Source organism: Pongo abelii, chromosome 4 (genome assembly GCF_028885655.2).
Source record: "Pongo abelii isolate AG06213 chromosome 4, NHGRI_mPonAbe1-v2.0_pri, whole genome shotgun sequence".
Classification (NCBI taxonomy): Eukaryota; Metazoa; Chordata; class Mammalia; order Primates; family Hominidae; genus Pongo; species Pongo abelii.
This window is the reverse complement of record NC_071989.2, coordinates 120000429-120072517: the sequence shown is the minus strand read 5'-3', so window position 1 is coordinate 120072517 and position 72089 is coordinate 120000429.

The window sequence follows — 72089 nt, the reverse complement described above, 5'->3', positions numbered from 1 at the left end:
CACAGAGTCCAAGAGGAGTGCAATGGAATTAATTTAAAAGCTTGGAAAATAAGATATATGAGTAAAATGAAAGGAATTGGCATTATGTAACCTGGAGAAATGAAGGCCGAAATCTTTAATACATGAAGGACTATAATATAGAGGAGGATGAATGATTTTTCTCTGTCTTCCAAGAGAATAGAATAAGAGAAAATGGATTTAAGCAATAGCAGCCTGGATTTAGATCAGAAATAAAAAAAAAAGCTTTCTAACTCTAGGGAATGTAAGGTGGTTTATCAGTGTCCTTGTTAAGCCCCAGCAAAGATTTAAGGAAAAGAAAGTGGGGGGGAAGAATTACTTTGACTGTTAACATTGTTTATTAAGAGATGTTTCTAAATACCCTTCCTTGCGAATGTCTAGACTATGATAGATTACTACCTGTTTTGGATGATCACAGTCCCTAAGGAAAATAAGAGGCACCAGACTCCCATGTTTCTCCTCCATAGAAGTGCCTACTACATTCTTTGCAGGAGGAAACCATTTAATAAAATTTAGTTAAGTGAATAATCCCCTCTTCTTAAAGATGAGACAACTGAAGTAGTGTAATTGTCTACCCTCAGATCAAGCAGCTAGGATTAAATTCACACAGTTATTTGAGACAAAATGTAGATTTGTGGCAGAAAATAGATTTCTACCTGTTTTGGACCTAGAGCGCTGGATAACAACCTGGAAATGAAACTCTAGCGGAAGCACTTCCTGCAATGCCCTAGATGCCTGGAGGGTTTGTGGATCAACAACTCAGTAACCTTCAATCAGTGAAGTCAGTCAGTGACCTGGTTCTAGTGAGCACGATACATCTAATACAGAGCCATTTATTTTAAAATGATTAAAAATAATACATTTGGTAATTATTTATTGAGTCCCCACAGTATATGAGGCATTGTGTAAGTCCTAGTGGGAAGCAATTCATAAGATAAAAAAGATGCCTGTGGAATAACTTGGAGCTGAACTATCCCTCCTTTGTAAAGCATCCATGCAGTATGAACGTTAAATATCAGGGAGAAAGTAAACAGGAAAAAGCCAAAGCAAGCAGCTTTGTGTTTTCTCTGAAGGTATCAGAGTGCAGGCTCACAGACTTATCTCTCCACCTTTTTGTCCAGCGTAGGTTGACCTGCTCCCCTCAGCACTTCACTGTATTCTACTTCCAGCATGTACTTGTCAGATCCCCAACTCCTCCTATGCAGACCTATAACCTACATTTTCATTCTCTTGGTGCCTCAGACATCAGGACTTCCATGGTTCTGAAGGGAGGGACAGCAGTTAAAATGGCATTTGAAGGACTACTGTCTTGGTCCAGGATGGGTTAGTCACTGGTGGGGCACAGACAGGAACCCTGGGCCTAACTCTGAGGTGTCAGTGAAGAATCTTGTTTTACATATGGCTAGCCAGTTTTCCCAGCACCATTTATTAAATAGGGAATCCTTTCCCCATTGCTTGTTTTTCTCAGGTTTGTCAAAGATCAGATAGTTGTAGATATGTGGCGTTATTTCTGAGGGCTCTGTTCTGTTCCATTGATCTATATCTCTGTTTTGGTACCAGTACCATGCTCTTTTGGTTACTGTAGCCTTGTAGTATAGTTTGAAGTCAGGTAGCGTGATGCCTCCAGCTTTGTTCTTTTGGCTTAGCCCTTCCTTACACCTTATACAAAAATTAATTCAAGGTGAGTTAAAGACTTAAACATTAGACCTAAAACCATAAAAAACCCAGAAGAAAACCTAGGCATTACCATTCAGGACATAGGCACGGGCAAGGACTTCATGTCTTAAACACCAAAAGCAATGGCAACAAAAGCTAAAATTGACAAATGGGATCTAATTAAACTAAAGAGCTTCTGCACAGCAAAAGAAACTACCATCAGAGTGAACCGGCAACCTACAAAATGGGAGAAAATTTTCGCAACCTACTCATCTGACAAAGGGCTAATATCCAGAATCTACAATGAACTTAAACAAATTTTCAAGAAAAAAACAACCCCATCAAAAAGTGGGCGAAGGATATGAACAGACACTTCTCAAAAGAAGACATTTATGCAGCCAAAAAACACATGAAAAAATGCTCACCGTCACTGGCCATCAGAGAAATGCAAATCCAAACCACAATGAGATACCATCTCACACCAGTTAGAATGGCAATCATTAAAAAGTCAGGAAACAACAGGTGCTGGAGAGGATGTGGAGAAATAGGAACACTTTTACACTGTTGGTGGGACTGTAAACTAGTTCAACCATTGTGGAAGACAGTGTGGCGATTCCTCAGGGATCTAGAACTAGAAATACCATTTGACCCAGCCATCCCATTACTGGGTATATACCCAAAGGACTATAAATCATGCTGCTATAAAGACACATGCACACGTATGTTTATTGCGGCACTATTCACAATAGCAAAGACGTGGAACCAACCCAAATGTCCAACAATGATAGACTGGATTAAGAAAACGTGGCACATATACACCATGGAATACTATGCAGCCATAAAAAATGATGAGTTCATGTCCTTTGTAGGGACATGGATGAAATTGGAAGTCATCATTCTCAGTAAACTATATCAAGGACAAAAAACCAAACACCGCATGTTCTCACTCATAGATGGGAATTGAACAATGAGAACACATGGACACAGGAAGGGGAACATCACACTCTGGGGACTGATGTGGGGTCAGGGGACGGGGGAGGGATAGCATTAGGAGATGTACCTAATGCTAAATGGCGAGTTAAGGGGTGCAGCACACCAGCATGGCACATGTATACATATGTAACTAACTTGCATGTTGTGCACATGTACCCTAAAACTTAAAGTATAATTTAAAAAAAAAAAGAATCTTGTTTTAACTTGTATGAGAGAAGTAAAGTAATAAGAATTAAAATTTATCATGGAGTGAGGAAAACTGTCAAGCAGCATTGACAATAGATGCCGAGAAGTAAAGAGGAAAAAAAAATTGTTAAAATATTAGTTACAACAAATATGTAAATCGGCAATTAGGTATAATTGCTATGTACCACAACAATGATCATCATTAAATGTCAGATTCATTTAGCATATAGTTAATTTCATTTCAATATAACCTATTCCTTTGTTCATTTTTCAAAATTATTTGCTTTTGTGCCTGGTTGTCTGTTCTGGGCATATAAAACAATATAGGGAACAACACCCATTTATAAAATAAAATATCCATCTCTATAATTAGTCCTGACATTGGGTTGCTGTTTCATAGATAATGATGGTTAAAAAAAGATTGTTATGTTGAAGTAGATAATATTTCAATGATATTTCTAACCTGAAACAATTGGCATATTGTTTTAGTTGCCTTAGCTGCCTTCCCTAAAGAAAACATTTATTTTCAGGGCTGGCTGCTGTTGGCATAATAAATTGTTCTTAATTTGAAGTTAAGAAGAAATTTAATCAATAAGACTTTTTTAAATTTGGCAGTTTCAGGATTTCTAGTTTCTACCTCCTGCTTCTTCAGCAAAAACTGAACAGAGAATTGAGTTTTCTGTTCATGAGATACTTTACTCAAGCATTGCCTAAAAAAATTTTTTTTAGATAAGATTTAAGAAAAAGATAATCAAAAGTAGTTTTTCTCTTGGCCATGTCTCATCCTTGGCTGGGCATTGCTTTTAACCTTGATGAAAGTAGTATTAAGTCTGTATTTTGATTTTAAGATTGAAAAGTTAATGTAGGCACTAAGGAAATCAACTAAAACAAAACTTGGGAATAAACTTTTACAATTATGAGAAAAAAGGTAATTAGTTCCTTGATATCAGATAGGCCCTGGGCTGACCCATTTAATGAAATTTCTTTAAGCCTGTATTGTCTGTTATATGAGTTGAGCTGTAATTCTTTGTCATCAATTTGATGTTTGTTTGTTTTTTTCTTTTCCCTTGAAGGAATTATCCCAGATTCTTGGCAGCCTTCCTAAACTGCAGTGGAACCAAGGACTTTGTGTATTTGAATTTTTAATTGTAAACATTGTGACAAGCATTGGCAAACTGGGAGTTGGCAGAGTTGGTATGATGTCATAGAAAATAATTTCCTTTGTTTTATTTAAAAAAGGTTTCCAAGTTTCCCCCAAGTAAGTCTGGCTTTTATCTGAAGCTATGAAGAGCCGTTTACCAGATGTCAGAACCAAGACATTGTCTTTGATTTCTAAGGACTTTACCCAGGGTGACCTGGATTATTCCTCTCTGTGAATTGAATGCAAACCTCTTAAATATCACTCCATTTCTCCAGGCCACTGCACTGACTCCTTCTTCCATTTATCTTGCCCTGTTTATCTTCAACCTTTGTCTTAGGCATTACTTTCTCCCTCTCAATTCCCTTAGCACAAAAGTGATTCTCAAACACTGTCATATCCTTCAAATATTTTCAGAAAGAGATATTGATCCCCAGCCTGATTTCATCCTTTAGAAACATGCAAGTTATAGATTCATAAGTCTGATGTCAGTTAGTGGCAAAATCCTGTACCAGATTATTAAACAAGTGGTTTGTTAGCACTTAGGATAAAATTCAGTGATTAATTATGAGGGTCTGCCTAAATTTTCTAGGAACACCATGGCAAACCAATTTCTCCTTTAAATAGGTTCCCTGATTGGGAAGTCTGAGAAACTAGATAGGACGTTTTGATTCTGGCAAGGCATTTGAAGTAGTTGCTTGAGATGGATTCATGGACAAGATGGAGAAAAACAGATCTGTGTGAAACGGCCGTGTCTGGTAGGACAGTTGTAGCTACTCAGTAAAATTATATAATTTAGGAGGTGGTCTTTAGGGGTATGTCACAAGTTTCTAGTCTTACCCCAACCCCAGTAACCATTTTGATTTATAATTTGGATGGACCATGGAAAGCCCTTTTTCATTCTCTTGTTGACTAAGTCCTATTTGATCTTCAAAACCCCATTCCAGTGTACCCTCTTAATGGAAGTCTTCTGTCACCCTCAAGTCTGATTTAGAGGTCTTTGCTCTGTACTCCTAGAGAGTTTTTCATGGTGCTTACCACACTGTACTGTGGTTCCTCATTTACCTGTTTTCTTTGCCAGGCTATAATGTCCTTGAGGTCAACTTTTATTTAACTTTATATCCCACAGCATCTGGCACTTAGTATCCATTAGTAAAATTTTGTTGAATAGGTGAATGGATGGGTGGATTAATGCTATATTTATCATTATTTTTACATGACACAAAAATATATAACATGACAAATAACAAAATTAAGATTCTGAGAGAATTAAGTGGTTTAAAAAATGGGTCCAATTAAAAAGATTAGTATCTCTATTTCATTGATCCTACCATCTTTTATTGTCTGTTATCCCCTTGCTATTCTCTGTCACTTGTTCACCAAGCTTAATTTCATGCTTTATCCTTATAATCACTGTTTTGTGCCTCTCTGGATTTGTCTTTGACACATGCATAACTCTGGATAAATACAACTCTTTACTTAAATCATGGATAAACATGGCTGGGGATAAGCCCACCACCATGCTGACTTGCCGCACTTTCAATTCATGACCGCCCATGTGAAGTGGGCTCCTAGCACAGCCAGCAATCATTGTCTACAGCCCTAATCCCTTTTCTCACCAACTCACTCAGATGGCCATTTTAGCCTTTTCCGTCTCTCTCCAAATGCTATCACCACCTCCTCATTCTTGCTTTCAGCAGATGACCATTCTTCCTCTTCACTGAAGTAATGTAAGCAATCTGATGAGAATTTCCACATCATCAACACTTCCTGTGCACCCACATACTTTGCCTTCCTTCATTTTTTAGAGAGATGAATTGTCTATTGACCCAGCACATAGCCACCATTATACACTGGATCCCACTTGTCTCATTTTCACAAGAATATCATCCCAGCAATTACGGCATTCCTTACAGTCATATTTTTTCCTCTCTACTGTGTCATATTCGTAAGCATATAAACATGCTAATATTTCCATGGGATTCATGAAAAGTTTACAACATCAAAGAGCTTCATTAGAATCATTTTCTAATGATTCTTTATAATCAGCACCACATTGTCCATTTTGTCGTCACCTGCCTGTCATTTGCAGCCTTGGAGATCACACCATCTCTTAGCACAGCATATTGTAACAAACTGATTTTCTCTTATTACATGGTGTGACTAAACATGTCTAATCATAAAAAGCCTTCTTTTAAAAAACGAAAAATAAGTGATTCGAACGCTTATAGTATTTAAACTCTCAGATAAATTGTCTTCTTTCGTACCATAAACAGTCGTTATGAGGAATTTAAGAAAGTGTAATGTAAAGAACTTAGCACAATACATGGCATAGAAAAATTGCATAATAGGGGGAGGAGCCAAGATGGCCGAATAGGAACAGCTCCGGTCTACAGCTCCCAGCGCGAGCGACGCAGAAGACGGGTGATTTCTGCATTTCCATCTGAGGTACTGAGTTCATCTCACTAGGGAGTGCCAGACAGTGGGCGCAGGTCAGTGGGTGAGTGCACCGTGCACCAGCCGAAGCAGGGGCGAGGCATTGCCTCACTCGGGAAGTGCAAGGGGTCAGGGAGTTCCCCTTCCAGGGGTGACAGACGGCACCTGGAAAATCGGGCCACTCCCACCCGAATACTGTGCTTTTCCGACGGGCTTAGGAAACGGTGCCCCAGGAGAGTATAGCCCGCACCTGGCTCAGAGGGTCCTACGCCCACGGAGTCTCGCTGATTGCTAGCACAGCAGTCTGAGATCAAACAGCAAGTCGGCAGCGAGGCTGGGGGAGGGGCGCCCGCCATTGCCCAGGCTCGCTTAGGTAAACAAAGCAGCCTGGAAGCTTGAACTGGGTGGAGCCCACCACAGCTCAAGGAGGCCTGCCTGCCTTTGTAGGCTCCACCTCTGGGGGCAGGGCACAGACAAACAAAAAGACAGCAGTAACCTCTGCAGACTTAAATGTCCCTGTCTGACAGCTGTGAGGAGAGCAGTGGTTCTCCCAGCATGCAGCTGGAGATCTGAGAACGGGCTGACTGCCTCCTCAAGTGGGTCCCTGACCCCTGACCCCCAAGCAGCCTAACTGGGAGGCACCCCCCAGCAGGGGCAGACTGACACCTCACACGGCCGGCCAGGTACTCCAACAGACCTGCAGCTGAGGGTTCTGTCTGTTAGAAGGAAAACTAACAGAAAGGACATCCACACCAAAAACCCATCTGTACATCACCATCATCAAAGACCAAAAGTAGATAAAACCACAAAGATGGGGAAAAAACAGAGCAGAAAAACTGGAAACTCTAAAAACCAGAGTACCTCTCCTCCTCCAAAGGAACGCAGTTCCTCACCAGCAACGGAACAAAGCTGGACGGAGAATGACTTTGACGAGCTGAGAGAAGAAGGCTTCAGACGATCAAATTACTCCGAGCTACGGGAGGATATTCAAACCAAAGGCAAAGAAGTTGAAAACTTTGAAAAAAATTTAGAAGAATGTATAACTAGAATAACCAATACAGAGAAGTGCTTAAAGGAGCTGATGGAGCTGAAAACCAAGGCTCGAGAACTACGTGAAGAATGCAGAAGCCTCAGGAACCGATGCAATCAAATGGAAGAAAGGGTATCAGCCCTGGAAGATGAAATGAATGAAATGAAGTGAGAAGGGAAGTTTAGAGAAAAAAGAATAAAAAGAAACGAGCAAAGCCTCCAAGAAATGTGGGACTATGTGAAAAGACCAAATCTACGTCTGATTGGTGTACCTGAAAGTGATGGGGAGAATGGAAACAAGTTGGAAAACACTCTGCAGGATATTATCCAGGAGAACTTCCCCAACCTAGCAAGGCAGGCCAACATTCAGATTCAGGAAATACAGAGAACGCCACAAAGATACTCCTCGAGAAGAGCAACTCCAAGACACATAATTGTCAGATTCACCAAAGTTGAAATGAAGGAAAAAATGTTAAGGGCAGCCAGAGAGAAAGGTCGGGTTACCATCAAAGGGAAGCCCATCAGACTAACAGCGGATCTCTCGGCAGAAACCCTACAAGCCAGAAGAGAGTGGGGGCCAATATTCAACATTCTTAAAGAAAAGAATTTTCAACCCAGAATTTCATATCCTGCCAAACTAAGCTTCATAAGTGAAGGAGAGATAAAATACTTTACAGACAAGCAAATGCTGAGAGATTTTGTCACCACCAGGCCTGCCCTAAAAGAGCTCTGGAAGGAAGCGCTAAACATGGAAAGGCACAACCGGTACCAGCCACTGCAAAATCATACCGAAATGTAAAGACCATTGAGACTAGGAAGAGACTGCATCAACTAACGAGCAAAATATCCAGCTAACATCATAATGACAGGATCAAATTCACACATAACAATATTAACTTTAAATGTAAATGGACTAAATGCTCCAATTAAAAGACACAGACTGGCAAATTGGATAAAGACTCAAGACCCATCAGTGTGCCGTATTCAGGAAACCCATCTCATGTGCAGAGACACACATAGGCTCAAAATAAAGGGATGGAGGAAGATCTACCAAGCAAATGGAAAACAAAAAAAGGCAGGGGTTGCAATCCTAGTCTCTGATAAAACAGACTTTAAACCAACAAAGATCAAAAGAGACAAAGAAGGCCATTACATAATGGTAAAGGGATTAATTCAACAAGAAGAGCTAACTATCCTAAATATATATGCACCCAATACAGGAGCACCCAGATTCATAAAGCAAGTCCTGAGTGACCTACAAAGAGACTTAGACTCCCACACATTAATAATGGGAGACTTTAACACCCCACTGTCAACATTAGACAGATCAACGAGACAGAAAGTCAACAAGGATACCCAGGAATTGAACTCAGCTCTGCACCAAGCGGACCTAATAGACATCTACAGAACTCTCCACCCCAAATCAACAGAATATACATTTTTTTCAGCACCACACCACACCTATTCCAAAATTGACCATATACTTGGAAGTAAAGCTCTCCTCAATAAATGTAAAAGAACAGAAATTGTAACAAACTGTCTCTCAGATCACAGTGCAATCAAGCTAGAATTCAGGATTAAGAATCTCACTCAAAACCGCTCAACTATGTGGAAACTGAACAACCTGCTCCTGAATGACTACTGGGTACATAACGAAATGAAAGCAGAAATAAAGATGTTCTTTGAAACCAACGAGAACCAAGACACAACATACCAGAATCTCTGGGATGTATTCAAAGCAGTGTGTAGAGGGAAATTTATAGCACTAAATGCCCACAAGAGAAAGCAGGAAAGATCCAAAATTGACACCCTAACATCACAATTAAAAGAACTAGAAAAGCAAGAGCAAACACATTCAAAAGCTAGCAGAAGGCAAGAAATAACTAAAATCAGAGCAGAACTAAAGGAAATAGAGACACAAAAAACCCTTCAAAAAATTAATGAATCCAGGAGCTGGTTTTTTGAAAGGATCAACAAAATTGATAGACCGCTAGCAAGATTAATAAAGAAAAAAAGAGAGAAGAATCAAATAGATGCAATAAAAAATGATAAAGGGGATATCACCACCGATCCCACAGAAATACAAACTACCATCAGAGAATATTACAAACACCTCTATGCAAATAAACTAGAAAATCTAGAAGAAATGGATAAATTCCTCAACACATACACCCTCCCAAGACTAAACCAAGAAGAAGTTGAATCTCTGAATAGACCAATAACAGGAGCTGAAATTGTGGCAATAATCAATAGCTTACCAACCAAAAAAAGTCCAGGACCAGATGGGTTCACAGCCGAATTCTACCAGAGGTACAAGGAGGAGCTGGTACCATTCCTTCTGAAACTATTCCAATCAATAGAAAAAGAGGGGAATCCTCCCTAACTCATTTTATGAGGCCAGCATCATCCTGATACCAAAGCCTGGCAGAGACACAACAAAAAAAGAGAATTTTAGACCAATATCCTTGATGAACATTGATGCAAAAATCCTCAATAAAATACTGGCAAACAGAATCCAGCAGCACATCAAAAAGCTTATCCACCATGATCAAGTGGGCTTCATCCCTGGGATGCAAGGCTGTTTCAATATACGCAAATCAATAAATGTAATCCAGCATATAAACAGAACCAAAGACAAAAACCACATGATTATCTCAATAGATGCAGAAAAGGCCTTTGACAAAATTCAACAACCCTTCATGCTAAAAACTCTCAATAAATTAGGAATTGATGGGACGTATCTCAAAATAATAAGAGCTATTTATGACAAACCCACAGCCAATATCATACTGAATGGGCAAAAACTGGAAGCATTCCCTTTGAAAACTGGCACAAGACAGGGATGCCCTCTCTCGCCACTTCTATTCAACATAGTGTTGGAAGTTCTGGCCAGGGCAATTAGGCAGGAGAAGGAAATCAAGGGTATTCAATTAGGAAAAGAGGAAGTCAAATTGTCCCTGTTTGCAGACGACATGATAGTATATCTAGAAAACCCCATTGTCTCAGCCCAAAATCTCCTTAAGCTGATAAGCAACTTCAGCAAAGTCTCAGGATACAAAATCAATGTGCAAAAATCACAAGCATTCTTATACATCAATAACAGACAAACAGAGAGCCAAATCATGAGTGAACTCCCATTCACAATTGCTTCAAAGAGAATAAAATACCTAGGAATCCAACTTACAAGGGATGTGAAGGACCTCTTCAAGGAGAACTACAAACCACTGCTCAAGGAAATAAAAGAGGATACAAACAAATGGAAGAACATTCCATGCTCATGGGTAGGAAGAATCAATATCATGAAAATGGCCATCCTTCCCAAGGTAATTTACAGATTCAATGCCATCCCCATCAAGCTACCAATGACTTTCTTCACAGAATTGGAAAAAACTACTTTAAAGTTCATATGGAACCAAAAAAGAGCCCGCATCGCCAAGTCAATCCTAAGCCAAAAGAACAAAGCTGGAGGCATCACACTACCTGACTTCAAACTATACTACAAGGCTACAGTAACCAAAACAGCATGGTACTGGTACCAAAACAGAGATATAGATCAATGGAACAGAACAGAGCCGTCAGAAATAATGCCACATATCTACAACCATCTGATCTTTGACAAACCTGAGAAAAACAAGAAATGGGGAAAGGATTCCCTATTTAATAAATGGTGCTGGGAAAACTGGCTAGCCATATGTAGAAAGCTGAAACTGGATCCCTTCCTTACACCTTATACAAAAATCAATTCAAGATGGATTAAAGACTTAAATGTTAGACCTAAAACTATAAAAACCCTAGAAGAAAACCTAGGCAATACCATTCAGGACATAGGCATGGGCAAGGACTTCATGTCTAAAACACCAAAAGCAATGGCAACAAAAGCCAAAATTGACAAATGGGATCTAATTAAACTAAAGAGCTTCTGCACAGCAAAGGAAACTACCATCAGAGTGAACAGGCAACCTACAAAATGGGAGAAAATTTTCGCAACCTACTCATCTGACAAAGGGCTAATATCCAGAACCTACAATGAACTCCAACAAATTTACAAGAAAAAAACAAACAACTCCATCAAAAAGTGGGCAAAGGACATGAACAGACACTTCTCAAAAGAAGACATTTATGCAGCCAAAAAACACATGAAAAAATGCTCACCATCACTGGCCATCAGAGAAATGCAAATCAAAACCACAGTGAGATACCATCTCACATCAGTTAGAATGGCAATCATTAAAAAGTCAGGAAACAACAGGTGCTGGAGAGGATGTGGAGAAATAGGAACACTTTTACACTGTTGGTGGGACTGTAAACTAGTTCAACCCTTGTGGAAGTCAGTGTGGCGATTCCTCAGGGATCTAGAACTAGAAATTCCATTCGACCCAGCCATCCCATTACTGGGTATATACCCAAAGGACTATAAATCATGCTGCTATAAAGACACATGCACACGTATGTTTATTGCCGCATTATTCACAATAGCAAAGATTTGGAACCAACCCAAATGTCCAACAATGATAGACTGGATTAAGAGAACGTGGCACATATACACCATGGAATACTATGCAGCCATAAAAAATGATGAGTTCATGTCCTTTGTAGGGACATGGATGAAATTGGAAATCATCATTCTCAGTAAACTATCGCAAGAACAGAAAACCAAACACCGCATATTCTCACTCATAGGTGGGAATTGAACAATGAGAACACATGGACACAGGAAGGGGAACGTCACACTTCGGGGACTGTTGTGGGTTGGGGGGAGGGGGGAGGGATAGCATTGGGAGATATACCTAATGCTAGATGACGAGTTGGTGGGTGCAGCGCACCAGCATGGCACATGTATACATATGTAACTTACCTGCACGTTGGGCACATGTACCATAAAACCTAAAGTATAATAATAATAATAATAATAATAAAAGAAAAAAAATTGCATAATAAATGATTTCCATTATTATTGTATAATAAATTGATATATGTTTAGAAAATTGTGAAGAGATTCAGTATTATGTAAATAATTTTGCTTAGCTTAAAGAGAATAGTCATAAGCAAGTGAGATCTGTGTCCTCAGACATGAAAAGCTCTTATAAGGAAAGGGACCTATGGTTTATGTGGAGCATCATCGTGCCCAAAAAGGAGAGAATCACCGTTTTAATACATAGACAAAATTCCTAGATGTGTGACCCTGTCAACAGTGCTTCTGGCCTGCCTTAAGAGGACGTGAGGTCTCTGTGCCTGCAAGTATTCAAACACAGAGGGTACTTATCTGTCACAGATACATCTGAAGAATGCTTTTACACTTTGGGAGGCTTGAGCAGATGACAATAATGTTCCTTGCTCCATGAGTACATGTTAATATATATATTATATGTATTATTTGTATATTATATATTACATGTTATTTATATAATATATTATTTATATATTATATATTATTTATATATATTTTATATATATCCATATTTCCATTAGAACTGTTCCCATATATTGTCCATATTAGCTGATAAGTTTCTAGGTAGCGAGAGCCATGTCTGTTTTAACTGTTTTTTTCCAGTCTCTAACCAAGTGCTAAGAATATTGTAGATACTTGGTATTAGGATTAGAGCAAGCTAATTGAATATTTTTCTTTCCATTGAAGGAGATTGAGAGTTTCCATCCATTCCTGGAAATAATTAAATTAGGATTAATGATTATCTATACAGAGAATCTATACTGCATGGCTTGATGTTAGACAAAGTGAGAGATTTGTTTGCTTATTCATCCTGTCACTTTCAAATCATTCAGTAAACATTAAGTGCTTCTTACGTTGCATTAATTATACTTGATGTTAGGGAATCAAAGGTTATAAAGAACTTTTCAGCTCTATTAATGTGATTTGTATTTATGCTGAAAGACTATTTAGATGTGAAGAGTATTTAGATGTGAGATATATGTGGGGAAGATTTAGTCTACTTGATGAGGAAACTATTCTAAAGTTTTATTTTGAATATACTTATATAAAAATTCGTGGTTGTATTAGATGCAGTTATTGTAGTTTGATAGAAAACCCAATCTAGGGCTGGGCGCGGTGGCTCACACCCGTAATCCCAGCACTTTGGGAAGCCGAGGTGGGTGGATCACCTGAGGTCAGGAGTTCAAGACCAGCCTGGCCAACATGGTGACACTCTGTCTCTAGTAAAAATACAAAAAAAAAAAAAAAAAAAGTTGGGCTACTTGGGAGGCTGAGGCAGGAGAATCACTTGAACCCGGAGGCAGAGGTTGCAGTGAGCCGAGATCATGCCATTGCACTCCAGCCTGGGCGACAAAACAAGACTCTGTCTCAAAAGAAAAGAAAAGAAAACCTAATCTAAACTAGCTTAAGCAAGAAAGGGAACTCATTGGATCATGTTTTTGAAGTCTAGGGTATTTCTTGTTTTTAGTACTGCCAGATCCAGTTGACAGATATAATGAGAATGAAACCACCCTTTTTATCTTGGTGCTACATCCCTTCAGAATTTGGCTTCCTTCTCAGGTGAGCTTTCTCCTTGGGCTGTCCCCTAGCAGCGCAGACTTGCGTCTTCCCAAATTCAAGCACAGCAGAAAGGAAAGAAATTCTCTCTTAGTGTCTATGGCCAAAGGTCTGGGACCATCTCCGATGTGGTCATGCACTCTTTGCTTAATGAATTGTTGTGCTTGGGGATAGGGAAATGATGTTCTGATTGACTCTTAAAGATCAAATGTTCACCCCTAGACCTAGGGATGGAGTTGAGTCTATCTGAACCACTTGGTTTGAGAGTTGGCAAAAGTATCATCTGGGCCCTGTTATTCAAGGAAGAGGGAATAACCAGTGAGCAGCCTCACAAGTATCCATAGCAAAGATCCCTGTGTGAGGTGTCGAACTGTTAGAAACTGCTGGAGTTGGTAACAGGGAAGAAAACATTGGTGATCAGATGTTCTATTTAGATATATGGTTTACTGTGTTTTCTCTAATTGTATTATGAGACAGTTCCTTTTTTCAGTATTACAGAGCAAATATATTGTTAATTCATATAATAAGGTATTATCTGGTTTGCGACTTATTTATGTTGACCCACGGACTCTTTTGAGAAGCTTCAGATAGACAGGAGGGGTTATAATGCAAACACCTCTAAAGAAGAATGTGCCTTTAAAGATTTTTAGTTTCTTTGTGTTGCTAAATGTGTAACTACCCATGAATGTGCATTACAGATAATAAATGTTCCAGTTTTTGTAGCATCTGTTGCTTTAAGCTTCCCTCATGAAACTGCCAAGTCCTTCCTCTTTATTAAAAAACAACTGCAACAAGGGCAGCAGCAACACAGCTAAATGCTCCGATGCTGTCCTTAAAGATATATTGTGAAGATGAATATTAACTTATTTTCAGAGGAGAAAATATATATAATTTTAATTCTATATTATATAAGAATTTCATGGATGCATTACAGGTACCTTCACTCTGCCAGATGCTGTGAATTTATAAATTCATGTAATTATTACAAAGCCCAGCAAGGCAGATCTTATCTCCATTTTTTACATTTCTCAAATGTCTGATTACTCTTGCTTATCTATTTATATTTCAAAGAGAAGCAGTAAAATACTGATTGGAATCAGTGTGTTTGGATGGGACATATAGACTGATGGATATTATCAAGATGGCTAGCAGTCTTTTCCCTCCAAATAGGAGTTTCTGTTGATTTTTATTCTGGAACTATCCTCAGAAAAAGGATTTTCCAACTTTCTTCCTGTGGGGTGCAGTGATGGCTTTTAGCATATTGACTCTGGGCAGGCAGAGGGGCTGAGGGATTTTATTGTTTTTTTATGCAGATAAAATCGAATCTCCAGTTTTCAGTAAGGCACTATGCCCCAGCCTCCTCTGTGCTTGATGTCCCATTCAGGCACTGGGTTAGTAGTTAGGTGAGATGGGAGAGGTATGGTTGCCCAGCTGTAGAGACAGGGACCTGAAGTTTTAACTGCTCCTTATACGGACTTTCAAACTGGCTTAAATAATGACTGCCATCTCCATTTCCTGAGACTTTCCAGGGTTCTGAGGATCAGATTGGCTTGCTTCTCATTCATGTCATACCAGTAGGTTTAATCTTCCTGATGAGTCATTTACCATTTCCCCATATGCTTTCTGAAATCATATATTTGGCTCAGGGTTATAGAGATCTCCTAGTTGCACAGAAGTTAAAGTTTTTGTTACCCATGTGTTTTGAGAGTGATTTTTAAAAGAAGTGGGCAAAAATGTCTTTACTATCTTGAAATCAGATGTCATCTGACGTATAACTCTGTCAGTTTCTTCATTTGTAAAATGAGCTAATGGCTTCTAAAGATGTAAATTCTACCATCATTATTGTTTTTATACTTATATAGTGGGGTGTGTGTGTGTATTAAGTTACTAGTTTTATTGATGCAGGACAAATTTTTCCTGTAAACGAGGTTTGAAAAATAAAATCTTATATGTTAATTAATTTTTATCATGTTATGTTAGTACAAGTTCAGATGTATGTGCAGTGATGTTATAGGGTGCCCCATATAAAAGTGATTAGTTAATTGAAGCATGTATTTGAAATGGGACATCTTCTAAGCAGACTAAACTAGATATACCAGAAAATGTGATTGTTTACTAACTGCCCTAGTATAAGAGCCTTGTGGCTTTGAAAAAAGTGACTTTTCAAAATGCAACCAATCTAAACCTTTTTTTTAGGTGACACAACTACTTGATTTTAAAATAGTTAAAAAATACTAACCTTATGTAGGAACTCTAATGCATCTTTCTTCTTGGAGTGAGTCATTTATTCTATTATGATTCAGATGCTAACTCATGAATTGGAGAAATAATAATTTTTAAAACAATTTTTAAAACTTCTATGCTCTTCCATTGTAAAATCTTAGGATATAACAGTTCCCCTGGGGGAATTTACTCTTAGAAAGCCAATTACAAAATAATACAATATAAAATAAATTTCAGTCTACATTTAGTATTTGCCTGTAACACATCAGTCTGATCCATAAGCCAAAAGAAACATTTTTATTTATGTTTCCATTCTCCTTCCCTCTTTTCTCTCTCCATTTCTCCATTTCTCTTCTGAGTGCCTTTAGTTCTGTTTTGTCACTAAGAAAAAATTTTTACATGTTTGACCAAAGGCCAAAGGTGAATGCCAAGTAAACTCAGTCACTTCTTTGAGGATTAATGATGGGATTTCTACCCAGCATGCCCCAGGTTTGCTGTGTTCAAGTTTTGCCAAGATAAATCTCTGGGCAGTCCAGTACTTGTTTGGAAGAGGACTTGAGAAAAGTTTAATCATTTTTCGGGTTGGTTTTTTGACAGGTCAGCAGAAAACTGCTTTATTGAATCCAGCTTAATGTATTTGAGTAAGATTCAGGAAATAAAGAGTATTGGCTTTGGCAGCAGGTTTGGGCAATAGGCAAATGCAGGGTGTTCTCAGGAAAGCCACCAATAAGCATATGTATCTCTCAGGAAACAGAATCCCAGGAACCCATAAAGAAGTCAGTTTTCTAGCTGGGTAGACATCAAGTATCAATTGTTCCTGGACACAGTTGGATAGAGAAGGAAAAACTGGGCCCTGGCCTAGGTTCATCATATGACCATGATCTGTAATGGCAACAATAGCAATGTCAGCAAAACCATGGGTTCCCAGAAAACTCTCCTGGTATCTCTCGTGAAGACCTAGGAATAGAAGGATAACTAGAAATCAAATTATTGTGAAATAGGGGTGAAGAAATAAAAGTGGGAACATCAGGCACAGAATGAATGTACAAAGGAAAGAAGAAGGAAGTGAAAACATCCCAAAAGAGTCCAAAGGGACATGTGTTCCTATATGCCATGTCATCTAATAAAGAGACTGGCTACATGTGGTTGTCTTTTGAAGCCCTAAAGATTTGCATTTCTCAGGAGTGATCACCACTCCTGACTCATGCTCACCAAAATACTTGCATGACTGAGGTAAACATAAAAATGACGATTTATTAACAAAGGAAAATATAACTACTATGTGGCCTGGGAGTACATGCAAGAGCATGATCACCACAGTCTTTCCCCTGGAGACAAGCCTCTGTGAGAAGCTTCATCATCGCTAGAAACCATGGAAAAAGTACAATGATTTCAGGAATAAAATCTGTATCATTAGTCTGTTCTTTCCTTAAAGTCAAGCAACTTAGGAATCAGAAGCTGCCTGGTGATCTTGGATGCAGAACAAAGGGTCTTTAAAACCAAAGGTCTAATTGTACCAGTCTAGGGACATGTGATGCCTCTATTTCTTGAGAGGGATGGTTTTTCTCAACGGGCCAGGGTAGTCACAGTCTGATGGCAATGGCTCCCAAGATCCAGTTCTGCAATACAGCAGCTTTGCAATTAGACCAGAATAAGCACAAGCAATCTCCCTTTTTGATTTACTTGGATTTTCAGGCTTGTTCAAACCTCATTCCTCAATCTACTTTTATTTGATAATGGAGTGTTTCTATGCAAAGGTTTACTTCACAGCTGATGTTCACCAACTGTACTCTCCAGGATCTGTCTAGCTCTTTCATTAACCAAGTAGAGAATCAAATGACAATGAAATAGAAGTAACCGTGCATATACAGTAGTCCCCCTTTATCTGTGGTTTTGCTTTCCATGGTTTCAGTTACCCACTAAAACAGGTGAACACAGTACAATAAGATATGGGGGGGAGGTGGTGGTTGGGGAGAAAGTGAGACCACAGTCACGTAACTTTTATTATAGTATATTGTTATAATTGTCGTATTTAGTTATTAATCATTGTTGTTAATATCTTACTATTCCTAATTTATAAATTTAACTTAATCAGAGGTACATATGTATAGGAAAAGAACATAGTATATAGGATGCAGTACTATTTGCAGTTTCAGGCATCCACTGGGAGGTCTGGGAATGTGTCCCTGGCATTTCCAGTCTTCGTTGTTGCTATGACACTGGTCAGTCCTCAGAGTTGCAGTTTGGCTTTTGGTTAAATATCGTGGTAGGGAGAGATGTTTCAGAGTATATCACTTATTACTTATTTCCATATTCTTTACTCTTTGAATTAGGAAGCCTGTATGGGTGGGGGGCTCTGTGATTGATTAAGGGTATCAGTTCTTCAGCTCCTGAGTGTGTTATTACAGATAACCACGTAATTGATTCCAGCGGGGCCCAATAATGAGGATGCTAACATTCCATTTTAAACCTGAATCCCCTATGCCCTTAATCTGATTCGTAGACTATAGTGCTATTCGGGTCCCCAGGAATTAGTGTTAGCTCAGAGCCAGCATGCAGTAGTACAAAGGTTGTGTTTCACATTCCCCAGTGTAAAATTATTCCATTTAATGCTGTAGGTGCCTGTGTAGATGGACAACATAAATAGAGAACATTTATTGAGCACTTACTATGTGTCAGGCACTATTCAAATACTTGTTTCTAAATGTTCTAAATGCTGATATCTCCATCAAATATCTAAGGGTCTTGTTACAAAAAATATTTTTTCTGGGCTCACATAGGAACATATATAAGGGATGGGCAAGCTACACATGTTAAACTCTCCACATATTCCATCTCTCCAAACAAGAAATGGGTCTCTAGGCTGGATGATGGCTAAAACAAACAGACCTGGTAAATGTCTCTTACACACCCATGGATCCACCTCATTTTTTGAACTGCCGCATAGTATTCCATTGATTTGATAACCCATGGTTTATTTACTCTCTTCCATCAACAGGCATTATAGTTTCTCTGTTTGTTGCTACTTCAAACAATACTTCAATGAGTAGTTTTATATGTCTCTGAACACATGTGAAGGTTTCTCTAGAATTTCTACCAAAAGGAGGCTTTTATTAAGTTTGTTTACATTTTGCCTCTGTGTTTAGAGAGGCCAAGTCCCTATAACCCTTCCCACTTAAAGAGAAGACGCAGTAACTATAGTTATGAACTATGAGGAGCAGAGATGGAAGGCTGTTATGGAAAAATCAGTGAATGATAAATGGAACACTTCCAAATAAACAAATGAACAAACACATAGGCAAAACCCCTAAACCCGCAAACACCTTAACCAGTAATCTTGTCTTAATAATGAAAATCAACTTCTGTGTAGATACCAGAAAACTGAAAATAGGACAAGCAAATTTTGGCCCCAGAATCTAAGTAGGGACAATTAAAACTTTAGAATAGGCTCCAACTTTCAAAAGACAGATTTAAAAACATAGTTTTCTAAGCCAATTATATAGAGTGTAGAGTTTTACATATCCAATGCTTTCATCTATTTTTTCCCCTCCAAGCTTACAGGAAAACACTGTTTATTTCTGACATTTGGAAAAGCTGTTTCAGCCTCAGTGTTAACTGATAGTAATAGATATAAGAATTAATAAAAGAGATGTATTCGGTGAGTCACCAGCACAAGAGCTAAAACAGGCCACATCCCAAGGTAAGTGAAGCAGAACCTAGCATCATCCCATGGTGTTTTGAAGCTATGATTGAAAGTTAGAAGGGAGGAATATGTGTTTTCCAAGAAACATCATTGCTTTTGACTTCTTTCAACCTAGACTCATGGTGGCATTTCCAGGGAGCTGATGACGTCTGGAGGGGACAGTATAGCTCTAAAGTCGAAAGCCCTGCTGAAATGGATTTGCTATAGCTTCTTATTTTAAATGCATAGATGTTTCATGGTGAAAACTTTGAAATGGAAGATGTTAGCAGGAAGTGATAGGCTAGTCTTCACTGGTATTCAGGCAGGTCTACCTGGTTTTTCAGTAAGGGTAAAAAAAAAAAAAGCCCAGGAAATCTCATATTTCTCATATTCCACTCATATCCTCTTACTAAAAAAGACAAACCTAAAAACAAAAAAAGCCAAATACTTCAATTAACGATCTTATTCTAATAATGAAAATCAGCCTGTATAGATACCAGAAAACTGAAAAAATGAGAACAAACAATATCATTGATTTGATATCCCATATCATTATAATCACAATACTTTATCATGTTTTCCAGTAAAGAAGTTTTATACGTAATCAACTCTAATTTTAACATAAAGAATCCTAAATTTATCTATTCACTTTGCAATTAAAAGTGTTTCTCTAATTTGTTGATGAATCTCTATCTTTGGATAGTATTGTTGTTACTATGAGGTAGTAAGGGCCAAATGTATGGATCAAGGTGTCTCCTTCAAATTGCCACTGCTTCTTTTCTAGTAAAGAACATGTAGAATTTCTTCTTTCATCTACTTTGGGCTCTTGCTTGACATTTAATTCAGTTATGTGGGTTCTGGTGAACTTACATATTCTGAATTAAGTGGAAAGGCTTTACTCCTCCATTCACTGTAGCTCTTTAAACAAACTAAAACAAAGACTCAGAAAAACAACTTAGCAAAAATACGTAGCATGTATATATGGGCTGAATTATGTTCCCTCAAAAATCCATATGTTGAAGTCCTAACTCCCAGTACCTCAGAATGTGACCATATTTCAAGATAGGGTATTTACAAAGATAACTAAGTTAAAATGAGGTCATTAGGGCCAGCCTAATCCAACATGACTGATGTCCTTATAAGAAGAGGAAATTTGGACACTGACAATTACAGAGAGAAGATGATGTGAAGGCACAGGGAGAAGACAGCCACCTAGGAGCCCAGCAGAGGTGCCTGCCACAGACATTCCCCTCACAGCCTGCAGAAGAAACCAATGCTGTTGACATATTGGTCTTGGACTTCTAGCCTTTTGAAATGTGAGAAAATAAATGTCTGTTGTTTAAGCCACCCAGTCAGTGTTTCTTTTTTGTGGAAGTCCTACCAAATTTATACTGCATGGATGCTTTATTCCTCAGACTTCCCTGCTTGAAATCCTCATAGCACTTCAGGTTTGAAAAATACATCTCTATACACTAAATAAAAGGTTATTATATAATTGTTTGTCTCCCTGAACTCAACATAACGTGAGTTTTGTGTCTTCACTGGACAATATATTAAATTTTTTAAAAAATGTATATAATATAAATATTAAATATATATTATATAAAATATATAGTATATATCAAATATATATGCTATATATTTTAAAATATATATATAAATATATAATATATGAATTTATATATTTAATACATATAAAATGTATTGTTTTGCATATGGCCTATGTATCATTTTAACATTATCCAATTCCTGGTTCTCTGTCAGGGGCCTACATTGCATGTATACTATAGGATCTTCCACCCGCATGTGCCTGGATTTCTTCATGATTTTTCTTTTCTACTTTAATGATGGTTTGTTATTAATTCATAATTTCAAGGGACCTAATATATAACTGATTTTTAAAATGTCTATAAATTAACAAAGAAAAGACTAGTCATACTTTTTGGCATTATTAACAGCTGTATTCCCATCTCCTGATTTTTAGATATGCATTTAACTTGCTTTCATGGCCTGTGGCCCACAGGTTAATTATATAGTTTGTTATTTTAGGCATCTGGACAACTTACTCTTCACCATACAAGTTTATTTTTCTCCCTTCATACTTTTATCTATGTAGAATACTGTCTCATTACCTCAAGACCAAACTGAATGTATGAGTGCAAGATAGGCAAATTTGTGTCACAGGTCAAGTGTCATGCCCAGTTTGCCCTTGGCAGGTAAATTGGAAATAGGGTAAGGATACTCTGAAGCCCTTAGTTTTTAACTTACATTCCAATTGGATTATATGTATATTTAAGATGAATGTCTCAGTGAACACATAGAATTAGTTTGTGACTTATAAGTGATTCCTTACTCTTCACTCTGGGTGTTTGGGAGATAGTGCCTAAATGACATTTACAAATAGCAAATAATATGATTTCAAAATTCAATCTCCAAGGCAAGTATGCATACAGATTAAGATAAATTTGTAACCCTCTGCTAGTGGTTCTGCTTTGGCATGAAATGGTTTCTTTGTGTAACTAGCAACTGCAGCTGGTTTATAACTATCAAAGAGACTGAGGATTAATGTAGATATTTTACAATCTCCTGTAAGCATCATTTGTATTATACATTTATATGACACAGTAGGTTACAATGATAGATTTGCTTTAGGTTACTCTGAAAATATTTTGAAAATGATAGAAACTTTTATATATAGTCAAATGGTTTGATTGATCAATTCTAGTGATACTCCTCTACAAAAAAAGGCATCTGGTCTGATAAAACTGCTTTTCCTGAAAAAGAAAATAAAAAAGAATAGTCAAATAAAAAGTAATATATCTATTTATGCTTTCATGAAGAAACAAATATCATTAGCTTATGAGCTTTATGGCTTTTTAAAAACTTGTTTCTTATAGGAATGATGTGGTTTAATATTTGTGTTATTGTATTTTTGTGGTTAAATATGTCAGTGGTTTAATATGGGAGGAATCTAAGAGAGGGTATTGTAGGAGGAGATTGAACTGAACACGCATCTAGCTCTCCTCCTGCCCTAAATTCCTTATGTGACCTAAAAAGATTACACACACACACACACACACACACACATATATAGAGAGAGAGAAAGAGAGAGAAATTCAGAATAGTGTTGGCAAGAGAGAAAGAATGTCATCAGCCGGTAGAAAATTGTGAGAATTTTTGCAAGTTAGAAAGGACACAATCCTGAGAATTCCCAAGCTCAGAGTAATGTAATGTAGAGAAGGAGATCAAGCGACAGCCATCAGAGTAATTAAATAGGAGCTAAAATCTGAACAGTACAACTGTTCTGTCCTATCATTTATGCCACTATACTAAATGGCAAGCACAAATAGAACTCAATGTCAGGCTAAGTCTGAAAAGTATTATCAAAATTAATCTCTTTCGGGTCTGAGCAAGAAGATGATCAGATTGTGGAGTGACTTGAGATGCCCACGGGCATGAAGGCAAGAAAAAAAAGGAACACTCTGCTGTCAGCGGGTTAAACCTTGAAGTGCTTCTCTGCTGAACTCATCACCTTCCTAGGCTGGCGGTCGGGAGAGGGCATGAGCTCCTTGCCTACCTGCCAGTCCACGCCTCAGGAAACTTAACAGACACTGTCCAGTAGACCCACCTTAACTATTTACATAGAACCTAAAAGTAGCCTTTTCACTCAAAGTTGAGACCTGGTGGAAAATCAGACCTATATCACCAGGGAGGATTGATGAAAACCAATAGGAGGACAAGGATGAACTAACAGAGTCACTGATCCAAGGTTATAAAATAAATAATTCAAGGAACAGATGAAAACTTAACCAAAGACACTTTTTACAAATCTTTAGAGAGAATCAGGTGGTGGTTATCTATTCAAAGGAAAGAAGAAAAAGGAGGGAGAGGAGAAGGAGGAGAAAGATAAGGCTCTTATGAAGATGAGTAATTAGAGAAGACAAAAGTGGTTATAGATTGGCAAAGTAGAAAAAAATCTAATGCAAGGAAAATAATTAATTAAAAAACACTTAACAGGAGTTCCAGAAAAGAGAACATGAACGTAGCAAATGGAAAAGATGAAAAGGAGGTAACAGAGGAATTTCCCTTGAGCTGAAGATTTGAGTCTTCAGATTAAAAGGGTGCACTTATGTGTCTACAACCTACTGAAATTTCCAACCTCGAGATTAAAAGAAAATTTTTAAAACTTTTAGAGAGAAAATAAATCATTTAATCAATCAAACTCACTAACATGTAGGTGAGAAATAAATGAATAATCAGACTTCTAGAGGCTTTTTTTTTTTTTTTTTTTTTTTTGGTCTGTGAGCAGATGGAAGACCTTACTCCCACTCCTCATGCCCACGTAGATTAATTTTAGTTTGGTCCTCTGGTTCAAACTTGACTGATTATCTTAATCACCTGTGAAGCCTTTGAAAAGTACATATCCATGCGCCCTACTCTCAGAGATGTAGGTGTATTAGATCCAGGGTGTGGTCTGGGAATCTGTATTCTAAAGCGCTCCTTGGTTTGGAAACAAGTGGCTTAGCCCACAGACACTGATGACTCAATTCCATTAGCTGTTTGGTGCACGTGGGGCTCCATTCCATGGATATGAGCTCCTCACGCTAGACCACAAGGCTGACTCAGTGTGTTCTATCTGAGGCCATATGAGTTTCATATGGCCAGCACCCAGGCCACAGAAATTATATTCATGGCTTCTGCTTTTAGACTAAACATGTCTTAGATGACAAACTATAAAAAGATATAAAATATTTTTGCAAATCCAACTCTATTGGTAGCTATTATCTTTCATTTCTGACCCCCCAATCATTGTTTGAAGGCTTAAATTTCACAAATAGAACTAAGTGTTCACTAAGAGTTTTGCAGTAAAGTTGCAGCTGTTCCATTCATGTGGATTTAATTAGAAAGATTTCTCCAATAACATTTTACAGATTTATCTTATTTGTAGAGAAACCCCCAGAGTGCCCTTTAATCCTGTCAAATGTGTCATTAAGGGAATATCTTACACTGATTGCATAATCAGAAGTTATATGAAGTAGAGGTGCAGCATCTACAATACAGTACATGACGTAAGCTCTGACCAGCAGGGTTAGTTATGCTCAGGAAGTCAACAGTCCACCATCTTGTCAGATCCATGCAATCTTAGCAGACTTTCTTCACACCATGGATGATTGAAGCCACTACTCTTTGCATATTTAAAGACAGAGAAGGCAGATTCTCTGCAGAGGGACATGAAGAGAAGGTATGCCATGCCTATAGTTGAATGCTGCAGTGGTAGGTGGTGTGAAACTAACTTTTTTACCTTTTTGAAGTATTAGGAAAGAAAACGTATGTAGGTGAAAGTGGAATGTAATTTCCAAACACTAATCAGATGAGAAGCATTAATTTAGTGTTACTTTTCTTTTGGTCTGCTTTTGAAACAGTGGCAGACTTTTGAAGGCTCTCTCCTTTCTTTCCTGTTTGAATTTATTTTCTGATTACACTTTAATACAATAAAATAGATTCATCAGAAACTTTTATGGCATTTCCCTGCCATGGTTCTTTTTTCACCCTGATTCTTCTCTCCAGTGTGTTCCTTTGTTTAGCCTCATAACACTCTTTCAGACTGTCTTCAATCTTAAAGGAAAAGGAAAAACTGAAAAAAAGAAAAACATTAAAAAAATCACTTTTATAAGCAGCAATTCCCCTTTTGGCTACACTGAACCTCACTAGCATTAGTTTATGTGGGTATTGTCCAGCTGGCAGAGCTTCCCTTTGGAGTTACAGTCATTCAATTTCTTTGATACACACAATGGTTAAATATGTTTCATTTTCATTTTCTAATCAGAAAAGAGGAGTGCTAAAATAAAATTTGGCTTCGAGGAAATCTGTGTGTTCAACTGAGTGTGTGTTGGAATTTCCAAAAGATTATGCTCCTTTCAGGTCCAATAAGTTAGAAGGAAATTTTGATTGCGGTGCCTGGTACTTGTGGCGAATGTGATTAAAAATTGATTAAAGGCCTATCCAAAGATATAGTTGAGATACTAGCTATAATTTTAGAAGATAATAAAAGTCATGACCTGTATATTTCTAAATTTCTTTTAAAATTAAAGAATATTTGCTTGACCCAATGAAATAAAATGAAACAATAAAAACCTAGTTTATACAAGAACCCCAAATACAGTCCTAGTCATCAAATCCTAATAATTGTGTGTCCAGGGAAGACAAGGTCCCAGTACTCCTACTTTAGCCTTTACATGTTTGTGGTATTTATTTTGAACACTTTAGGAAGTCAGTATGACACATATTCCTCTTTCCTTTTCTTTAAATTGAAGACACATTGAGTACCATCACTACACTATAGAAACAGAATACTGATTCTATTAGAGAAAAAGGTGACATTTACTCTGTCTTGATTTAGAAGATAACTTATGTAAATTACCAAAAAAAGGCAGGAGATGTCAAGTCTTTCGCATAAAATTCAAGTGAGATCAACACATTCATTGACACATCACCGAGGGATAAATTTTTTATTGCATCCTATATATTTGTTCTAAGAATTCTGATTATATTTTTATTGTTAAAAGCTACTACAGATAGTTTGGTCACATCTTAGAAGTAATGAACGGTCACCATGACCTCGTTCTTGGGAGTGTTGTCATTTGAGACCTTGTGTTTGAAAAGTGTCTGGAACTGGCAGTACTGTTGATGTGCTACTCACCTTTTACATCTGCATACATTTATCAGAAGTGGATTTGATGTTTGTATAAATATTACGAATTTTAGAAACTATACTACCATGTTCTTTTTGGTTTCTTTTATGGTTAGAGTCCTTACTGTGTAGAAATAGTTTTTAATATTCCATTATGTTTAATTATTTTGAGAAAATAGCAAGTTTATACTACAATTTATTTTAAATAAAAATTAAGTGCAAAATAAAAGTTTAAAGCAGACTTTGCCACAGTTTTTGCAAACCTGGCTTTTTGCTTTTTGTTTTCATTTTTTTAAATTGTTGGAAAATGTTTCTGGAGAATCTCAAATGAAATAAAGTTAGACACAGAGTCACAGTTTAGAGGCATATAGAGAAAATGTGGCTTTTTGTTTGCATTCTTTTTTTTTATTCTGTATGGTGGAGAATTGGTTTTATTTCTTATCATATACCAATACTTTTTTTTTTTTTTTTTTTAATTTGAGACAGTCTTGCTCTGTTGTCCTGGCTGGAATGCAGTGGTGTCATCTCGGCTCACTGCAACCTCCACTTCCCAGGTTCAAGTGATTATTGTGCCTCAGTCTCCTCCTGAGTAGCTGGGATTACAAATGTGAACTGCCACATATGGCTAATTTTTTTTTTATTATTATTATACTCTAAGTTCTGAGCTACATGTGCAGAAGGTGCAGGTTTGTTACATAGGCATACATGTGCCATGGTGGTTTGCTTCAGTCATTAACCTGTCATCTACATTAGGTAGTTCTCCTAATGCTATCCCTCCCCTAGCCCCCCACACCCCGACAGGCCATGGTGTGTGATGTTCTCCTCCCTGTGTCCATGTGTTCTCATTGTTTAGCTCCCACTTATAAGTGAGAACATGTGGTGTTTGGTTCTCTGTTCTTGTGTTAGTTTGGTGAAAATGATGGTTTCCAGCTTCATCTGTGTCCCTGTAAAGGACATGAACTCATCCTTTTTTATCACTGCATAGTATTCCGAAGTGTATATGAGCCACATTTTCTTTATCCAGTCTATCATTGATGGGCATTTGGGTTTGTTCCAAGTCTTTGCTATTGTGAACAGTGCTGCAATAGACATGTGTGTGCATGTGTCTTGCAGATTGATTTATAATCCTTTGGGTATATAGCCAGTAATGGGATTGCTGGGTCAAATGGTATTTCTGGTTCTAGATCCTTGAGGAATCACCATACTGTCTCTTCCACAATGGTTGAACTAATTTACACTCCCACCAACAGTGTAAAAGCATTCCTATTTCTCCATATCCTCTCCAGCATCTGTTGTTTCCTGACTTTTTAATGATCGCCTTTCTAACTGTTGTGAGATGGTATCTCATTGTGGTTTTGATTTCCATTTCTCTAATGAGTGATGATGAGCTTTTATTCATATGTTTGTTGGCCGCATAAATGTCTTCTTTTGAGAAGTGTCTGTTCATATCCTTCACCCACTTTTTGATGATGATTTTTTTTCTTGTAAATTTGTTTAAGTTCTTTGTAGATTCTGGATATTAGCCCTTTGTCAGATGAATAGATTGCAAAACTTTTCTCCCATTCTGTAAGTTGCCTGTTCACTCTGATGATAGTTTCTTTTGCTGTGCAGAAGCTCTTTAGTTTAATTAGATCCCATTTGTCAATTTTGGCTTTTTAAGAAACAAATTATATTCTGCTTTATGTTACTATTTTTTAAACATATTATATCCCCTTCTTAGTTTCTACACTCTTTTGGAGTTTATATACCTTCCCTAAGATATAACCAAATCCTGGGCACATAGGTGCATTGATATTAAATAAATGCACAACTCAAGTTTCTACTTTACATCCATATCACAAAGCTTGGCATCAAATAGTTTACAGTCTATTTGAGGAGAAAATTTGTAGGCTAACCATAATGCAAAGTAGGATGAAATAAACACTTTAATGGTGATATGAGTGAAACAGTGGTGAAACCTAAAGTAAGAGTGATTAGCATAAATTTGGGAGTGGAGGAAGGAAGGGGATTAGTATAACCCTCACAGAACAAGTGACATTGAGCCTGAGTCTTTAAGAATCAGGAGCATTTCTGTAGGCTAAGGAGGTGGAGGAAACATGGGTTTCTAGCTTAGGAGCTATAAAAAGCACTACCCATATGGAGAATAGAAATCAGCCCCATAAACCTGGAGCTTATCTTCTCAGAGGGACACAGTAGCACCACATCACCTCTGTTAAATGCCCTTTCAGGAGTTCACACTTTGTTCTGCTCAGAGAAAAGAGCCAACAAAGATTTCTGGAGGAGAAATAACATACTATGAGCTCTGAGACTAAGGAGAATGACTTTGGTATCAGTAGGTGGGGTTAATTGAAGCAGGGTTCTCCAGGCAAGGTATGGTGAGCCTCTGAGGTAGAATGATGGTGAGAAAAGAAAGGGAGGGGGACAGATACGGGTGACATTGTGAGGTATAATAGTGCATGGAAACAGCCCTGTCATTGTCCTTATCATACCTGACCGTTTCCTTGTACTTGCAGCACACAGCTGGAATCCCTGGTATGACACACAAGTCGTCTTCCACGTGCATTGATTCCTTTCTCTTTTTCCTTTGTCTTCCCACTCTCCTCATGCAAGCATGGCATGCTGGGCTCCACCTATGTAAACCTTCTCTCCATGCTTTATGCTCTCACATGTCTCCTTGGTTTTGAATATTTTATTTGTTATGCTGGATGTATTCTTTCCTTCTCTCCAGTTTCTTAACATCTACTTCGTTTTTAAGAGCCTAGCTCAGCTGAGCATGGTGGCTTACACCTGTAGTCCCAGCTACGGGGATGGGGAGGGTTGCGTTGGGAGGATTGCTTGCACCCAAAAGGTCAAGGCTACCGTGAGCCATGGTCATGCCACTGCACTCCAGCCTGGGTGACAGAGTGGGACCCTGTCTAAAAAACCAAGAACACCCAACCCAAATGTTATCTTCTTTTGGAAGCTTTCCTAACCAGATCTCTACTGCACTCAACACTCCCACATCCATTGCTCCCTGGACTTAGTCGCACTCTCCCTTGCCTCTCAGAGCAGTGTATTTATCCTTTTTAAATAAAACTAAACACACAACACTATACACCCATTAGGCTAAAATTAAAAATGTGACAACACCAAATGCTGGTGAGAATGCTGCAAAATTTGATCACCCGCACATTGCTGGTAGGAATGAAAAATGGTACAGCCATCCTGGAAACAGTTTGAAAGTTTCTTTTTAAAAAAAAAAAATCTAAACATTCAACTATCATATGACCCAGAAATTGTACTTCTGGGTATCAATCCCAGAGAAATGAAAATGTGTGCTCACACAAAAATCTGCACACAGACATTCATAGCAGCTTTATTGTGATAATGAAAAACTGGAATTACCCTAGATGTCCTTCAACAAGTGAATAAACTGTAGTAAATACATACCATGGAATACTACTTAGCAATAAAAAGAAATAAACTATTGATAAATACATTTGCATTTATCTTGGATGAACTTCCAGAGTATTATGCTGACAACAAGAAGCCAGTTCCCAAATGTTACAAACTGTATGTTCTGAATAGTTTTCTCATTTTATAACTGCAGTCTGTTTAGTAGCAATAATCTTGATGCAGAGTTTACATTTTCAACTCTTTGCCAAGGAGACTATCAGATGACTTTCCTCAAATCTAAGGAGTTAGGTGTCACTTTTAATTAGCAATTAGAAATGGACGTAAGAATATATGACATGAAATCATAATATTAGTCAGTGGTCAAATATAAATCCAGTTATTTACATCATAGTTATGTATCACTTTTAATGTCACTTTGTAGGGAACTGTTGACTGTAAAACTAGGGTGCAGATTCTAGTATCACAAATCTATAAAGAAACTTGAGTTATTATCTCGCTCTATGCCCTGGTTATAATGATCTTGAGTAGCAATTGATTTTCTTCTTGACAATGTCTAGGCATTTATTCATATTACATACTCTCCTTCAGCCAATTCTTGAGTTTTATCAACTGATTTTTTAAGGAATTATGTTTTATGTCCAAATGAAAGGCCTTTCATTAGCAGGGACTATGTTGTACTCATCTTCGTGCTTCTACAATCTCCTGTTGTTTTAGGTAACAAGGCAGATACCCATATTATGTGTGTTTATTGATTGGATCAATGGTAAACACATGCTTTAATTTTATCCCATTGTCTCACATCTGAGCCTTTAAGGAAAACAGCATCAAGCCTCTCTCAATCATGAAGATGATAATCAAGTCAGCCATTAGTCTTCTCTAAGTTAAGGAACTCTAATATAACCTTTTCTTATGTAACCTAATTTTCTTTGTTAATCATTCTTACTATTTTACTTTGAATCTGCTTTAGTTTCCACACATCCTTTAAAAATTTGTCACCAATTGGACACTCTGTTCCAATAAGATCTCATTAATTGTAAATATATCGGATTGATTACTTCCTGTTCTATGCAGATTATTCATGTGTTACCTGTTTTCCTTAGGCCTCAACTTTGTGACTGCGCTACATTGTAGGCTCTTGATAAATATTTGTTGAATGATCAAATTTGTTTACAATTTGGTGATATTAATCTTTCTTTTTGGGAAAAGTGTACCAAGATGTGTTCCTATCTGGCCTAATATCACTTATGTTAGTAAAAACAGCTCTTTCCGTTTTTACTCAAAGAACAGAGCAAACATCCATTTGATAGCCATAGGCTGTCAGAATTGCACTTACTCTCTGACCAGGAAGGTACAGAAGTGTCAGACTTACCTGCCTGATGCTGTCCTTGTGATGCCTTCCTAGAAAGAGCCTCATGTGGTTGGATTTCTGGCAGGCCTATCACAGCAATCCTATAGATATAATCAGGCACACCCTGACACTTTTGTGACATATTATAGCATCATATTATGTTTTTGGCAAGGGTTTTTTTTTTTTTTTTAGTTTTTTTATTTACTGAAAAGTAGGAATTGTGTTTTAGTCATCTTGTGTCTTGCACATAGCAGGCACTCAAGTACTTGTTGAACTAGAGGCTGAATAAATGGAATTTTCATCTTATGATAGTTCAATGAAGATGGCCTGTTTAATTTTAATAATAGCAAGCAATAAATATTTTCCCATTGATAAGCTGAGATTTTTATGCTGTTAGTAGAGCAAATTTATCAAATGTTATTGTTTCAGCATTCCTGGGTTCTATTTAACTCAGAGTCTGTCTTTATACAAAGCAGACGTTCAATATTTTCCCAGTGTTTTCTAAACTGGGAGTTGACCCATATAGGAGATCATGGGCTATTCTCAGGAAGCCACAGAGACTGCAGCCCCTGTGCTCTGGATAGCTGCTTGGGGAAAAGGCAGTGAACTATGGGTGACCCAGCGTTCACCACCTACTCCCTCCCCTTGGGCACTTCCTCCTTTCAGATTTGATGTGATAGTGAGGGGGAGACCAGAAATACCTCAGAATTTGTAAGATGAAATGTGAACTTATTTTGTGTGGACAGTAGATATGAGTCATGGAAAACCCAAGGGACTTCACAGGATTAAAAAAGTTTAAGAAGTCCTGAGGTAACCTCAGACTGATGCTAAGTGAATTCCCTTGACAAGGAATCTTAAATGAAGTAGAGCAGTTACTGTTTTGAAATGAGCGCAAGGAAAACAATTTTCCCAGGGTGTTTCATTGGAGATGAAAAGGTCACTCAGATTTTGCAGTCACCAGTCATGTGCATATCAGAGCTTGGATTAAGTGAGGATTCAATCCAAGGGATTTGGAATTGGAAGGCTTGGATATGTCCTGCTAATTTTATTATTCTTATTAGTTGAAAATAGTGTGATTTCCTTTTACCATCAAAGCTTGAAATGTGTCAAGTAAAATATCGAAATGTCTGTTATCTTTAGACGGGGTTCAGGATAAATTGACAGTCTTAACAGTTGGCATTAGGTTTGATTTATGTTTGTTGTATCTCAAGGTGCAGATATTTACTTTTCTTTGTATTTTAAGCATCTCACAGAACAACCTCCGGTTCATAATGTCATCATCCCCATAGATAGTAGTTTCTTGGGACATTTCCAGTTTAAGCCAGTTCCCTGGGGAAATTCTTAGTAGCCACCTGTTCTAAAAAATGTCTTAGAAAGAATGCAGTTTACTTCTTTTCTGAACTCTAGACTGGTAAGTCTTTTAGACACCTCAACCTTGAAATAACAGACACTTTACTTTCATTATGCCCAATATTGAACTAATTGTATCCTTAGCACTCCTTTCTTTCCTACATTCCCACCCTCCCTCAACACCTCCATCTCCTGTGATCTTTACATGTAGGCTTCTTTTCCAATGATGTTCATGGACCTTTACCCTTCTTGAAGGGGTTACCCATAAACTTTCTAGGTGCTCCCCCTCATTCATGGAAGATTCTGGGTGGATTCTGGCTCCCAGTCTCTTTCCCCCAAGTCCACCATTTATCTGAATTGCTTCAGTATCTATGTAGATGACTGTGACAAACTTCATTGATCGCCTACCCAAAAGCCACCCAGTTGTTCCTTTTTCTTCCCATACAATAAACCCTGCTTTTGTTCATGTAGAAACATGTTCAGCCCCAGGAAATGAATCATGATTAGTTCAACTGGTGGTTCTCATTCCTGGTTACCTATTAGAATCTTCTTAAGAGTTAAAGAAAAGAAAAATACCACTACTAGGAACCACCTGAAAGACTCTGCCATAATTGGACTGAGATAGGGCGCAGATGTTAATGTTTTCTAATTTGTTGGTTACTTTGCTGATAATTCTAATATGCAACCAGGCATGACAATCCTGGCTCCAAACCCACCATGGCAACCTCAGTACCCTTTGTGATTGGTCCAAGGCTATGCATGCAAAACAATTTGAGAATTTCTACCAAGGGTTTCTGGGAAAACTTTTTTTTCATGATAAAGAATTTCATAAGAAAATATCTCTTTTGCCCTTTCCATTTCTTCTGACTTGGTTGCTGTCCTAAAAGGATGCTTGTGGCTATTGTAGCTATCTGGAAACTCTGAAGTGGTAAATCAATCTGATAAAGATGGCAGAATGGGAGAGGGTAAAAATCCAGGGTCTCTGAGGTCATTGTTCAATCTATGAACCAACTGGGCCTTCCTACCTCTAGACTTTAGGTGAGATAAGCAGTAGTCTTACGTTAAGGCCACTGTCTGTCAAATCTTACGTATTTTGACAAAAGTACATTCAAGATCGATTGCCCCATCCAACCTCCTACATCAAGGGTAAACAAACTCTTTCTGCACAGGGGGCCAGATGGTAAGTATTTGGAGCTTTGTGGGCCATATAGCTTCTGTTAGAACTACTTAGTGCTGCAATTGTAGTGCAAAAGCAGCCACAGACAATATGTAAACAATCGAATATGGCTGTTTTCCCATAAAGTGTTATTTACACAACCAGATTTTACCTATGGGTTATAGTTTGGTGAATCATGTCCTAGATCATCATTAAGAAGTGGCAGGGTATCAGCTTTTGTAGGGTTAACTACTTTAAATATTTTCGTTTTTTGAGACAGTCTTGCTCTGTTGCCCAGGGTGGAGTGCAGTGGCAAGGTCTTGGCTCACTGAAACCTCTGCCTCCCAGGCTCAAGTAATTCTTGTGCCTCAGCCTCCCAAGTAGCTGGGACTACAGGCGCGTGCCACCACACCCAGCTAATTTTTTTATTTTTTGCAGAGACAGGGTTTGGCCATATTGACCAGGCTGGCCTCAAACTCTTGATCTCAAGCAATTTGCCTGCCTTGGCCTCCCAAAGTGCTGGGACTGCAGGCATGAACTACCATGCCTGGCCCTACATCTTTTACATTTTGAAAGTAAGAGATTAACTTTCTCTTGTGGAGCAATGCAGGACACTACTGGAGAATTGAGAATTTAGTACAGGAGAGGCAAACAGAAGTGTGTTACCTAGACTAAAAGGGTAAGAGAGAATTATGAGGAGGCAAGAAACTTACACAGGGTCCCCTTAGAGGTTTTAGATGGTCCTTAGTAGTTTTAGAGATTTTTATCATAAGAACAGAGCAGTGGGCATTGCCTCCATCATCGCAAACTTTATGAGATTTCCTGAAGCAACAAAATCTATTTTGACTCAGACCTTCGATGTTTGTTATTTGGAGAGAAAAATATTTACTCACATGTACAAATGATGGTGGGAGGACAAAAGGGCTAGATGAGATTCTAATTTATCAGGCTGAACGTCTGGGAGTTTCCTACTGAATGGACAGATTTTTCTTCCTGCAGCAGTCTTATTTAATGGGACATAAAATCTGGTCTTTGACACCAGCTAGCTTTTACCCACCAATTCATGTATATTTTGGTGACCGCCTAAAAGGTGCTGACTTGCACAGAGAACTTTCACTCGGATCTGATGGAGGCAATCAGCTCTGCATTGTGGAACTTTCCCTCTGAGGTTTCTAGCAAGACAGTGAGACTCATTAGGCCTCTTAGGGGAAGAAAAGGAGCCGACTCTTCAGCTCCATAAGGCCCCTGCAATTGTCCAAATAAATTGGGTATGATTGCTTTTCTTCCCTATTTCACCTTTACAGCTACCTTTTCCCATTTACATTTGAATTTGTTTGTATAAAAATTATGGAAACATAGTTGCTACCTTTAGGGAGGGGTAATAGGAGCCTTGGGTAGGAGGTCAGGGAGACGTGTAGTTTGTTAGTATTCTTGTATAATATTTGAAATTTTCCATTTGCATATATTACTTTATAAGAAAAGTTGAAATTTACCTGTATTTAAAAAATTGCTGGATAAGGGCATAACAGGTAGCCTTAGTAGATGAAAGTGGTAAGAGAAGGGTGTACTGTGAAATTCATTTAGGTCTTTATGTATACAACTATGTATACTTACAAAGTACAACTATGTATAATTATGTAGTTGTATACATATTGTCCCCAGCAGGGCTCAAAACCTAAAGTTAGCCAATGCTTATGAATATATGTCAAAGAATGCATATATAGCTGCCTTGCCTATTCACACAAGCGTCAGCTTGAACACTGATAAAACTACATAACACAGGTCTGTGAAGTTTATCCATTGAGAATTAATAGCTTGGTAAATGTTACACTGGTTATGTCCATCCCAGTATTTGTTAGGACCATGGCCGCTGGGCCCTAGATAGACATTTGCAGTATGACAAATGTCTGCCTCCACCTGTCCATAGTCGACTGAGCTAGACTAAGCCAAGTAGCAGTAGGAGCTGATGGTGCAGTTGAGGAGAAGATAAAATTATACATGCGTAAATGTCATGAGAAAGAATAGGAGCTGTGGGGGGTTACGAACAAATAGAAGTTATAAAGAAAGAAGCAGTAAGTAAGTAGAGGTATTAATGTAGAAAAATGCTACGAGGTAGATGTTGAGGAAACAGCTTATTATTATTATAGGAGAATTAAGAAGCTATACCAACAGAAACAGGAAATGTAGACAGTAATTGATAGTATATCCTTTAATAGTATGGCCATTAAAGAGAAGATGTGGAAATTTTGCTGTTGAAGATGCCAGTGCAACTTTTGTATTTGTGGAGTTTGTTTTTTTTTCTGTTCTTGGATTCCTAGGAAGTCTCTGTTTTTGTATCTTTTTATAGTTATCCCCCTTACCTTGACTTAACCTGAGTGAGTCTGTGTTCTTTTTTGTCCAAAAACCTAATTCAGACCAAGTGAAAATTCCTGCTCTAGACCTCAGTCATTTTCTCCCAAATAGAAGATCTGTTTAGCTAGGGAGGCTAGGTTGGCATTATTCTTAATGGTTATGTCATGAATCTTAAGTTTCATGTTAATAGGGAATTTATAAAACTCCAAAGAGTGTTTCAAGATCTACAAGTAAAAAAAAGTGCAAATGATATGCAGAGACTGAATATAAAAGAGAGAGGAATGTGTATGTGAGAGGGAGGGCTAGCTGAGTAGAGGAGAAGAGAAAAATTGTGAAATAGATTTCCTCTGTTCATTTCTCTTCCTACCCTCTCCAGGCACACATCTTGCACCCGTTTCTTTCTTTCTTTCTTTCTTTTTTCTTTTTTTTTTTTTATTATACTTGAAGTTCTAGGGTACATGTGCACAACGTGCAGGTTTGTTATATATGTATACTTGTGCCATGTTTGTGTGCTGCACCCATTAACTCATCATTTACATTAGGTCTATCTCCTAATGCTATCCCTCCCCTCTCCCCCAACCCCATGACAGGCTCCGGTGTGTGATGTTCCCTTTCCTGTGTCCAAGTGTTCTCATTGTTCAGTTCCCATCTATGAGTGAGAACATGCGGTGTTTGGTTTTTTGTCCTTGCGATAGTTTGCTGAGAATGATGGTTTCCAGCTTCATCCATGTCCCTGCAAAGGACATGAACTCATCATTTTTTATGGCTACATGGTATTCCATGGTGTTATGTGCCACATTTTCTTAATCCAGTCCATCACTGATGAACATTTGGGTTGGTTCCAAGTCTTTGCTATTGTGAATAGTGCCACAATAAACATAAGTGTGTGTGTGTCTTTATAGCAACATGATTTATAATCCTTTGGGAATATACCCAGTAATGGGACTTGCATCCCATTTCTACAAGTCTTGGCTTCCCCAACCAATTTTACTTGAATTGCCATTGTTATAACCTGTTTTTCTTCTTCCACACTTTATATTATTCTAGGATTGAGATACCTACAGAGACCCGAAAGACAGTGCAAATTAATGAAGCAGTAGGGGATAGGCTTTTTTGCTTGTTGAATGTATAGGATATTTCTCATTTCCAAAAAATGTATGTTCTGTTTAGTCAAGGCAGGTTAACTGCGGTAACAAACTACCCTCACATCTGAGTGGCTTAACATAATATATTCCTCATCCATGTTACACAGCAGAGTAGATTTGGGGCTGTGCTCCATGCTGTCAACCAGGGATCCAGCTTACTTCCAGTTTGAAGCTCTATGACTCCCTAATCCTCCACGGAATCTTTTGCATTTGGATAAAGGAGAAGTTATGAAGAAGGTACATCCATTTTTAACCCTTTCAACCCATGTGATCCTGCCGCTTGATCACATTCTGTTGGTCTAGATCCCAAAGGACTGAGGAACGTAGAACCCATGAAGAAGAAAAGGACACAGATGCTGGTGAACACCAGAAATCTCTACCATATGTAGTCCTCTGAATTAGCAGGGAGGTGGCAGACACTTCTCTTTGCTTACTCAAGAGGAAACAAAAGCTTCTAAAGAGCAAGAGCCCTTCCTCTTCTTTAATGTTGCTGGATCCTTGAACCTGCCTCCCACAACTGAGACTATAAAAATGCCAGACACGTTTCTTTCCTAGCATCTCTTTCAGCTAGAGACAGCCCTAAAACACACTTCCAGTGAGACATAGGGAAAATATGACTGATTTCTTGTCTGATATAATGAAAAAAGTGCAAAAGCAGTGGTATTTTCCTATTCCTTCTTTCCTCAGTTTTGGTGCAGTTGAGGGAGTGCAGCTGTCTTGCAATCATGGGGTAACAGGTTGGAGGATGAAGCCAATGTGTACAAGAGGGTAGGGTGAAAGAAACAGCCTGGGTCCTCGATAACGTTATTGAGCTACTGAACAAATCATAGGCCCATTCAGCTTTGGGCTTTCCTATTCTGGGAGGAAAAAGTAAAACAACCCTTTCATGTAGGCTTCTCTCTGTTTGGGTATTCTGCTAGTTGCATTCCTGAACATCCTAACTGGTACACTCATAGCAGGTCCAGTGGAGTGGTGAGGATGGGAAGTGACAGCTGTCATTGGAGACTGGTTAAACTGAATTCAAAGGAGAGAAACAATGGCCATAAGAAGGCTGGCTGTGATGGGAGGTAGGGAAAAAGGAGATTCAGCTTAGAACTTTTTTTCTGTAAGACAGTGTATGTGGGGATTAAGGGTATAGACTCGATTCAGAAAGACAGTGGTTCCGATTCTATCATTTGTTAGTTATTAATGAGTTGCTTAATCTCACTTAGGCTCTTTTCCCTTGTGTGTAAAATGAAGAATAAAGCAGAGCATATCAAAGAATTGTTGCAAGGGCTAAGTAAAGTCACATAGGCTAAGCTTTTAGCACAGTGCCTAGCAAGTGTTTAATACATGTTAGCTATGATTTAGGTCATCACTGATCTTTAGCCTTTTATATCTGCTTATGCATATCTCCCCCTGGATTGCCCCATACATACCTCAAACTTCTAGTGTCTGCCCTTTTCCTCCCTCCCACCATATGCTCATTTCTGCTAATTAGGCCAATGTCTTGGGGTAGCAGAAAGACATGTGGTGTGCTGTATGAAACTAGATGTTGGGGCTTGGGCAGACTTGATTCATGGAGCATGCTGTGAGCTGTCTGGTTATCCAAGGAGCCCAATAAAAGCTGATCTCATCCTACTGATTGAGTTTGCTGACACTCTCATCATTTCCTTGTACAGTTTTTATGGTTCAGAATGACTGTTGCCAGCATCTAGAAGGAATTACTTTTCCAGGCAGTGCAATCATGCTATTTATCAAAAGAAACATTGGACAATCAGAATGGGCTGCAGAGCTGTGTTCTGAGCTATCTGGCCAACTCCTGGCAAGAAGCTTCTTTGTCCTTTAAAGACTGAACTTTATCCTCAAGCGGTAACAGGACTGGAATGAAAGGAGTTTGGAATTATTCAGCTTTGGTATGTGAAGAATAACTTACTGTATATGCATATGAGGGGACATTTTTAAAGGAAGAAAACAATTATAGGATGTTTGTCTCTGCCTCACTGACCTCTCCATTTTAACCTTGTTCATTTTGCTTGAAGGATGTTTTGACTCTGTTTATGAATACAAATATTTTATATAATTCATTCATTTATTCAATATTTGCTGATTGTCTTCTGTGGCCTCAGCACTGCTGAAGGTACTGGGATACAGTGCCACATGAGTCAGAGGAGTTTCCTGCTTCCAAGGAGGCTGAGCCTCAGCTTTTGGGGTACATGGTATAACAGACCTGGTTTGAAGGGATTGGATATGGCAAAGAGGAATGTTCCAGGAAACAAACGTCAAAATTGTTCTAAGGGGGAGTGTTGGCTGTAGAACCTATACCTCTTAAAATGTCAGAGATGCCATAGAACAAATATTAGTTTTTCTATCATGCTTCTACCTATAGTTTTTCACTATAGCATTGAAATATGCAGAGCTCCTATTTAAGTCAAAAGCTATTGTATAATCTTTTCTGAATGAAGGCAGTAATTACTCCTTATAATATGGTTTATTATAAGAAATTGATAAAATGTTAGATCTCAAAACAATATGCACAGTAAAATCCTGATATAACGTAGTTAATCTATACTTTGGGGGTTAGCTCAGTTTCCTTCAATTATCATTACAAAAAGGTTTCACTCTAACAAGAAGAAAGAGCAGATTAATTTGTAAAAGAATTAGATATGCTGGTTTAGTTCAACAAAGAAAAACAAGCAGTAGGAAGAAATGTGGATGTAGTGAGACACTGACAAAGAATACAAAGCATCAGTGAGTCCTTAAGATAAATCTACTTCAGCATTTTGTTCTAATAATTGCAGGTGAAATTAACTATTTTTGGGGAAGAATAACAGGAATGAATCAATTCTATTTCGGGTTGGCATTTTGATGTGAGGTTTTAAGCATTTGTAATTTCAAATTGAGGAGGTTAAGAAATGGAAAATATGGCATTTGAAAATTTTAATGAATATCTATGTTTATGGATACTGTTTTTCTACGTAATATGCATGCATTTTTAGTATAACCATTTTCTTTCTCAAATACCTTTTTTAGAACCACACCCCTTTCTAAAGTACCCTACGTTCCTTGAGTTAATCTCTGGGCTTCTCAAAAGAAGTTTATTTCAGTTTATTTCATGGAAATAAACTGATCCTATACCCTGGCCAGTCAGTGTCCTTCTCATTTTAGAAATGAGAACAATGCCCATTCTCCTCCTCTCTGAATTGCTGGAGCTGTGAGTTGTGGCACTCAGGGGGGTCAGTGTTCACGTTTTCTACCATGTGTCTTGTCTGCGGAGCCGAAGAGAAGATGAAACACGAACCCAGAGGAGCAGGATGACAGACAGTGAGAGTCCCTGGTTCCAAATGTTTCCAGGTTCACTGCCAGATTTCTGTTCTGAATTGTGTAAGACAAACTGCTATCCTGATTTGCTCGTTTTTGTTAAGCTAGTTCAAGCTGGGTTTCCATCACATGCAACCAAGTGATTCCTGACTGGTGCAATCGTTCCCACCGTTGCCCCGTGAAAGCCTTTCCATTAATTCAGGCTTTTCAGCCTATTTCCTGAACCCCATTTGTGTGCCTTCCTCTGCATCTCTGCATTGTAACTGCCATCACTTCATCCCCTGTGGAAGTGCAATCCTTACTTAGCATCCATCCCAAGTCCCTCTACCATTGTACACCTCTCGCCAACCACCTCAGCCCTCAGCATTCCCGCCAATGTTGGAACTCACGTGGTCTTTGTTCTCAGTATGTGATCACTGGCTCTTTCCTTTTCTCCAAACTCCTTGAGTACTGAGACAGTATGTCTTACCTTTCTGTCTCTCCAGTGCCTTAAACATTGTAGCTACTCAGTTTTGATAAATATGATGTTGCCAACTATCGTTTTATAGGTATGTAAGAATCTTGAAAGTACAATGGGAAATGAACTTAAATATAATAATTCATTTTAGCTGAGTAATAATTTTAGAATTAGGTTAAATTGAACAGCAGTAGTTCTTATAGTGATGAGTTTTATAGAAAGATGCTACTGTATTGTATACATACACCCTGTTTGTCAATGAGGATGTATATTGGAACATAGGATTGCTAACTTAATTAATGTCATACAAGGTTGTTATAGCACAGCTGTCAAGACCAAGCATTCCTGGCATTTTATGTTGATGTTGAATACCTTTTCTATTTTCTTCAAGTGACTTGAAATTATGTCATGCTCCTGGCCCAGTCGTCTTCTAGGCAGGTCAATTGTCCCATGCTACAGATATGTTTATGATGCCATTCTAATGTCACCGTGCTTCCACCAATCCCTGAAAGAAGTTGTCTTTTGAGCTTTACGCTGTTTCCACATCTATTTCTTTGAGGGTAACACCAGCTGCCTTACAACTTAAATAAATAATACAGCATGATATTTTCCTTGCATTCTTGGATGCAAGCCCACCTCTATTAATTCCAAACATTTTGTTAGCTGTTAAAGTGCTTGACCAGACCCAAAATAATTGGCAGAAATAAAGACTGAGGATCATGGACACTGTACAGAACACATTCACTGTAGAAAGGGAAAACACAGTCACGGTAGGAAGGCAAAATGAGAGAACTCAGCAGTGAGCATTTTTTAGCTTGTGTGTAAACTCTTGCAGTCGAGTGCTTATTGTAGCAGTCAGAGCACAGAGAAAATGTTCAGTATTGGAGAACTGAAATAGAGTGTATACGTATATTGATATATGTGTACATACTTTGGGGAAATATTTCCAAAACAAAATGCTTTACAACAAATTAGGGGTAGATAAAACAGCATTAAATCAGGTAACTTGGACAGAAAAAGAAGTTAACTGTAAATATATATTCAATGTTTCTAAATATGCCTTTTTTGCTGAACACAAATGGACTCAAAACGTAGTGCTTTGATTTAGGCTTGTGAACAGAAATTGAAGGAGAGAGATCCTTAAATGTAAAAAACTAGATCACAAAAATAACAGACCATAAGTCAGAATACCAAGGTAGTCATAAGCTTGAGCTGGAATGATGATTATTCTAGTTAGCAAAAACAGCAAGGTAGAGGAGAGACTATGACAAGCAGAATATAGGAACACAGAAATTTCAGAAAAGTTTGGGTCACAGGGCTTGGCAGGCTGGTGAGGGTCACCAGACTAAGTATTATTTTCGCAGGATGCAAGACTTTTGACTGGAAAGTAAACTCTATTCTGGTGAAAATTCTGACAGGCCTCCATTCTAGTCAAATGACTGGCATCTGTATTATTTAAAAATAGTTTTGTATGGCTCAGGAAATGTGGGAGAAATACTTTTTTCTCAAAAAAGCTGATACCTGCAAGTGTTGCATGTGGATAAGAGATAGCTCAGCATCACAGATCCATTGGGTTTCATCTTAATAAGAAAAATAAATTACAACCATTTTTTTTTAAAAGGAGGTAGCAAATTTGCTATGCAGGGAAAATTATAAATTAAGATTTCAGCTTCTGGCACTGCAAGATCAGAAGAAATGCTGAGGGCTATATTTTTGAGAAATGAGTACAGTAAAATACAGAGGAAAGAAGTCCCTCTTCCTATTGTGCTCCTAAGATGACAGCATAAATGGTCACATCTACTTAATTCCCAGGAACTGCATCACTTCTCTTTCCAGCAGGGCCAGTTTCATGGGTGCACAACCTGGTGCAGCTACACACAACCCTTCTCTCAGAAGGGGCCCTGTACTTGGGTTTAGTGCTCTCCTGTTGCTCTCTTGAATTCTTCATAATTTTAGTTTGTGCTTATGGAATAAGGAACATCTGCATGAGCAGAGGAGCCCCTGAAGGTGCAGCCCACATGGGTTCAAGCTGGCAGGCACCCTAGCAACAGGCAGTGGCACACAATGAGCATCTGACCTGGCAAGCACATGCCTTAGGCAGTCTGGGACCCCTTGGCTCCCCTAGTGGGGTGGGGTGCAGCTGGGGGTCAAGACTCGGGTCTAGATTGGTGGTGATGACAGCAGTATCCCTGGCCCTGAAAAAGAGGTGAGTATGGCATGGGGCAGCACTGGGACCTGGACTGTGACCCCAGTTTGCAGTCCATCTTGGGAGCCCATCCCTTTGACTTGTGCACAAATATTAATTCTCTGCTTTGAGCTCTGATATAGGAACCGGTGCTTTGAGCTCTGATATAGAATCACATGAATGGACATTGCAATTAAAGCAGATCAGTGAGCCATTATGATTCTTCAAAGAGTTTAGAATCTTTGGGTTTGAAAACCACTGCAATCCTGAAAAACAAATATCCACAGACTTAGAAATATGATAGTTCTATTTTTAATTTTAATTTTTTAACTTTTAAAATTTTTTAATTTTAATTTTTTAACAGGATGCTACGTACTGTTTTTCATAATGGCTGTACCAACCACATTCAGTATCAACAGTATGCAATGGTTCCCTTTACATTACATTCTCATCCATACTCGTTATTTTTTTCCTTTTCTATTAAAACCATTCTAACAGGTGTGAGGTCATATCTCATTGTAGTTTTAATTTGCTATTCCCTGATGATCAGTGATGCTGATCATTTTTTATATGCCTGCTGGCTATTTGTATGTCTACTTTTGAGAAGTGTCTATTCAGATCCTTTGCTCATTTTTAAATAGGGTTATTTGTTTTCTTGCTGTTTGAGTTTTTTATACATTTTTGATATTTAACCCCTTATCAGATATATGGTTTGCAAATGTTTTCTCCCATTCCATAGGCTCTTTATTCTGTTGATTATTTCCTTTTTTGTGCAGAAGTTTTTATTTTGATATACTCCTGTTTTGTCTATTTTTGCTTTGGTTGCCTGTGCTTTTGGGGTCACATTAAAAGAAATCATTGTCCAGTCCCATGTGAAGTAGCTTTTTGTTTCTTAGTGTGCTTTTCGTATCATTTTCTTCCAGTAGTTTTACAGTTTTAGGTCTTAAATGTAAGTCTTTAATCCACTTGAGTTTACTTTTGTCCATGATATGAAATAAGGGTCTAATTTCATTCTTCTACATGTGGATATCCAGTTTTCCCAACACTGTTTACCGAAGAGGCTGTTCTTTCCTCATTATGTGTTCTTGAAATGTTTGTCAAAAAATCAATTGACCATAAATGCATGGATTTATTTCTGGGCTCTCTATTCTGTTCCATTGGTCTATGTGTCTGTTTTTATGCCAGAACCATACTGAATTTGTTTACTGTAGCTTTGTAGTATATTTGAAGTCAGGTAGTGTGGTGCCTCCAGCTTCATGGTGTTCTTTTTTTTTGTTTAGTTTTTTGTTTTTTGCTACAGATTGATTGGCTACTCAAGGTCTTCTGTGCTTTCATACAAATTTTAGAATTGTTTTCTCTATTTCTGTGAAAAAAATGTAATTGAGACTTTGATAGACATTACATTGAATCTGTAGGTCACTTTCGGGTATATGGATGAGGAGACATATTTACTCTAATCAGTCATTAGTGTAAAGAAGTAGATCATCAACAAATTTTATTAGGTCTGATGAGAAAAATACTACAGTGTAGATCTCTCCTCATACCAATTTTGAATCCTTTAGAGATTGTTTCTCAAAGCATAATCTATTGACTTCCTGTGTAAATAAGTAAATAATAAATATATACCCGGACTAGGGGAAGGGGAACTTGTTAAAAATGGTTTCTCCCTGGCAACATCACGTCAGAACACCTAAGGATGCTGCCTTAGAATTCATATTTTTAACAAGCTCCCTAGGTAATTCTGAGGCACACTAAATTTGGAAACTACTGTCTCAAGAGAAAGGAAAGGCAGAAAAATGAAGTTATGAGAGCTCTGGACAGCAAGACTTCTTTTTTCTTCTTTCTTTTTTTTTTTTTTTTTTTTTTTTTTTTTTTGAGATGGAGTCTTGCTTTGTCAACCAGGCTGGAGTGCAGTGGCATGATTTTGACTCACTGCAACCTCCACCTCCTGGGTTCAAGTGATTCTCCTGCCTCAGCCACTGGAGTTGCTAGGATTACAGGCACATGCCACCATGCCCAGCTACTTTCTGTGTTTTTAGTAGAGATGGGGTTTCGCCATGTTGGCCAGGCTGGTCTCAAATTCCTGAGCTCAGGTGATCCACTCGCCTCAGCCTCCCAAAGTGCTGGGATTACAGGCATGAGCCACCACGCCCGACCCAGTAAGACTTCTTGCCATATGTAGTGCTTCAAGGAAATGCATGATGAGGTGGTGGGGAATGGGAAATAGGCACACTAGAGGCCTGGAAGTCCTTAGGAGCTTGAGACAGTGAATGTGTCCATGAATCACCGATACAAAGCCAGCACAGGTAAATCCTGTAGGAACGTTGACCAAATGCCTGTAATATTGTTGAAGAGCAAAAACACTCAGAACAATGCCATCATTTTGACAGCGATGTAACAAGAGACCTATGTATGTAAGCAGATATGTTTATTTTACTAGTTGTCTTAGACATAAAATAATTTCCAAAAAAAATTAGAACCACAAATTGTAGTTCTCAGTACCAGATTTATTTTACAGTCGATTGTCAGGCTTTTACTTAATTATAGTTGAAAAATTACTCCTGGAAAATGCCTAGCAAATCTATGTTGTACACAACTTAGAAAAGAGATCTTACAGAGTATTTAGGAAAAGGAAACATTTTTAAGTTTTTACAAAGCATAAAATGGAAAGAGAATTTCCCCTATAATTCTATTATTAGATTTTGTACCAAATGAGTGTGGAAGTACAGTTCAACATGTCTAATAAAGCTTTGTTCAGAGACAGCAAGAGTTTTGCTCCACAATTCTTGAGAATGGAGCAACTTTCCTTCACTAGTCCCAGACCTTCTCAATCCACCAGTACCACAGTTTTACCCAGTGACCCTCAGCTTTCTGAGATACTCAAGTTGTAGAATCTCAAGGTTTAAAATACCAAGTTATTGATTCTAATCTCCTCTCTAGGCCTTAAGTCCAACCTACAGTATATGTAAAACTGTTCCATTCTGGTAATGGAGACCTTATTCTCTCTATGGCAGTTCTCACTGATAGAAAGAAAACCCAAATTTATCTCCTCTTTTATTTTACCCATTGTACATTGAACTTTTGAGGGCTGCTTCAACATGACACCTTTTAAAAATATTTAAAGAGAACAATCAATCTACCTTCTTTCTTCAGGCTCACCATCGCCAATTCCTTTCTCATTTAGGTTATAGAAGACGGGGGAACGTTTGTCTTCTTTATTATGGCTACTGTATGTCTATTAATACAACCCAAGATAATATTAGCTTCTTCTCTGGTTGAGAGTCACACTCAGGTTAAGCTTGCAAGTATATGAAATCTTTATGCCTTTCCCACAAATCGTTCTGTGATGTCATTGTCTCCCTGCCTTTGTTGGGTTTTATCTGCTTTTGTTCAGTGTCCTGGTCATATAGCTTTTTGTTTCCTGTTTCTCCCTTTCAATATATTTGCTTTCTCAGCATCATGAAATCTGTAAGTGTGATGAACACAAGTTCAATATTTTTAACCGTGACATTGAGCAGGCAACATTCTGTGTTCCACCATTAGAAACATCTTTTTAGGCCGGCAATCTTCCATTAATCAGTATTTGACCATCATCTAGTTACAGATCCTCCTAAATGTCCTGATATCTGGTTCATATTTCTCTAACTTGACCATAGATTTTCAAATTCCTTTATACTGTCTGGATGCATTGTGTCTGTAACATTTTCCTAAGTCAGTTCTTTAACTCTATCTAAAAAGAAACAAAGTTTGACCTATTTTACATCAAAATCTTCACTTATCCACCTGGGTGAGGCAGTGGGTTGAGTGGTGATGAGCAGGTTGTGAAGGGCCTTGAAAACCATGCTGAGGGGTTATGACTTTGTTTTGTAGACGATAGGGGGACTTCTGCAGTTGAGCAGAGAAGCAATATAATTGCATCCAAGTGTGATATGTAGTACTGCCCAGATACTGAAAGAAGCTGGGATCCAGAAGTTCTGAGAAACTGAAGCTAGACGTAGTGGGGCTAGGGCGTGAATCACACATAACACATTAAGGAGGGAATTCTGCAGCAAAGGTCATCAGTTTTTGGCCAGAGGACGTTTTCCTAACTGAAATGATGGTATTGAGACATTCCTGAAGCTCTTTCAAAATCAGATTGGCAACATGACTTCCTCCTTATACAGAGCCAAAAATCTTACCCTTTGCAACTGCCTCCTGTTTGTCCTGGTTCTCCCGTAGTAAGCAACTTTGAAAGCTTATCTAATCATCTTTCTGTATAACAACTTCTTAAATATTTTAAAACAGTGCTCATTTTTCTTTTGTTCAAACTAAACATGTCCAATTTCTGTACTAGAAATGTTATTGACTTAGCATTATCTGAAATAGGGGAGTAATTTTCTTATGCAGTAGGTTTTACTGGAAAATGTAAATCCAATTTTCATAACTTATCTTTTCTTGTACCAGTAGGGTTTAATACGTAAAGTAAGTTTTGTAAACCTGAAGTACTTTTTTTTTAAATTTAAAAAACCAGATTTTTAAAAAGGCATGAATGATATCTCCCTAATTTACTTGGTTTCTAAAGCAACATTTTCATTAAAAAAATCTATATTAATTAGACCTTTTAGAAAATAAGAAAGTATAATTAATTGAAATGTTTTTGCTTGAAAAGCCTTTTTGTTTGTCTTTAATGTTGAAAATAGTTTCCTGACATAGGAAATGAAGAGAAGCCTAGTTAAATTCCTTTAATTTATTTAACTTTGTATTAGAGTGGTGCAAAAGTTATTTCACCAACCTAATAGGAGTTTCTGCTATTGTTCTGCTCATTCACGGTAGAAGCAATTTAAAAACTTTTATACTTTTCATGAATTATTCTTTACCAAACAGCAAGAAACAACCAGGAGGCAGGTTGAACCAGGTGAAGGGAAAGAGAGGGAAGAAGATCTTCTTTTTTTTTTTTTTTTTTTTAATTGAAAAGTTCACAACATGGGGAAGACAGAAAAGATCACACAAAAGCCTATCACTTCACACTTGGAAGGTTGCACAGTGGCCGGGCGGAGGCGCACCTCACATCCAAGATGGGGCGGCAGCTGGGCAGAGGCGCTCCTCACTTGCAGATAGGGCGAGGGCCTGGCAGAGGCGCTCCTCACAGAGAGGGAAGAAGATCTTCTAATGCCTTGGCATTAGAAGCATAGCAAAGAAGCTATGGTGATTGAAGGTAAAATCATAAAAGTGAAAAATCGATTTTGATGGACTAGCTTGGTGTCAGGAGGAGGACTTTAGCTTTGCCATGGTAGACAAAATGGAAGCCACTGCAATTCTTTAGGTGAGAGGGAATGAATTACAATGTCTGAAAAAAATTAATCAGGAAGCTGTGTGCTATGAATAAAGTGAGCCAGGAGATCAGTTGGAAGCTTGCAATAAACTAGAAATGCGTTTTTGCATTTTGATTATGGCGAAGGCAATCCCAAAGAAAAAAATATAAAGAAAGAATTTGTTGGACAAAGGAGGGAGAAGTTATTGTATGTATGCCAATGGTGCATGATGGGCTAGTGCACTGAAGTTGTTGAGCTCTCTCCACTAGGGCAGGGTTTCTCAATCTAGCACTGTTGGCATTTTGGGCTGGATAAGTCTTTATTGTGGGGGGGCTGTCCGATGCATTGTAGGGTATTTAGTAGCAGTCTTGATCTCTACCCAATAGATGACAAAAGTACCCCAAATGGGCATTTTATTTGACAATAGTACAAATAAAAATGTCTTTAGATATGGCCAGATGTCTCTTGAGGGTAAAATTTCTCTTTGTTGAGAAGCACTGGCCTAGACCCTTCCTTGGGCACAGCCATCCTTCCATACCCAACCCCTGGAGAAGCTGTGCTGGTATTCAGCATTTTCTGTTCATTGAACTACCACAACTGACTTACGATATTGGTTCCCTTACATAGTGGACAAAAAACAGATTGGAAAAATGGAGAAAGAGGACAGCACGCTTTTTAAAATTTTATTAGTTTTATTACTTGTTTAAAATAATATTAAATAAATGCTTAAGTATCTAAAGTATAACGAATTTCTTGCCTTCATTTTCTGTTTGATACCTTCCTTTAAAACCCATGTTTTCTGCTTTAATTCTTTTTTCCTCCTTCTCTCATTTCTTGAATCCTCCCTTTTTACTCTGCTTTCACATTTTTCCTATCTATCAAATCTATATATTTGTTATTGCAAATCATTTTTAGAAGCAGGAGAGGTAGTAATAAACAGCAGCAAGAGGTCTTATTAGCTCTATATCACTTCCCCTTCTGTTAGTAGTTTATCTTCTCAATTCTACATTGTAAAAATCCCAATACCAGTAATTTCAAGTATTTATAACCTGATTTTAAAAACAAAGCATAGGTTGAAAGCAGATTGATTATAATGAAGTATTGAGTTGGAGCCATTATCTTTTATACCTTTTAATTTCATTTTAATCAATAGATATTCTCCAGGGAACTATAACTTTCTGGTCTTTCACAATCTGTATGAATCTCTTGATAATGGCTAATTTCTTAAAGACAAATTCTTGCTGAAATGAAATTAAGATTAATTCCGTGTTCTTCCCTACTCAGTTTTTAATGATCTTCTTTTCTCTTTGATAAGCTTTTCCTGAGAGATCTGAATCTTTAATATTTCTTGCCCTATTCAGGGACACAAAGTTCTGCTAGATATTAATGTAACTTGCCCTGATACAGCATCTCTGAGTGTGATCACTGACCATCATCTATGGATCTTAGAGGGAGGCCATTCATATCACGGTTGCAGCCTGTTAACCTGGGGGCTTCGACCTGTGCTATCATTTCCTCAACTGTACATCCTCCTCATTTACTGAACTTTGATTCTTTTTTTAAAGAATAACTGGTCCTACTTAGGAGACATATCAAGCACTTGCAATATTTGGGCTTTTTTTGAATCCCAATACAAACAAAATATTTAAATACATACACATTTATGAGGTATTGGAGAAATCTGAACATTGACAGTATATTTGTTGGTGTTAGAAAACTGTTATTTTTAATAGATATCATGGCTGTATTATGGTTTGGTTTTAAAAAGAGTCCTTTTAAGATATATAGTGATATGTTTACAGATGAAATGACATTGTAGCTGGATATGTTTCAAATGAATCTAGGGGAAGATAGGGTAGATGGGTGGGATATAGACAAAGGGAAGTGGGCCATGAGTTAATTGTGGAGCTGGGCGATGGTGAGCTTATGGGATGGGGTTTAATATTTTATTATGCTCTTCTCTCTAGTGTGCATATGTTAGATATTTCATTTTCCATAATAAAAGTACACATCATCATATTTAATGACAGCAAAAGTTAAGAGAAATGGGTAAAAGATACAACCTCCTGCCAATAATTTAGGTGCTCAGGGAAGGGGCCTCTCTTCAGGCTCTGAGGGTGTGTATTAAATATTTTAATTGGCTTAGATGAATTTTATTTCCCTTTCCCGTGATTCCTTTAGGTAGGGTATGTGATGCAATTCTTGCCTACGAGGTGGGAGAATGTTTGCTGGGGTCTTCAGGGAAAGGTTTTCTTATACCAAAAAAAAACATCAGAGAAGGCTTCTTCTCTCTCTGGGTGTGGTCATGATTGTATATAACATCTGGAGCTGTTGCAGCTATCTCGTGATTATGAGGGGCCTGGCCTGAGAGCAAAGTGAGAGAGACCCTAAGGATGGCAGAGTGGAAGATGGAAATTACCAGGATTGCTGATGACACTATTGAACCACTGAGATAAACAGTTATCTTAGATCTTCCTTAAGTCTGGACTTCTTATTACGTGGAATAGTAAATGTTCTTATTGTTTAAGTAATGTTAAGTTAGAATTACATGGTTTCTTTTCTTTTTTTTGCTGCTGAAAGCATTCTAAGTAGACTATGTGCACCTTCCACAACCTAGAAATTGTAATCTCTACAGGTATATACCCTAAAGAAGCTCTTGTACATGTAAGCTGGAAGGCATGTTTAAGAATGTTCATAATATTTTTTATAATAGAGCCAAACTGGACACAGCCAGTTGTCTATCAACAGTAGAATAGGCTGAGCATGGTAGCTCACTCCTGTAATCCCAGAACTTTGGGAGGCTAAGGCAGGTGGATCACTTGAGGCCAGGAGTTCTAGACCAGCCTGGCCAACATGGGCAAACCCCACCACTACTAAATACACAAAAATTTTTAGCCAGGCATGGTGGCACACACCTGTAATCCTAGCTTCTCAGGTGGCTGAGGCAGGAGGATTGCTTGAACACAGGAGGCGAGGTTGCAGTGAGCCCAGATGGTGCCACTGAACTCCAGCCTGGGTGACAGAGTGAGACTCTGTCTCAAAGAAAACCCCCTCAAAACAGTGGAACAAATGACTAAAATATGGTATATTTACATATATGAAATATGTGGAATATTATACAGCAATGACATGAACAAATTATAGCTCTACACATCAACTTTGTTAAATCTCAAAATATATGTTAAATGAAAGATGTCAGATAAAAAGTTTACATATGATGTGATTCTATTTAATAAGCAAAAATTAGAAAATACATTACTGGGGAATAAAGCAATAAAACTATAAAGCAATAAAATTTAAAGCTATAAAGAATATAAATATAAATATAAAGCTATAAAGAATAAAACTATAAAGCAAGGGAACAGCTATTACATACATAAGGGAACGATTTACCCTAGAGGGAAGAAGGAGGTACAAAAAGTAGGGGCATGTGAAGGTTTCCCTGGGATTAACAATATTCTCATTTTTTATTTGGCTGGTGATTTCACCAGTGCTTGCATTATTATTATTAACTTTTAAAATGTATATCTGTTTAATTGCTCTTTTATGTGCACATTGGTATTACGTCAATAGAATTTTTTAAAAAGTCCTTACCAACACAGGCAGTGTTGAGTGGTAGAAAAAGAACTGGATATGAAGTTAGAAAAAAATTAAAATCAAGATTGCCACTCACATTTTTCTTGTTTTGACCATGGCACTACCAAAGGCTTAGTTTCTGTTCCTGTAAAACGAAGAATTGAACCAACTGAGTCCCTTCTTGCTGTAACTTTCTATCCTTTAATCAGTTATCACTTCATTCTGTCTTTTCTTCCTTTTTCAAGCTCACAAGCTACTGGTCTTGAGTACAAACTGTGTGAAATTTGTGAAATTGGTCACAGAAACATGAAAACAGCATGGCTAGTAGAAAGCCTTGAAATACATCTCTGGGCAGGGTTTCAGGGAGAAGTTTAGTCTCATTTAATTGACTGTCTCAATTCTCAAATTGCTCTATTTCTTCTCATTCTGAACTTAGTTTAAATGGCCAGTTAAAAAACATCTTGTTTGTGCTTTCTTGGTGGAATTATATTTTGGTCTAAGGCAGGTAGCTTATGGTCAAGAGAGTTTCTCTGAGATGCTTGATGCAGGAGTTTTTCTTGACCCCATTGTTGGACTTGCGATGGGGGTGCCCAATTTACTTGGCCCACCGCGCTCAACCTCTTGTGTGAGGGAGTGCGTGAGCAAGCGAGTATGGGATCTGGCTGGCTGCTTTGGGTGCCGGCAGGAGCAGGCTCCATGCAGGCCCCATGGTGTTGCCCAGGTGGGGGTGCCTGTGACCCCTGAAGCCCCAGAGGGTTTTTCTCTCTTAGCTCTGCTGTCTGTGGACAGCCATGTGTTATCCGCTCAGTGGGCCCCTTGCCTCATTGCGCAGGGCAGCTGCCCTCCACCAGCAAGGGCAAATGGCCATTGTGACAGCCTGTTTTTGGGTACCCACACATGTTGGGTCCCAAGCTCTTGTCTGCTGTCCAAAAAGGATGAAGTTGCATGGACACTTGAAGGATGGTGAAGGTAGAGAATTTTATTTAGCGATGGAAGTGGCTGTCAGTGGAGAGGGGAGCTAGAGAGGGGATGAGACAGGCAGATAACCTTCCCCTTAAATCTGGCAATCTCCAGCCATCTCTCCTCCAAAGTCCAGCAGTCCCTCTGAAGTTATCTCTTTCCAGTCAATCCACTTCTTTCTCTACTGACTGAGTCTTGGGTCTTTATAGGCACAGAATGGGGGGTGGGGCAGGGCAGAGGTAATTTTGGAAAAGGCAACATTCGATTAATAAAAAGACATTATTCAGAAAGAATCAATTGAGAGAGAGTGGGCAAACAGGGATTGGACTGCGGGTTTCAAGCTTTTTGGCTCAGGGATATGGTTTTGCTGGGGACCTGCCCCTGTCTGCCTAGGATTTCTCTGCCTCCTACATCTATCACCATCATTCTGTCTGAGAAATTAACTGGGTATTTAGAAGCACAGTTTAGGGAAACAACTATTTAAGAAAGGAAAAGCTGCTTGAGCATGTCGTCTGTGATACTGATTTCTCTCCTCTTGTAGATGAATGAGGGGTTGGGATTGGAGAATGCCAGGGGTGCTCTTTGTGCTTCAATTTTATTATTGCTTTTTGGCTCAGTCATCTACATCAGTGATTTCTTTTTAATGATGTAAGTTTAGGATCATCTATTCTTAGCTAAAACTAATGAATAAAGGCATTTTCTCAGGCAAAATAAAGCATAGGAAAGGAACTATAGGTGATTAAAAACAAAGTGTAGTCATTATTGGTCAAAGCCAGGATAAAAGAGCCATGGTACTGGAACTGAACTATTTACAGCACTGAACTATTTAGGCAACCTGAGCTTGGTTCTTGTGGAGGCTGCTAGAGCACGAATCCTGCCTCCTCCTCTGGGATTTGTCACTCAACACTTGACTGGAGCCTGAATTGAAAGAAAGCAGGACTTTCCTTTTTAAATGATCATCTCAGGTTTTCTTCCCTTCTTCCAAAGCTTTTAGCTATTTGCTCACTGACATTCTCCCCAATACTTCTGTTATAATTCTACATGATTTCAAAATCCAGGTAGAATAAAATAAATGGCGTGAACTCTCCTGTTAAGTCCTGACCACTCAAAATGGTCACTTCATGTGTTTATGTTGTTGCTTAGTCTCTAAAGGCATTTATATTTGGAGCTCTAGTTCATACAACCAGGAGAGATTAGGGAATCAGTAATATTCAAGTCTTCCTGAAGTGTAGGATTCACAGCAGGAAGACATTATATGCAGGAACTATAGGGCCACTTGAAATCCATAAATGTAGAGTAAATAAAAGCAAGTATTTTTCCTCTTAGAAAAATGGCAAAATTTATAATCCTAAAATACCATATAAAAACCCTTTGAAGTTAAGTGAACAGAAAACAGTCTTAAATGAAACTAGAATATTTTCAGAGCATGTTTTTACCATTTAAAGGAAGCCAGGGAGAAAAACGGTCTTACATCAAATGTTATTTTATTTTATTGTCAAATTAAGGAAACTCTGCTAAGTGGACCACAGATCAATGGAACTTGGCACTTATTGCTTCTTTATGGACAAGAGTACAGCATTTTGTGCTGTTTATTAACACTTATTTTCCTCTTCAGACTGAAATCCACTGGGCACTGGTGGCTGAGTGGGTAAGCTGTACTCTTCTTGAGTGGGTTCAGTTTCTGTCCTGCTTACAAATAATCCATGAGAAGCAAAGTGCTGCAGCTCATGGATCAGTGGACTGAGAGCCAGGGAACCTTGGTTCTGGCCTAACTACTTATGTGCCTTGAAAAGTCTTGTCACCTCTTTGGGCCTCAGCTTCTTCACTTGCAAAGTGGGAAGGGTTAAGATAAATGTTACAGACAATGGAAGTGGAAAGTAATTTGTCAATGGGCAGAAATCTAAAATATGACCAAGCCAGGACTTTTGCCATACCATGTCAACATTTTATGATTCAATAAATGTTTTAAAAATATTTCATAATGTTGGAAGTTATTTTGGCTCATAGATTGATTTTTTAAAATTACTTTATAGTCTTTACATAACTGAAGAATCAGTTTTTCATCTTTTACAGCTTTATAAATACCTAACTGCTTAACATTTTTAATGTAAAACTTGCAAGGCATTTAAACTTTTAGACAATATATAGACGTCTATTTCTAGACTGTAAACTTAAGTTTAGATACAATGAGAGTGAGTCAGAGTTAAGTGTAAATCCCATGTTAGAATACCAAGCTTGTTCCATTTCTATTTGTCATAACTGCTCCAGTGAGCTAATTCAAGTGGGCCCTAGACTTTTACTCCCCTTTGATTTTCTAAATTCTTGCCTACTCAGATTGCTTAATACAGTACTCATGAACTGTTATGTTCAAATAGAGATGAGGTTTTTGACCTATCCCCTGGATTGTTTTTCACAGTGATGATGGATTTACAAAAATCCATCTATTTCTATTGGCATGCCCTTGTTAACAATGGCACATATTTTTGCAAGTCCTCTCTGTGGAATTAAATCAAGCTAATTGATCAGTGTGTCTCAACCCCCTTCATATTAATCCCTTAAATATGTTAAAGAATGAGTGAGTGATTAATGCCATTTTAAAGGATCAATCTATGACTCTGACCTACTTGAGACAGTGGAGGTATGGAATAAAGTAGTGAGGCAGGCTTTGGGATGTCGAATATAGTGAGATTTCAGAAAAACAATTGAAGATGCACACAGATTCTCTGATTTTTAATTTTCCTAGGTGCGAATGTTAAAAATCTCACAGCCAGTGTTAAGAATCACCATAATTTATAATAGAATGAGCTATTTTTATACTTAAAAAGTTGTTAGGACAATCTCAGAATTTAAAAAATTAAATTAACAAATTTAGTTTTTTGAAAAACTTGACTCTGGTTTCTTCATTTGGGCTAGTAATAAGCATGTCTTAAACTGGCAGCTGTCCATGGACCAGTATTTTGGTATTTTCCCACCTCAACTATTTTATTATTTTCATTTCATGAAAAAATCCTGGTTATAATACATATAATACATGTATAATACATATAATACATGAAGTTGATTTATGAACTTCTTCATGAGCCACAATATACAGCTTGAAAATTAACGCTCTATGGTGTGTATACATCAGTGGAATTGCTGGTTTGTAAGGAATACAAACGTTCAGTTTTAATAGAACTGATGCTAAATTGCTTCTTAAAGTGTTCAAATTAGTTATTTTTTTCAATGTCTTTATATGCAAATACCATTTTTCATAATTCTTTAACTGTTGATATTTGAGGTCTTAAAAGTTCATGTAAATTTTGACCATAGGTCAAAAATGGTATATTGTTTTAATTTGATTTTCTGAAGTTTTACAAAAATATATATTCTGGATACTAAGTTTTCTTTATATCTAATCTAAATGCTCTTCAATGCTGTGTTTGCCTTTTAATCATGTTTAGACTATCTGTGTTTATCTTAAATTTTAAATGTAGCTAATGTACATATAGAAAAGTGCACACTTATGTATACACCTGAATGAATTTTCAGAAAGTGTAATCACCCAGATCAGAAAAAAGAACGTCAGCCCCCAGAGGCTGCCTCATACCCCTCTCTAATCACTACTCACTTACCCCTTCCTCAAAGTTAACCACTATTCTGATTTCAATCACCATAGACTAATTTTGCTTGCTTAAAAATTTACATAAGTGAACTCACAGAGTAAGTTAGAGTATATTTTGATGTTCAGCCATTGTACATTTTATATAGTCAAATATATTTATCTTTCTTTTTGCTTTTTTTTGGCAACTTGCTTAAGAAAACCTTTCCCACCCTAACTCATGCTTTTAATAGGTTTGCAGTTTTGATTTCCACATTTAGTTTCCTAACCAATCTAATTTTTTTCTTGTATGAGGTAGAAATATAATTTTTTTTTCTTTCTGAAAACCAAATGTACTGCATTGAACAATGTCCTTCCCCAGGGATTTGTGATATACCGTAAGGCTGTCTATTCTGTCTCATTACTTTATTTGTACATTCTTGTGAAGATAACATGATTTAAATTATTTTTAATGTCTTGCTATGTGGTAGCACAAACTTCTAATGTTATCCTTAAAAAAAATTCTTGATATTCATACAGCTTTATAAAGTAAATTTTATAATCAGCTTGTCTGTTTTTTTGCAAATTCTTATAGGAATTTTTGATTGGAATTGCATAAAATCATAAATTATTTAGAGAATTTTTTTAAATGTTGAATCTTATCCATGAACATGTTTTGTTTTTCTAATTATTTAATTCTTCTTTATGTCTTCAATAGCTTTGTGCATATTTTAGCTAAAAATCTTGTGTATTTTAGATTAAACTCTGTGCTTCTGAGTTGTTACTATTTTGAAAGAAATTTTTTAAATCGGCTATTAAGTGTAAAAATAAATATAAATGTTTGAATGAATATCAACTGTGAGCCCAGCAACTTGGCTGAATTTTCCTCTTAGTTTTAAAACACTGCGTTTTGCCTTCCTTGGATTTCTCTATGTGGTAAATTTTATCAACTATGAATTGTGACAATTTTGTTTCTTCTTTTCTCATCTTTATATCTCCTTTGTTTTTCTTATTGCATTGGATGGGATTTATATCCATTTTTTTTTCTGGATAAAGACAATTAGCTTTATTTATGTAAATTAGAAAAATTATAGTATTATAATTCATCAACTGTTTTAATTCTTAACAATTTAAGAGTATAGATATAGAACATAAAATAGAATATATCACATTACTCTTTTTTGAGTTAAAGTTTTCTTATTTTTACACATAAATTTTATGATATAATGAAAAATAATGTCTCTTATTCTTGCTTTCATGGGAATGCTTCTAAAGTTTGTTATTTCATAAGGTGTTTGCTGTTAGCTTTCGAAATCTGCACTTTAGGATGTTCTCCTTTGGTGCTACTTTGCTGGGCTTTTTTCTTTCTTTTAATCATGAATGGGTATGGTTGCATTATTATCAAGTTCATCGTTAATCTATTGAGATGATCATTTAAATTTTGATGTAGTCGAATGTATATTTCTTGTCCTTAATGCTTTTCTTGTGACTTTTTAAGTGTCTGTTTTTCCCTAATGTATTTACATTGATAGGTTTTCTAATGATGAACTATACTTCCAAACTTACTTGGTTATGTTGTATTTTGTACACATACCTTACATATATAAAATTACAGATATATATATGTGCATGTGTGTGTATATATATATATATACATACATATGTATATACACACACACATGAAGTTGGACTTGCTTAGCTCATATTTTATTTAAAAATTTTGCATTCATGTTCATAAGTGAAAATGGATTATAAATCCTTTTCTTGTACTCTCTTTATCTTGGTTTGGTGTAAATATCATATTAATATCATAGATAACACATTTTCTTTTTATTATTTGGAAGAGTTGTTATAAGATAGGGATTATCTATGCCTTCTAGTTCATATAAGATAGGTATTATTTGTGCCTTTAAGTTTTATAAAACTATATGGTTGTGACTATTTGGGGAGGGGTGGTTTTTAAAACTACTAGCTCAATTTGTTTAATATTTATTGACTCTCCATTGAGATTTTTAAAATATTTTATAGGTAGGTATATAAAATTTAACATTTTCCAGAAAATTTCCCATTTTATCAAATTTTAAAATTTATTGCCATTAAATAACCCAAGATTATTATTTTATCAAACCACAATTATAACTGATGTTAATTACCATTTTAAATTCCTGATGTATTTAATTTGTGTATTCTCTCTCTCTCTTTTGCTCTCTCTTTCTTTTTCTTTCTCTCCCTTTTTCTTTCTCTCCTTCCCTCCTCCCTCCCTCCCAATTGTTATTTATTAGTAACAGTCTCTTCTTTCCTCTCTGGAAAATTGTAAAATTTCTCTATAACTTTAATATTCTGAAATATCACTGTACTGTATGTCATTGTACTTAACTGGCATTTTATTTATTTATTTATTTATTTATTTAGAGACGTGGTCTCATTGTGTCATCCAGGCTGGAGTGCAGTGGTGCAATCTCTGCACAGTGCAACCTCTGCTCAGTGCAACCTCCGATCTCCCAGGTTCAAGCGGTTCTCATGCCTCAGCCTTCCAAGTAGCTGGGATTACAGGCATACACCATCACACCTGCCTAATTTTTGTATTTTTAGTAGAGATGGGGTTTCGCCACATTGGCCAGGCTGATCTAAAACTCCTGGCCTCCAGCGATCCACCTGCCTCCACTTCCCAAAGTGCTGGGATTATAGGCATGAACTACCACACTCAGCCTCAATTGGCATTTTAAATATGAAGACCCACATCTTTACTTCTGGATAACTGTCAACCACTAGATTTTTAAATATTGTTTTTACTCTTTCTGTAATTCCTTTTAGATATTTATGATTTTTATTTAGAATTTTTTAAAGTTTATATTCTTCATGTCACTTGATTTTTTTAAAAAAAAATCTGATTTGTTTTTCATTTTGGAAATTTTTTTGAGGTCTCTTCAAATTTACTAATTTTTTCCATTGCTTTAATCTAGTATTTAATTCTTTGAGCTTTTTAATATCAATATACTATTTCAGAACTCTTTTGGTTTCATAAAAAGTATTTCTTCATGTGTTTGAAGACTTTAAATATACACCTTTTAAAATCCCCTTTTTATTGTTTTGTTATTTCCATTGGTGTGAGTTATGTCTGTTGTTTATTTTCTTGATGCAGACATTCTCATATGTTCTGCAATTCTTGTCTGTCAGACCATTTTCCTGAAGAATTCTCCTGTCTCTGAGCTCCCTTGTGTCTGTCCTGGGTTGTGGAGGTTTCCCTTTGAGGATATCATGGTGGTATCTACCCAATCTGTACAGGCTCTCACTGTTCCTTGGCAACTTCTTAGGTTTCTGTTTCGGCTCTGGATTTTGTGCATTTAGAGAGGGTAACAAGCCCTCCAAATCATATGACAGAATAAATTTTGGAATTACATGGGAAACTATTTCCAATCAGGGGTTAGGTGGATGATTTGCTTTCTAGGTCCTGTTCTTAAACAGGAAACCCAACTTTTTTGTTTTGTTTTTTTTTGTTGTTTTTTTTTTTTCACTACAGGAATGAGATTTGTAGTTCCAACTCTCATCCCTTATGTTAGTGTTGAAACTCCAAACCTTTTGGCTCTGTATACTCCCATGCTCTGCTCAGTGGGTTGCTAGACTTTAGCTTGAAATCGTGACATTTCTGGCACCTAGATATTTCTCATTATTCTTTTCTTCCAAGCTATGTACATAAAGACAAGTGTAATTTAACCCATTTTACTTAGTGTTTCTAGTTATTTGAGTGGAAGCGAGTATTTCAATGGATACTTAATATGTCATCTTGACTTGAAAATCTCCACGAGGTTCCCCTTACACAGACTCAGAAAGAAATTGCTTACAGGTCTCTGTATAAGGAAAAGTTGTTTTTCTTATCGCAAGTCTTAGAATTGAATGTGTGTGTGTTTGTTTTTTTTTTCTGTATTGCACCCTGTGTAGTTTATGGCCAAATTTGTTGTTCACATCTAACACCTATAGATACAGGGTCCTGGATGGCCTGCATTTATGTGATCCTTTCGCTGACTCACTCAACTATTAATTTTATACTTCTGCATTGTGTGAATTTTTGTAAAATTTCTCATTTTTTTGTAGGATGAGGTGGCACATAAGAATATTTCTCTTTGAATACATACATGCTGTTATAATCCCAGATATTGAGATGGTACTCAACAAATGCTGGCTGAGAGAAGTAAACTCTGAGAGCTGGCTCTCACCATAACCTTTTACTTACTCTTCTCTTTTCTGTGTCAGGCAGGCATAGCTTAAGTCTGATAGTAGAAGAGAATATCAATGAATGGAGACACATTCTTCTTTCTAGTGAAAACAAACAACCAGGCCCACTAGAAAATTCAGTTAGCCTTGTTCCTCATGCATTTTCATTGGAAAATTAGTTTGTTCTTAGTTATTAATTTAACAAACTCTCATCCTGCTCTCTTTAGCATTCTTCCTTGGCAGCCAGCAATGAGTCATGTGCAACAAGGGTTTTATGCCTTTCGGGCTGATCTTCATTGAAAGAGCAGCTTGGAAATTTTTGTTTTTAAAAAAAGACTTTTAATAAACTGTTTAATGTTGACTTCTCAATGAAGTTAGATTCTTCATTTCTTGATGGTAGTAGTTTTTGCTTTTAAGTCACTGTCCTCACTGTAGCATGAAGGGAACCTGTCACTCTCTATTTTACATATTTATTACTTCCTGCTTTGTATCTCTGTTCCCTACCCTTCTTTATCCCTTTCTTTCTTTTCCCCTTTGACGTCAATATTTTTTGAGCCTAGGAGAAAATGTTATTTTCCAATCTAACAGTGGGCACTTTGAAGTAGAGAGAAGTTATCATTTGTTAATGCAAGTTATTTCAATGATATCAAAATGCATCTATTTGGAGTTCTAAAAAAGTACCACTCTTTGGCAATTTTTGGAGCTCAGAAAAATCAAACCAAAACATATCACTAGTAAAACCAATGATAACATTGACAACCTCTGCCAAACCAAGAACATGTGTGCAGTGAAGCATTTCCTTTTCCTCTTAACATAATTATTAGCCATTGCCTAGAAATTTCTCTTTTTTTTCTAACCCAAAGCAGTAATCTGCTTCCCTGTAATTTTAATTTATTGATTCCAGCTTTTCCTCTAGATATGGGCATAAAATATAAAATCCCTCTTTCACCTGACAGTTCTTCTAATATCTGAAGATGATCACATGACATCAAATGTGCCACTGCAGAGCCTATATTTTTCCATCTTGGCCATAGATATAGATATAGATATAGATATAGATATAGATATAGATATAGATATAGATAGATCATGAGAGACTTAATCATGTGATTGGCTGAAAGCTAAATGTCAATTCACTTTACTTCAAGTTAGATTTGCAGAGCCGTAGAACATAAAGTTACAATTCTTAGCAGGCATATACCTTACTCTCTGACCCTAATCCATGTTAAACATGCTGATACTCCCTCAGGTACACATGGTGATACTTTGAGGATATGAGACTGGGATGTATCATCCCCAGGGGTAATTATTTCAATACACTTCCCTAAATATATTACATATTTCCGTATTGTTGTGCCTTTCTTTGTCTACACTGGTCCTTCAACCGAGATGATTCTTCTCCCCTTTCACTGTTATTTGTCAACATGCAACTTAAATATCACTTTCTAAGAAATTTTTCTCCTCTTTCCCAAGCAGAATTCATTGTTCCCTGCTCTATTCTTCCTGGACACTTGGTTCCTATCCTCGTTCTTTCCATTCCATAATGTAATATAAGTGTCTGAGGTTTTTGAGGGCAGGGACCATGTCTTTTTAAAGTTTTTTGTATTCTCACTACTTAAACTTACAGAGTTGGCCTGCGGTAAATATTACATGAACTCATGATGCCTGAAGAATGAAAGAATGCTCAGATAAAGTTGGAAAGAAGTTTTTGGTAGATGACTAATCTCGTAGAAAAAAGAAAGATAATAGAGGAGGAGGTTGCCAGTGATGCAGAAGAAAAGTCTTTGAAAAAAAAGTTATAGCCTCAGAGGGTTCTAAACCCATGCATAGAGTGTTCAAAAGGAAACTCGTTGAATCAGCCCCAAGATATCCCATGCCCACTGCCATGTCTGCTGCAGTGGCCACACAGCACCAGCTTGTGCGTTGCCCATCTGAGAAGTTTGTGCTTGACAGGGCTTTGAGCCTATGCCTTCCTAAATCATTCACCCTGCAAGGTGATGCATTGGTTGAAGGAAATTGGTTGAAAGAAAAAAGAAAGGAAATAATTCTGAAGGAAGACAATAACAACATGAGAGAAAGCTGAAGAAGAGGGCTACTTAGTAAGATATCTAATCATAAAAAGCCTAATTTCAGCTGCAGCAAAGTATAGGTTAGACTATCATAACTTGACAGGTACATGTGATAAGACTTAGAGGACATGAGGCAGGGACTCATGTCTTCATGACGCAAATAATGTATGCATGTGGTAAAAACAGTACAAGCAAAGTATCAAGTAAAAAGTGAAGAGCCCTCCCTTTCTCGTTCCCATTCCTACTCTCTAATTTTTTATATGTCTGTTTGGTAAGCTATAATACAGAGAGATTCCATATATTCTTCACATACTTTCCCCAGTGGTAACATCTTGCATAACTATAGGACAATAACAATCAAGAGATTGACATTGATACAATCCAACCAATTTCCCCCTCTTCTTTTTCATCCTGTTCCCCACACCTTAAATTTCCTTAGGTCAACAGCCTTTACTGTAAAACAGAGGCATAAACTGCGATTTCAATGCTTTGGGTATGTTCCAATAACTGCCACACAGGAGATTCTTTCTTCACTTCTTGTCCTGTCACTATCTCCAGCTACGTCCTTGCCTCCTTTACTTGTCGAAGTTGTAGAAATATCCACAAGGAAGAGAAATGCTCTTACCATAGCCAAATAAATAAATAATAATAACCTCGACTGGTCAATCAACACTTGCTATTCCAGCACAAGATAAAGAAGAAATAAAAAGCAGATTTCTTTCCATCAAAGAGCATGATGAAAACCAGATAATGCCCGATGTACCTTGACAGGGAACATCACCCTGGGAGCATCCAAAGGCACAGATGAATCCTTATTTCTTTGACTGTATTCTCATTCTTGCCTAACTGGCTGGCCTTAGGTGTAGATGGTAGAAAGGGCTCTTAGGTGATGCAACGTGGAGACCAGCTGTCCCATATTGAAAAAGGCAGGCCTTCTTTCCTCTCATTTCTTTTCTCCACTTGACAAAGGCTTCTGGGAAAACACTTAGTTGTATGATTTGTCTGGAATGGGAAGGAGTAGAAGGCTGTATATTGCAGGCAGCAAATTAAGCACTATAGAAGGACTTTGTCCACGTAATACAGACAGACAGATTCTGAGTGATAGTTGCCTGGGACAGGAGCATCAGGAAAGAGAATAGGATATAGGGTTTGGAAAAGAGGAGTTCTAAGTGAAATCAAATGGGAGGTATCCACTTTTGTGCCTTAGCCTCATCTTGGTACAGTTATATCATTGCTCTATTATTTCTAGTATTACCCCAAAACATATGGCATACCTCACAAACATGGATATAAACCATTATAACGACTCTAGGATATTTAAAATGAAACCACAAATAAATGGACACAATTTTAAAACTTTTGAGATTTTAAGTGCTGGTGAGCATGAGGAACAAGGAGAATGAATATATTTTTATATTATTGAGGGGAATGTAAATCGTGCATTACTTTAGAGAATATTTAGAAACATTTGATAAAATTGAATACTCATAGAGCCTTCAACCCATCTATGTCACTAAGTTTATACCCTAAGGTAGAAGTTGACAAACTTTTTCTGTTAAAGATCAAATAATAAATATTTTCAGTTTTGTGGGCTGTACATTCTCTGTCATAACTGCTCAACTTTGCCACTGTAGTATGAAAGTAGCCATCAGCAATATGACCACCGCTATGTTCTAATAAAACTATTTACAAAAACCGATGGTGAGCCATATTTAGGCTACAGGCATTGTTCGTTTACCCCTGCTCTAAAAAAAATACTAAATCATCTACATAAATAGAAATATATAAGAATGTTCATAACAACATTGCTGGTAATAGAAAAAACTGGAAACAACCTAGGTGTCCACTAGAAGTATGAATAAATGAGTTGTTATGTATATGTACAATGCAGTGCTATAGCAGAATAAATGAGTAAACAGAAGCCCTCCATATCACTATAAATAAATGTGACAAACACAGTGTTAAGTAAAAAAGGATGCATACAGTATGATACAATTTATTTAAAGTTTTAGAATATATGAAACAATTATATATATTGTCTTCAGAGATATTCATACATAGTAAAAGTATAAAGACATCTGTGGGAAAGACAAACACCAAATTCAGGATAGTGTTAACTTATGGCAGAGAGTAAGGATAGTGCTCTCAGGGAAGGGCAAATAGGAGACGTCAATTGCACTTTGAAGGTTTTATTTCTTAAGCTCATGGAGGATACACAAATGGTGAGTAAAGCAGTACTCATACTGTTTCCTAGACCTTTTTGTATGTTCCAAATATTTTATGATTTAAAAGTCCCTAGGGTGATGATGAGCTTTTTTTCATATGTTTTTTGGCCACATAAATGTCTTCTTTTGAGAAGTGTCTGTTCATATCCTTTGCCCACTTTTTGATGAGGTTGTCTGGTTTTTTTCTTTCTTGCAAATTTGTTTAAGTCCGTGTAGATACTGGATATTAGATCTTTGTCAGATGAGTAGCTTACAAAACTTTTCTCCCATTCTGTAGGTTGCCTGTTTACTCTGATCATAGTTTCTTTTGTGTGCAGAAGCTCTTTAGTTTGATTAAATCCCATTTGTCAAATTTGGCTTTTGTTGCCATTGCTTTTGGTGTTTTAGTCATGAAGGCTTTGCCCATGCCTACGTCCTGAATGGTATTGCCTAGGTTTTCTCCCAGGGTTTTTAAAGTTTTGGGTTTCACATTTAAGTCTTTAATCCATTTTGAGTTAATTTTTGTATAAGGTTTAAGGAAGGGGTCGAGTTTCAGTTTTCTGTATATGGCTAGCTAGTTTTCCCAGCACCATTTATTAAATAGGGAATCCTTTCCCCATTGCTTGTTTTTGTCAGATTTGTTGTAGGTGTGTGGTGTTATTTCTCAGGTCTCTGTTCTGTTCCATTGGTCTATATATCTGTCACTGGTCATTAGAGAAATGCAAATCAAAACCACAATGAGACACCATCTCAAGCCAGTTAGAATGGTGATTATTAAAAAGTCAGGAAACAACAGATGCTGGCAAGGCTGTGGACAAATAGGAGCTCTTTTACACTGTTGGTGGGAGTGTAAATTAGTTCAACCATTGTGGAAGACAGTGTGGCAATTCTTCAAGGATCTAGAACGAGAAATAACCATTTGATCCAGCAATCTCATTACTGGGTATACACCCAAATGATTATAAATCATTCTACCATAAAGACACGTGCACATGTATGTTTATTTCAGCACTATTTACAATAGCAAAGACTGGGAACCAACCCAAATGCCCATCAGTGATAGACTGGATTAAGAAAATGTGGCACATATACACCATGGAATACTATGCTGCCATAAAAAAGAATGAGCTCATGTCCTTTGCAGGGACATGGATGAAGCTGGAACCCATCATTCTCAGCAAACTAACACAGAAACAGAAAACGAAACACCACATGTTCTCACTCATAAGTAGGAGCTGAACAATGAGAACACATGGACATAGGGAGGGGAACATCACACACCAGGGCAACTTAGATGACAGGTTGATGGGTACAGCAAACCACCATGGCACATGTATACCTATGTAACAAACCTGCATGTTCTATACATGTATCCCAGAACTTAAAGTAATATATTTCAAAAAAGCATAAACATCATTGAAGAACAAACAAATAAAATAAATAAAATCATTTGATGGGATTTCATTATGTATAAGGAAAGGAATTTTCCAAATAAAGTTTTGTTGTTTACTTAAAAAAAAAAAGTCCCCAGGGCTTTTAATTTTGAATGTCTTTGCCTGTGCACTGGACTGCAGTTTTTGACCCATTGTTGATGCAAGCTGCAATCACCTCGACTCTTTGTCTCATTCAATGGTGTGGCCCACATGTTCCATGTTTTCAGCCCATTTTATAGCATATGTAACATGAGAGCATTTGTGCTGGACAATAAATATGCTTTAATTGCCTTGCTTGGCCAGCAGGATTATTATTTGTGATTGGAATAGATTGTTATGGGAAATTGCTGCTTGAGGAAAGAAAGAAAGAAAGGGTTTCCAGAATTTCATTTTGTTTTTTCCTTTATTTGTCTTTAGTTACTTTACTATGACTTTAGTTTTCTTGCTCAGGTTCTGTGGTTGCATTGTTTTTCCTTGTGTTTTCTCTTTGTACATCCTAGGAAGAGATTAATCAGCAATATTGTTCTTTGTTATTTATCTTAGCTGGATGAGTTTTGGTCACCAAGTCTTCAAGTTAGGTGACTTTCTTGTTCTCTAGAGAGGATGAGGAAAAATTGGAAATGCCTTATACATGGGGAATTGATTAAGTTCATATTTTTCCCACACTGGAAAGACTCATAGTCATGATATGAGTCAGACACAGCTGGGAACATTTCATCTACTTACAGTGAGCTGTTCTATGCTTGAGAAAGGTGACAGACTGATAGGGCAGGAGAGAGAAGTGTTGGATTTGTTCTGGTGTTTAGAAATTTTTTCCATAAAGGCATGTCTTGGACGACCAACTCACTTTTGCATGGCCGTTAGGCACAGTTGTCAGGGAGGGGCTCTTGTTTTTGTCTCTACTGGGTGCATAAGACAAATGATTTTTGAACTCAATAGAATTGAAATATTCAGGATAGATTCTAGCCTGTAGATAGTTGATATAGAAACAAATACTGCCAAAGTGTTTCTGTCATATGTATGGCATAGGCCAGAGTTGAGTTACAATGAAGATATGAGGCATATAGTTTGCATGGTTGTTTTTCTAAAATAGTGGGAATTCATTTCAGTGAGACTTGGCTAGCATTTATCCAGCACACTGCAGTCTATTTTCTCCACAGCTGTTCGCTGCCATACATTTCTGATCCAAAATACAAAACTGTCCAAAAATGTGGAACACGTTGACCTGATCTTTCCACCAGGGAAATAGCATTACAGGAAAGATGAAATTACTAGAATGAGGCTTTTGTGGGAAATTAAATATGTCTGGATTTATCAGGAAGATTAGTTTCCTTCCTCTTTTAACAGCAATTTCTTTTTATTATTCAAAAATTGGGACTAACAAATGGATTTACTAACAAATATACATATTCAAATAATTTAATATGGTTCTTGGAAACTGAGGTGGCAGCAACGATTGGATTAGAAATTATGAGAAATGTGAGTGAGGTTTACAGGTATGGAATATAGCCTGTGAACTTGCTAACTGGTAGTAAATGGGGCAGAGAAGTCTAGGAGTCTCACTAACTCAGAGGAAGACATTTGTAAGATCAAGGAGGAATATGTTTAATTACTTTCTAATGTACAAGATAACTAAAATATGCTATCAAATATTGCTTGCGAAGATGTCCTACTTTATGTATAACCAGAATTTAAAATCACTGCATTCATGTGCCATTCTGAAGAGCTCTCACCTCTTAGAAGGAGGAAAAGTATGGTATTAATTAACAGGCTAATGTTTACAGGTATTCAGACCTCTATAATACCACGTGGATGATTTCTCTCTGTAATTTAGTTTTTGTATCTGAAAAGAACAGATTACATTACCTCATAGGTTTGTTGTGATAATTTAATAAAATTTAAGTCAGTTAGCATTAGCATAATTCCTTGCACTTCCAATAAGCTCTCAAAAAATGGTATCTGTTATAATTGCATAATACAATTTATATGTAAATGTAAAAACATAAACTCTTTTTCAAAGTCAATAAATACCCTCCCTCCTTATATAATGCAATTGAATATTACCCGTTATTTATTATGTCACATTTCTTATTAATAGTACTAAGATAGATAATTTAGTTCATTTCTTAATTGAAAGAACATTCAATCTGAATTAATAAAATCTGAATCAAAAAGGTTTTTTCTCTAGCAAGTTTAGTATGTAGGATCTCTTAAGACAATGTTTTACTTAAAAAAGCATGTTTAAGTAGCTACTGTGTACAGACAACTATGATATATTGTGGAGGAGTGGATACAAAAATAGGGACTTCTGTAGTTATACATTATTTCTTTGAAGTTATACCTTTTAAAATGTCAAAGTTTTTTTTGTTAAGAATGTGAAAAGTATAAACTGTGATTCGGAATCTTACAAATAGCCATTGTCCTAAGAGAGTTAAAACTCCTTAACTAAATTATGCTGTAGAAAAACATTGGAATAGTTGTGAGGAGACTAGTATATTCTTATTTTTATTATTTATAGGAATTATTACATTTTCTTGGTTGGTTGGTTTTGGTTTCCCAATTGGTTGACTACAAAACTGCAAGAAGCAGAGATGATTTTGGAGGAAGATGTGGCTGCTCTTGTAACAGTAACATTATAGACCTGATCTTCTCCTAGCAGGGTTCCTGATTGGCCTAATTCTGCCCAAATTAGAAGGCTTAGGCAGCAGTGGGCCTGGGGCCAAAAGGAATTTATTTTTGTTGGGAAAGAAAAGTAAAGAGGAAATTCAATGCCCTATACACAGGTGTCAGCCTCTTAAAAAGAGGCCCTGATAGAGGCTGTACTGAGGGACGTCCCTGGGCTTTCTTTACATGTGACTTTACTAGAAAGAATAAGAATAGGAGTGGAGGAAATGACCAATCCCATGTGACAAATGAGAAGGAGTTTGCAGGGTATTATCTTTTACTGTGGCCTGAAAAACAAATGCATCATATATAAAATGAAAAACTTTGTATTTTCTGGTTTTGTTATTCAGATCAAACAATATTTAACATGAAAGGCTTTAAAATGAAAATCTTCATACATGTATAGATTAACATTGTGAAGAACTTCAGTGTAGGGCTCACACTTAACTCCAAACATTTGCCATTTGTGATGTTGGCAGTACTTTGTTAAGGTTCATTTGAGGATCTTGTTTTTTGGGAGCAGCTGGTGGCATAAATTCTATGCCCATTTTTTTTTTTTTTTTTAGAAAGAAACTAAAGCAAAAATAAAATTGAATTAACTTGACAAAATCTCACCAATGGATGATTAGCAGAATTGGCAACTCCACATTATTAGATTATCCTGCTCAGTAGCTCGTTCAAATTTATTTTCTTATGTGTGTGTGTGTGATCAAAATCTCTTTGGAGAGTCTCCTCTTTTCCACTCTTAGTCCATTTGTCTCAGGTAGGGCTCACATGCTCCGTAGCTTTGGGAATGGCAATGTGTCCTGGGTCTGCTTACTGTATATACAACTTGTCCTTGGTTACAGTGATTGGTTAGGGTTGGGCACAAGATCCAAGGTGAGCCAATCTAGTTAATGTAAGAAACTTGCTGATGCTGTCTAAATGAGCTTGCTAAATTGGTGATCACCTTTCCCTCTTTTTTTGCAAAGGTTCTGATTGAGAATGAAGCAGATACTGAGGAAAACAGGGCTGTGAAGGGCTGTGAAATAGAGAAAGACATAGTGTCCTAATGATATCATGTAAGACCCTGGATCCAACTATCCTGAAGCCAGATTCAGTTCTTACATTCCTAGTTCTCTGTGTCAACAATTTCATTTTTGTGGTTAATTTATTTCGAGATTACAGTATATCACTTTCAACAAAACAAACCCTTGTTTTCTTTCTGGCTCCTCTTTTCTTCTGTTTCTTCTTTCCTTTTTCATTTTTCTTTTTTTCCTTTTTATCCTTTCTTGTCTTCCTTTCTCCTGTTACTTTAAAAGTTCTACCGGGGTCTGTTGTGGGGTGGGGTGAGGGGGGAGGGATAGCATTAGGAGATATACCTAATGTTAAATGACGAGTTAATGGGTGCAGCACATCAACATGGCACCTGTATACATATGTAACAAACCTGCACGTTGTGCACATGTACCCTAAAACTTAAAGTATAATAAAAAAAAAGTTCTTAATAAAAAACTATAGCAAATAGGATCAACTCATATGGAGCCTTGAAAACTAGGATAAAAGCATTAGACTTTATCATTTATACCCTAATTTTTTAAATTTTGGAAATAGCATGATAAGAGTTAGGATGATAACAAATGTGTAATAAACTTTGAAGAATGAAGTGAGTGCGTGAAGAGGGGTTATGGTGTTGTCCAAACCTTCAAGGAAGAATTGTTACCTTAGAATGTTAATTTGTTAGCAGTAGCAATGTAGGGACAGGTGCAAATAATAATAGTCTTTAAGAGAAGCATAGGTAGAAATTGTTAACTAATCAAATATGAGGGATAAAGGAGAGGTGAAGATGATTCTGAGGTTTTAAGTACATATGACTAAAACACAGATGGAACAAAAATTTATTATCAGTAGAGAAATGAGGATGGGGATAAACTAACTGAAGTCTGCAGGGGACTCTGGGTTAGGTTAAGTTGTGTTCTTGCTGAGTCTGAGCAGGGGCTCAAAGAAGCAGGCTTGGAACTCAGACATCATTGCTGAAAATACCAATCTGGAAGTCATCCTAATCAAAGTGATCTTTGATACTGTGGGCCAGAATTGAGTCAAGAGAAGCAATCAAGTTAAGAACAGACATTCAATAATTTAGCTGTGGGAAACAAATACAACTGGAAAGAGAAGAAGGCTGGTTGTCATGGCCAATGCCTGTAATCCCAGCACTTTGGGAGCCTAAGGCTGCGGATTGCTTGAGGTCAGGAGTTCAAGACCACCTTGGGCAACATGGCAAGACCTCATCTCTACAAAAAATACAAAAATTATTCAGGCATGATGGTACATGCCCATGGTCCCAGCTACCTGGGAGTCTGAGGTGGAAGGATTGCCTGAGCCCAGGAGGTTGAGGCTGCAGTAAGCCAAGATTGTACCACTGCACTCTAACTTGGGTAACAGAGCAAGACCTTGTCTCAAAAAAGAAAAAAATGGAGGAAGAACAAAGAGGAGTGAGAAAATAGATACAGGAGAGAGGTGTGAAAGTTCAAAAAGTAGGAAGAAACCTAACAATTGTACTGATAAACCAAGGAAGATTTAAATTTCAAAACAAAAATTGGTGGTCTCAAATGTTACAGCAATAAAAGAGAATGTCATGTAGGCATCCCTCATCCAATATACTAAGAAGACTTTTGGAAATTTTCATAAATAAAACTTCACTGATATCTCATCAAAACAAATTCTAGGTGGGATAGAATGAAACATAAACAAATTAAACTACGGGACAAATTTGAATATTCATCAGTTCTCTCAATAGCAGAAACATTTCTAAGCTTTGAAGTGATAGAAAACCTCATAAAAGGAAATCTCGTTAGAGTTGATCACATAAAAATCA